Source organism: Eucalyptus grandis, chromosome 9 (assembly GCF_016545825.1).
Source record: "Eucalyptus grandis isolate ANBG69807.140 chromosome 9, ASM1654582v1, whole genome shotgun sequence".
NCBI classification, from domain to species: Eukaryota; Viridiplantae; Streptophyta; class Magnoliopsida; order Myrtales; family Myrtaceae; genus Eucalyptus; species Eucalyptus grandis.
In genome coordinates this window covers 34,887,361-34,951,053 of record NC_052620.1, presented here as the reverse complement: position 1 = coordinate 34,951,053, position 63,693 = coordinate 34,887,361, and the positions used below count along the sequence as shown (strand labels likewise).

The 63,693-nt window shown below is 38.1% G+C and overlaps 4 protein-coding genes and 1 pseudogene across 7 annotated transcripts; all 5 read left to right on the top strand.

The window, feature by feature from the left end:
• The first annotated feature begins 15,241 nt into the window (after window positions 1-15,241).
• On the top strand, window positions 15,242-21,942 carry LOC104428921 (GDSL esterase/lipase 5). Its single transcript, XM_010041842.3, has 6 exons — window positions 15,242-15,558; window positions 19,615-19,906; window positions 20,015-20,136; window positions 20,253-20,480; window positions 21,137-21,386; window positions 21,517-21,942. The coding sequence occupies exons 2-6, from the start codon at window positions 19,654-19,656 to the stop codon at window positions 21,759-21,761; spliced, it is 1,098 nt and encodes a 365-aa protein (XP_010040144.2). The 5' UTR covers window positions 15,242-15,558; window positions 19,615-19,653; the 3' UTR covers window positions 21,762-21,942.
• A 4,024-nt stretch (window positions 21,943-25,966) lies between these two features.
• Window positions 25,967-31,776, top strand: LOC104428924 (annotated as a pseudogene).
• A 4,683-nt stretch (window positions 31,777-36,459) lies between these two features.
• LOC120288031 (GDSL esterase/lipase 5-like) lies at window positions 36,460-38,683 on the top strand. Its single transcript, XM_039301283.1, has 5 exons — window positions 36,460-36,735; window positions 36,849-36,970; window positions 37,076-37,306; window positions 37,913-38,159; window positions 38,290-38,683. Exons 1-5 carry the CDS (start codon window positions 36,483-36,485, stop codon window positions 38,532-38,534), a joined length of 1,098 nt encoding a protein of 365 aa, XP_039157217.1. The 5' UTR covers window positions 36,460-36,482; the 3' UTR covers window positions 38,535-38,683.
• Window positions 38,684-39,295: 612 nt separating this feature from the next.
• LOC104419515 (GDSL esterase/lipase 2-like) lies at window positions 39,296-41,242 on the top strand. 3 transcript variants are annotated; one of them, XR_005546274.1, is made up of 4 exons: window positions 39,296-39,673; window positions 39,796-39,874; window positions 39,962-40,158; window positions 40,697-41,242. XR_005546274.1 is itself a non-coding variant. In XM_018862476.2 (4 exons), exons 1-3 carry the CDS (start codon window positions 39,436-39,438, stop codon window positions 40,138-40,140), a joined length of 537 nt encoding a protein of 178 aa, XP_018718021.2. In that variant the 5' UTR covers window positions 39,353-39,435; the 3' UTR covers window positions 40,141-40,158; window positions 40,697-41,242. The 3 variants fall into 3 exon arrangements, 2 of the variants coding, with proteins under 2 accessions (XP_018718021.2, XP_039157218.1); XM_018862476.2 differs by having other exon boundaries at window positions 39,353-39,673; window positions 39,755-39,874; XM_039301284.1 differs by having other exon boundaries at window positions 39,354-39,673; window positions 39,755-40,158.
• A 2,027-nt stretch (window positions 41,243-43,269) lies between these two features.
• Window positions 43,270-51,287, top strand: LOC104419514 (GDSL esterase/lipase 1). Of its 2 annotated transcripts, none has more exons than XM_018862220.2 (6): window positions 43,270-43,549; window positions 48,993-49,274; window positions 49,383-49,501; window positions 49,617-49,844; window positions 50,495-50,744; window positions 50,871-51,287. In XM_018862220.2, exons 2-6 carry the CDS (start codon window positions 49,022-49,024, stop codon window positions 51,113-51,115), a joined length of 1,095 nt encoding a protein of 364 aa, XP_018717765.1. In that variant the 5' UTR covers window positions 43,270-43,549; window positions 48,993-49,021; the 3' UTR covers window positions 51,116-51,287. The 2 variants fall into 2 exon arrangements, with proteins under 2 accessions (XP_018717765.1, XP_010029493.1); XM_010031191.3 differs by having other exon boundaries at window positions 43,271-43,549; window positions 49,016-49,274.
• The last annotated feature ends 12,406 nt before the right edge of the window (window positions 51,288-63,693 follow it).

The following is a 63,693-nucleotide window of genomic DNA, read 5'->3' as shown; positions in this document are numbered from 1 at the left end:
GGACCCGAACCATTCTTCGGTCGCCTTAATCAAATTGAATCTGGAGGAAAAATCTTTAATGTTGTCTAGAACCCGTACCATTCTACGGTCGCCTAGACTGAGGTTTTGCTTGGCTAGGACCCGAACCATTCTTCGGTCGCCCAGCCTTGCGACAGAAATCATCCGACCAGGACCCGAACCATTCTTCGGTCGCCTTAATCAGATTGAATCTTGATGAAAAATCTTTGGGGGACAACTCAATTGAGTGTCGGTATGCTTAAAAGGGAATACCTGTGTAATGACAAATATTCAAGGTATGGATATAGATATACTTACCGGTAACATCTCCGATCTTCGAAGATACGTCTCCGCAAAACATGGTCATAGGAGAGGCAACATGCATTTGTAATCCTAAACATGCATCAATATAATGGAGGTTTATGATGATTTCCATTAATCTTGCATCACCTAATTTCCATTGGGAAGTATCTCAAAAGAAAATTCCAATCTGAACACATGAGTGTCATGGATGAGGGATCTTTTGGTCTGAAAGGGCTTTACACTCATCCTCATCAAAAGAGTTGTTTTATCCTGACCTTTGACGCAGGATTTTGTCAATCACTCTATCTCACCATTGTCATGCCCAAACCAGGGTCTGAGCAATCTCACAAGTGGTACGATCTTACCAATCTGATGAGTCTTTAACAAGGACCATAATGTGGGCCTGGTCAACGGCTTAACAAAAGGGACTCTTTGAGTCAAGGCTTTTGAAAGAATGAGTGATATTCTGTAATCATCTCTGGGTTTACAAGTCAAGAACCCTGCAAAATGAGAAAGAAATAATCTTGCTCGCACTTCTTCGAGCGATGCTTAAAACATGTGAACCCCTAGGTTAATTCAAGTGCCATAATCAGAAGAGACTTTGCAAGGGACGTAACGTAGGCTTGGTTCATGGGTTGAGAAATGAAAGGATCATTAGGCTCAAAAAGTGTTTAGGGGGTCAAAGTTGGTGATCATCTTGACATTTCCAACAATTTTCCTCCCCATCGTCGAAGATTTTCTTCACATCACAACTCCACCGATTGCAACATCTTAACATTTGAGTTTTTTTGGTACCACCTTGTTGGGGATACAACTCACTTCATCAAGTGTTTGATTTTTTTTTCTTTGGGCATTGGCATTGCTTTTACCAGGCACACTGCTTTTCATGCCCCATTTTTTGCACTTTTTTTTTTAACCACCTTGTTGGGGATACGACTCACTTTATCAAGTGTTTGATTTTTTTTCTTTGGGCATTGGCCTTGCTTTTACCAGGCACACTACTTTTCATGCCCCATTTTTTGCATTTTTTTTTTTTGGACAAAGTCTCCATTTTTATTAGCATTGTAAATCATGCTATTTGAGTGGTTTGATTTTTCTTTCCTTGCCCCAGTGTGGGGGATGATCACCAATTGGGTTTAAAGAAATGAAAATTCCAGGCTCAAGTGGACTATGCAAAGGGTATAAGTATGTAGGATAGAGAAACAAATGCTCTTCGTCATCCTAAGGCACTTAAGTTAACCCATGAATTCAATGCAATAGCATGACTTAAAGATTGATGCAAGTGAGAGCAAGAAAATTTCAATTCATTTTTCTCACCTCATGATGCCATTTCATCTCCCATTTGCCCCAATGTGGGGTGATTCTTGACAGGGGTAATTCGAAAAGAATATCCATAAGTGTATGGGCTCAAAAGGGTTAAGCAATGGATCACCTGTAGTGTTTGGGATAGAGAAACAAATGCCTCTTATCACCTTAGTTGATGTACCCTTTGCGAGATAGCCCTCTTCCTTGCGGACATGGAATTTTTCACACAACTCACTAGGGGTTAGTGTATGAAACAGTGTATGGAACAAGGCTTGCCTTTCATCATTCCAAAGTATCCCATTTGACACATTCAATTTATCTCACATAATTCATCAAGGGAGAAAAAAATGCAAGATTTGTAAATTTAAACAATTGAACTCATTGAAGCAATTTATTCATCATTGAAATGCTTGCAGTTTGAACATGACATGGCAAATTCTATCATGGATAATTCTTCTTGATAGCATTAGAGTTAATAGGATTAGAAAACTCACGACCATTCATTTCCGCCAGAATCAAGACACCTCCAGGGAGCACTTTCTTCACCACATTTGGGTCACTGTAATTTGGTGCAAACTTGCGCTCAGTATTTTTGGGGAGATTTGCCCCAATCTTCATTTCCTTGGCTTCTTTAGTGTCACTTAAATTAATAGTGACGATCTGCTCGGATGTAAAAGCCTTGACTTTTTGTGTTGTTCCCAGCTATACTGCACCTCAATGGAGTCTTTGACCAAGTCTTCGAGATCATCATTATTAGCACTTGTTGCATTGGATTAGACCATTTCCACACATTTGCCTATTACAAGATTGTCTCTGAAACATGAAGTAGATGAATCAAAAAAGACAAACAGGGTAAACTGTATTTTTATTTTTTTGAAAACCTTTAAAAAAATCTTTGAAAAGGCTTTGCAAAAGCATTTTTTTTAAAACATCTGGACATAAGAAAACATGATGAAGCCCAGGCCTCAGAGTTCTCCTTAGATTTCTCTTTTGTTTTATTGGCCGGATATCATTACCGGGCTAGTTTGGTATACCTCATCATGCCCTCAAAATAAAATTTGTAATTTCATTGAAATTCATCAATTAATTACATTTATTGAATCGAAAAATGCAACACTTAATCACTGAAAACATCTCTAAGAAAATAATAGAAATTCCCACGCAGGGGAATATGCAAAAGCAATAAAAAAAAATTACTCCTGTGGGCCAAAGCCCATCTCTTCAGGGGGTCCTTCATCAACAGCTCCTATGATGAGGTCGTCGAATAAACTTGCAACTCCTTCCAGCTCATCATCAGGGTTATCAGTCTCCGGGGGTGTCAGATCATCCATGCCACCCCATCCATCTGGGACTATCTCGCGAGGATCAATAAAAAAAGCTTAGAGGGGCTGAATACTTCACCAAGTAACCGAATTTCCCACTAGGTTGCCCCATAGTGTCTATCACTTCTGCTTCATCCTGCATTATTCTTGGAGGATTGGGGAATGTCTCGTGAATGCTTGGGGGTAGTGGGTTTTGCCTCCCTTGCCCTTGGTCAGGTGACAAGTTTTGCCTTTCTTGTCTTTGTCCTCCAGAATTCTCTTCACCACTTCCACGATGTCTTGGTCCAGCAGAATGGGACCTCTGAGGAGCTTCAGTGGGATTTCGAATGTCTTGACCCATTCTTCCGAGACCATATGACGTCATCTTAAACCTCAAAAGTGAACAATACGCCGGTTTTCCCTAATGTAAAACAAGACTAATGTCAAAACCTTGTTAGGGACCGACAAAAATTGCGATGAAGTAAGTAAATTGTGAAGTGAAAATTCGGACAACTTACTTTTATTGAGAAGGGATGATAGTCGCATAGACACACGCATGAAGTGTGAGGCTCGATTTCTATTTAGATGGCTTAGCAAAATGGAGTTAAAAGGGTGGGATGACTTAGTTGCAGCCTCGCATACTAAGCCAAGCCCTCCTAACTCCGGCTCAGTCAAGAATGATACCCCAACGCGACGCAGCCTCGCGGGCAAAGGTAAACATTCTTGACACCAAGAAAAACTTTCGGGATTGAGTTGGGCAACCTCTACTACGCGGCCTCGCGGTCGAAGTCGTATCCAACTTAATGCCATCCTATGTATCCTAGTGCGGCCTAGGTCCGGCGGCGGGTTGTGTGTGCAAATGTGTAGTGAAAAATGCAAAGCATGCACTACAGTTTATATCAAGCAGCACTTCAATAACTTGAATTTAAAATATTCATTTCCAACTCCAACCTGCAAGACAAGGGTTAGCAAAGACTACTCCCCTTATATCTCCTCATCTGCAAAAACATTTAACACCTTAAATGTTAGGGACGTACACAGGATCCTCGCGCCAAACAAAAATCATTTTTCAAAAAAAAAAAGAAAATTGGCCTAAGTCCACTAAGTGTTTTAACACAAGTCCCCAGCGGAGTCGCCAAGCTGTCGCGACCTATTTTTCGGGTGAACCACCTAAAATTTGGCTAATGGATTATTAAGCCTAGACTTAATTCAGGCTCTCCCAAGCCCATGCCAATTCGCGACTTAAGTTCAAGTTCTTAACATGCAATTGATTTTTTAATCAGGAGTCGCCACTAATCTATTTTTTGGTGGGTCGATTAGAAACCCAAGTAAAGTAACGGGAGTTTCACTTTACTCTTACGAACCAGAGACTATGGGTACGAGAACTTAGTTACATTAGATTTCTCTAATGCCCTTTCGGTACCATTCTTTTATTTTCAAAAAATGTTTTTGCAGACAGCTAAAATTGATTTTAAATCTATTTTCCTAAAAGGTGAGGTGATCATGTGGGTGCGCAATCCACCAATTTAACACCCAGATAAACAATAAATAAATTGCAAAAACTTACCTCAAAGCAACGAAAGCATCTGCAATGTTAAGTTAAAAAACCACATCAACAACCCCTGGATATGGTTTCTAATTAACACGCAATTTCTTTTTGTTTTCACTTAAATAAAATCAGGCAATATGCAATGCAGTATTAACTAAATGACCTAATTCTAATGTCATGCAATTTCTAATTAAATGGATCTAATAACAATATCTAAATGACATGCATTTCATGAATCTACTTTTAATGATACGCAATGATATTTTTTTGTTTTTCCTAAAAATGCAATCTATCCTAGGGAATAGAACTAATTTATTCTAAGACATTTTTTTGTATTTTTTTCATGAAAATTCGGAATTAGGAAAAATGTGAAAATTTATTTAACTAGATTAAGATTCTATTTAATTTGCATTAGGAATTAGATTAAGCCAAATCCTAATTTAAACTAAAATATTATCTTAACCTAGATAATCCTAAAATGCAAAATATCTAAACTCATAATAAATTAAGAAAGATATTATCTAGAATTAAACTAAGTGCAATTTAACCCTAATATGCAATGACGTACAAAATATGCACTAATTCTACATGACATATGCATGATAATTTTTTATTGTTTTTTTTTAAATTAATTTTCGAAATTAATAATTGCCAAATAATTAAACATGCAATCCAAATTAAAAATCTAGCAACCTAAATTGATTGATTTGATTTTTTTGATTTTTGATTTTAAAATTCGAAATAAGATTCCTATTCTAAATGTGTAAACTCTAAATTATAACCCAAACACATTTCAAGATGAACAAAGCGATCATGACAAGTCAAAACAAGGATATCACACATCATTCATATCAAGGGATAACATTTCGCTGATAAAAATGATAAATTGATCTTAAGCCTTAAAGATCAAAATATCAATTTTATTCCCGCTTAATTAATTATTTCATCTAAGGCCTTATAGATGAAATAAAAAAATCCCGGCACGGTTGCGAATCGGGTGATATGTTGGAATTTCCAATCATATAATAAAGACTAATTATACTAAAAGAAAACACAAGATAAAGTAAAATAAAATAAATAAAGTAAACTAAAGAAAACTACCTAATGTGTTTTCTTTTCTTTTTTTCTTCTTTTTTTTTTTAAATGGGCTTGACAGCCGTGGGGCCCGGCCAAGGGTGGCTAATCGGAGGTCCGGCAGGGGCGTCACGGTCGGAGCTCCGGCAAAGCTGGGTGGCGACGGGGGGAGCTCCGGTGTCTAGATCTCGGCTTGGTAGCGGCTGCAACTTCGCGGGCAGAGGAGGGGCGACAGAGCTGGAGCGCGGATCGCGGACCGTAGGTCGTCGGGTCGCGGGCTTCGAATGGTGGGGACACTACAAGGACGGCAGGAGGCCTCGGGCAGCTGGTGCGGCAGCGTCGGGTGCGCAGGCGTGGCGTCCGGTGAGCGGAGACAAGCGGCGAAGGCACCGGGTGCTGGGCTGAGGCGAGCGGCACGGTGGCGCGATGAGGTCGAGAGTGGTAGGCTTCGAAGCTCCGACGTCGACTGGGCAGGAGTGCGGTCGTCGGGGCGCCTGGCGTTCGGTGCTGGTGGTGGTGCTGCAGTGGGTAAGGCGGCTCGGCTGTGGCACGGCTCGGGCCTACTCGCGGAGGGTGGAGCGTCGGGGCTTCGGTTAGTCGGGGTAGGGGCTCTGACTGAGGTGGAGGCGCACGACGGATGGGCGACCGGCTCCGAGTAGTCGCGGATGGAGCAGCAACGGGCGTAGCGGATGGAGCAGCAACGTGGGCAGCAAGCTTGGGGAGACGATGAACAGTAGGAGTCAAATCACCCCCTTTTCTTCCCTTTTCTTCTGCCTTTACGCTTCTCTTCTGTCTCTTCTCCTTCTTGTCAGACCCTTTTTGCTCTTTCTTTTTTGACTTTTTCTTTTCTTTTCTCCCCCAAAACCGAAGGAAGGCCTCTCACCTTTTTCCTCTCCAATTTTCGAAAATCGCTCCCCCCCGACCGAATTCCTCCTCCCGCTCACGAAAGTTATGGCTCCTTTTATAGTGATTTTGATATGGCCATTTTTATAGAACTTTCGACTTTCCATTTTCGTTGCATTAAACTGCCCGCAAATCGGAACGTGATTTAAATCGTCCGATCTCGCTTCAAATTTCTTCCATTTTGCAAAATTCTTACCCTTTGTTCACCTGATTTTTAATTGTTTCTGCATTTATCAAAATCTAAACATCCATCGAATTTCAAATTTGACATGCATAATCAATCAAATCAATTTCCCCCATTTTCATTTTTTTCCTTTTATTTGTTCAAAATGCAATTTTATTTTTCCAAAATTAGGTGTCAACAAATATCAAATGCTTTAAATGCGGAGAGCAATGTCACATTTCTAGATATCGTAAGATCAACAAAAAAAGCTCAATAAACTATGTCTTGATGATAATACTCTTAATCAAAACAATGTAGTCTTCAATTCTATTAGCTTAGAAAGATTCGAATAATATAAGAAAATTAATCAAACGAAACCAATTACAACCAAAAGGGATCCATGCCCCCCTTCGCTTCTCAAACCTTGAGGGATCTCCTTTGTTCTCAGGCCCATTTCTTTTCTTATCGATGCTTTCTTCAATGAAATGAAAAAGAGATATTCCCGACAAAACATAAATTAATACTTTTATTTGATTTCTTCTATCTTGTAGCTGTTTTAATTTTGTTTTCAGATACTTTTTGTTGCGGATATTATCATATATGCTTATGGGAGATAAATATGTCTTTTAATCATTTTTGTCTATAACCTTTTGGGGGGAGAAGTACACTTGAAGTACTTATGTATAGCGCTCACTTTAAAATTAAAAGTTTTTTTTTTCGAATCTCTTGAGTGCTACTTTTTAAAAAAATAATCACTTAAGTGTCAATTCCTATTTGGGTTGCCGAGAATGTGATGTTGTTGTATTTAATTAATTTCTCTAGCGACGTGGATCGCTAGCGTTCCTAGTTAACATATATACCCTAAATGACGTTGTCTACAGCGCTTGCCCCAAAATATAAACCCTAAATTGCAAATCAAAAGAAATCCCCAATGATACTCTAGTTCAATTTCCCCCAAAATTGAAACCCTAATTGATGAGGCAAGGAGAGGAGGAGTGGGTGGCTAGGTTGAGGACAAAGAGGAAGGTGCAGGCGATGAAGGTGAGGATTAAGCCACATGAGAAGGACCCGGTTTCCCTCGTAGCGAAGAGGGAGAGCGTTGACGGTTTCGCACCGGATTTAGTCGGGGAGATCAGGTGGTGGAATATCCTCTGCATCGGGGAGGAGATGTCAGCAACTGCCATGCGCAAAAATTCCATAAGAAAGAAGAAGATCGTCTCTGTGTGTGACCGAGTGAGAGAAGCGAGAAAGGGCGTCGTTTTTAGGCAAGCCAACCACGTTGGCTCTTGCCACATCATTTATGATATCTACATGGACTGGTTTTTAATAAAAATATGCCAACTCATATTAAAATTTAATTAGAAAAGCAAAGTAATCATTTTAGCCAGAATTTCTAGTTAAGAGCATTTAAGTGATTATTTTTTCTCCGATTTGATACTTGGATGAGCCAGCGAAACTTTTGATACTAAAATGAGTACCGTACACAATTTTTGGTGCTTCTAATGCATTTTCCTCGTTGTCTATATGCCAATATATTCACAAACTCTTCGTTTGTCATTGCTACTCTCTTTATCGGCTGTATCAAGCGCACTGACCTCACATCACTTGCCAAACTATCAAAACTTAAAGAAACCATCACGAGAGGCCAATCCTCTCGGCTTTTAGCTTAATTTACCTACATATAGGTCAATGAACCCATCAATGGTCTCATTACCCAATCTCAGCATAATCCCTGCGTAGATGCGTGCTGAAATTGCTAGTTTATCCCAAAATGGGAAAGCAAAAGATGAAGTATGAAACTGGGAATTAGCCAAACGTATCGTTAGTTCATTAATGTGAAGTTCAGAACGCAAATCATCTTTAAAGCCCTCCAAAAAAATCTGTATGACGTCATATGTTTGGCCAAAAAGGGAAAGAACCATCACGGGCCTTCTTCCCTGAGAAGACTTCTATACAAATTGCTTATTCGAATCACCCGGACGTCCCTATAAGATCCGAAGAGAAGCCGCATCGTCCAACCCGGGATCACCAATGTCGACTCCGAATATCCACATCCTGTCCTTCACCATTTTCGCCCGCCTCCTTCTGTCAACTCTCTGCAACATTGATCAAACCCAAAATGACATCGCTCTGTTCATCTTCGGCGACATCCTCAACGACGCGGAGACTAACAACTACATAAACACCACCGCTTTTTTCAAAGCAAATTTTTCTCCATATGGCGAGACTTTCTTTCACTATCCCACTTTCATTGGTATAACTTACTCCATATTCTTGCTTTTTCTTCCCCTATAAACGATCGATTGTTTAATCAAATCTTTCTGGGCGATTCAGCTGAATATGCAAAGCTGCCACTGATCCCACCTTATCTCCAGCTGAGGAATGACCAATTTGTGGGAGGAGCAAATTTCGCGTCCGCTGGAGCTGGTGCTTTACCTGAAACTTTCCCGGGATTAGTACGTCCAAGTCTCTTCCTTATCTTTCCCGGGTTGTTTCTCCATATTCCTCAATGTTGCCTTTTCAGGCCATGGATTTTAAGCCGCAGCTGAAGCAGTTTGAGAGTCTGGTGAAGAATCTGAGGGATAAACTGGGGGATGAGAGGGCGGAGAGAATAGTTTCGGATGGTGTTTACTTCATCAGCATCGGATTCAGCGACTACGCCGCTGTTCTTAACAATCCTGCTTTGTTTCAGTCCGTTTCTATGGAAGATTACGTGGGGATGGTGGTTGGCAAAATTAGCACTGTGCTTGAGGTAAACCCATTATCCCACTGGCAGATTCATTGACGACCGTCTTATAGCTGATTTCATTGGTATTACTTCTCCATGCTCTAGCCTTTTCTTCCCCCATAAATGATTGATTGCACACTCAAATTCTTTCCGGGTGATTCAGCTGAATATGTGAAGCTACCACTGATCCCACCATATCTCTAGCGGGAAAATTGTCCAAAAAGTCCTAAACCTATTATATTTTTGCCAATTTAGTCTTAAACATTTTAACTTTATCAATTAAGTCCTAAACATTTTTTACTTTTTGCCGATTCAATCCCTCCTGCCAATTTTGGCTAGAAAATGTTGATGTGGACGCTGGGGTTGTCACGTAGGACTACCGGCGTTGACGTGGACAATTTTTAATAATATTTTAATATTTTTTTGAAATTTTTGAAATTTTATTAATTTTTTTTTTTCTGTTTTTTTTCCGTTTTTCCTTCTTTTTTTTTTTTTTTCTCTCTTTTTGGCTTTTTTCTTGGCCATTTCTGGTGGCTGGCCACCAGCCACAGCCAGCTGGCTGGCCTCGCTCGCCATAGGCGAGACTCGGCCGGGTGAGGAGGAGCCCCGGCGAGGGGAGCCTTCGCCTTGGCGCCGCCCGGCCAAGGTCACCTGGGTGAGGCCGACCCTCCCCCAGCCGGGCGGCTCGCCGAGCGTCGCCCGAGCGACGGCGACATCAAGCAAGGCCGCATTGGCCTCGGCGAGGGCCGGCCTCACCCGGATCCGGCGAGGGCGGACAACACCCACCCGGCCAGGGGCGAGGCCGACGCTTGCCTGGGTGAGGGCGAGCCCCGGCGAGGGCTCCCCTCGCTAGATCTAGCAAGGCTGGCCCTCTCCGAGGCTAGGGCGGCCTCGCTCCGCGTCACCGTTGCCCGGCCGACACCCGGCGAGGCCGCCCGGCTGGGGGAGGGTTGGCCTCACCGGGCGACCTTGGCAGGAGCCGCGCCGTGGCGAGGGCCCCCTCACTGGGCTCCTCCTCGCCAGTCGAGGCCTCGCTTGTGGCAGGCGAGGCTAGCCGGCTAGCTGTGGCCAGTGGCCAACCAACGAAAAAATGCCAAGAAAAAAGCCAAAAAAAAAAAAAAAAAAAGAAGAGGAAAATGGAAAAAAACAGAAAAAATAATAAAAATTCAAAAGAAATTCAAAAAAATATTAAAAATTGTCAACATCAGCGCCAGCAGTCTTATGTGGCACCAGTATTTTCCGACCAAAATTGGCCGGATGGACTGAATCGACAAGAAGTGAAAAGGTTTAGGACTCAATTGACAAAATTAAAATGTTTATGACTGAATTAGCAAAAGTGCAATAGATTTAGGACTTTTTGGACAATTTTCCCTATCTCTAGCTGAAGAACGACGACTGCGGAAGGGGCAAATTTCGCGTCTGGTGGAGTAGGCATTTGATCCGATACTTACCAAGGATCTGTATGTTGAGTGTCTTTTTTTTTTTTTTTTTTTGGTGAAGAAAAACAAAAAAGTGGTCTTTCCTCGTCTTTGCTTTGATGTTTTTTCGATGTTCCGCTTCCAGGTTGTCTTCCTTAGTTTTCCTTCATTAGGTGGTGGACCTCAGGACTCAGCAGAAACAGTTCGAGAAACTGGTGAAGGATCTGAGGAAGAAGCTGGGGGACGAGAAGGCGAAGAGAATGGTTTCGGAGGGCGTTTACATGGTCAGCATCTGAGGCAACGATTACTTGAACCCGGTTCTCAACAATCCAGCTTTGTTTCAGTCCATTTCCATGGAGGATTACGTGGGGACGATGGTTGGCAACATTAGCACTGTGCAGTGCTTGAGGTAAACCCATGTCCATAATTTCTTTCCAATTCCGGAGCAGTACAGCACTGTTTAATCCTCATAAACAAGTAAACCGGGTTGCATTTATTGGGAGGATTTTGTTGACCAACGTATTTTATTCTTTATAGTTGTGTCGCTACCTTGACCTTTTGTTTGATACGGATCAATAATTCCCTTCGAAAATCTATATCTATTATCTCCCAAGATATTGAAGATATTTTCATGTCGGTTGTGAAGTCAATTTTTTTATTTTATTATTAGAGTCAAATTAAGCGAACAAGCTTTCACACTCAAGACGCATAATATATAATTTTTCATTTATTTTTTGATGAGTTTTGTTATAACGAATAAGTGAGGACACTTGCAATTTATTATTATTATTATTATTATTATTATTATTATTTTGCTCGTGTATTCACCACATTCTACTCTGAGGGTATTATAAATTTGAATTTTTTTTTCATTTGATAATAAATTAAATGTTATCATACCTTTATCAATTGTCGCAATGGATTTTTATAAGTAGATAGTAACAAATTTATTGATCTTTGTTTTTTTTTTCCCAAAGCATATATAAAGTTGGAGCAAGAAAATTTGGGTTTCTTACGATTCCACCTCTTGGGTGCCTCCCGGCCATTTGACTGGGCACCGAAAATGGTTCTTGTTTGAGATCAGCCACCGAGCTAACGAAGCTTCACAGCGTGGCTCTTCCCGCGACTCTCACCAAGCTAGAGTCTCAATTGCAAGGATTCAAGTACTCCGTCTTTGACTTGTACACTTCCTTGACTAAGAGAATGGAAAATCGGCGTGTTGCAACTCGGGTCTGTACCAGGGGACCTATAGCTATGGAGGCATGAGAGGGGTGAGAGAGTACTCGTTGTGCCCTAATCCGGAGGAGTACGTGTTCTTCGATTCCTACCATCCGAGTGAGAGGGCTTATCAGCAATTTGGGCAATTGATGTGGAATGGAAGTTGGCACACAACCTAGCCTTATAATTTGGAAGCATTGTTCAAACATTGGGGACATTTGATCTTTTGTTTTTTCAAAGTCTAGGGCAAATACAGGAATCAAACTTCATCTCATGAATAAATGAGGCATATTATTACGGTTTAAATTTCATAATAGCATTACTGTTGTAATAATGCAAACAATGGGGGATCAAACTTTATCTCATAAATAAATGAGGCATATTATTTTATTTTGATTATACGATGTTCAAATCAAAGCATATATCATATTAATGGTCTATTTCATTACCAAAATATTTAGAAGCCCATAGAACATCATACAAGTTTTGAATACCATTTCTTTTAAGGTCTTTCACATGTGCATGTGGCCTTGCTAATTACTGACACGTGAATTTTTGTCGATGTTTCTAAATATTCATTAATTTTGCAAAATTATTAAAAAATATATATATAAAAGATAAGAAGCCAAAAATTGAGAAAAAATGAATAAAGTGGACCAAACAAAAATGAAATAAAAACAAAAATAAAAGACGGAAATCGAGTGGGCCGGCTTGTCTAGCCCACTTGGTTATTTTTGGCTCACCCTTTGACCCAACTTCCCTTTTCCTTTCTTTTCTTTGGCCCATTTTTCCTTCTTTTCTTCGGCCCACTAGAGCCTAAAAGAGAAGCCCGGCCCATCACTTCTTTCCCCTATTTACACACCCTCACACATAGAGGTGAGCACAATTCAGGTTGGGCCGGTCCACCCCCTAATCCTAGGACCAACCCGCAAAGTGCCGGTCCTCAATTTTTGGGACCAAGGATTAACCCGACCCAATAGGTTCTATCTGGTTCCAAGGTCAATCCGGGACCAATTGATAATTTTTTATTATTTTTTGCACTCCTTAAAAAAACGATTGAGAACCGAATTAACCCAATGGGTTCGGTCCGGTTTCAATGTCAACTTAGGATCAACTAATAATTTTTTATTTCATTTTTTGTACTCTTTGAAAGGGCAACTAAGGACTGTACCGACCCAATGAGTTCGATGATGAACAAGGTCAGCTAAGTAAGGCAAACGGTAAGGGTCAAGTGGGATGAGCGTTGAACAAAATGAGAATCGAATGTCGAGCAAGAAGCAACAAGCCAAGCGAGCATCGAGTGGTGAGTTGTACAAGTGACCTAAAGCGAGCGAGGTAAGCGGAAAAGTTGTTTCATTCGATTATGGTAAATTGAAGACTAAGAGGACAAATAAGACAAAACAAAATGAATTCTAAAGGAGGATGCCATAATAATCTATTTATGCCTTTTTGGATGCCATGAGGACTCCTCACAAAAACATTTTTCTCATTCGTAAATTATGAATATTGACGCCGTAAAAGACATTAAAAATCTAAGTTATTAAAGAATAATGTAAAATTACTTGAACTTTTCACTAAATAGCTGTTTAATATTGTTGACGCCATTTATTTTAAGATTTTCTCTATATAAAAAAAAATTATAAGTAATATATTATATATATAGTCAAGATTGATCCGGGTTGAACCGACCAAAAACTCTCAAAACCAAGGACCAACTCGCATAGTACTAGTCTAGGAATTTTAGGACCAATGACCGATTTAGTCTCCTTGAGAACTGGACCAGGACCGACAGGGTTGGGCCGATCTAGGTTGGTTCAAGGTTGACCCTGGACCTATGCTCACCCCTACTCACACACTCTCACATGCCTAAACGGGAAAGCCCCCTCCGCGAGCGTTCCTTCACCACGGTGACACGAGCAAAAAGGAACCTTGCTGGAACCTTGCTGGGGATGACACGTTGTCGCGTGAGGAGAGGGGGAGAGGAGCGAGTGTATTTATAAAAATCCTCTACTGCATCTAGGATAGCAAAAACCAGGGGGCTGAAACCTTATGAAGCACGAACAATCTTTAGGAACTTTTGAGTTGTGTCGGACATACTTTGACATGTGGTCAATAAGTGTCGGAAAATTTGACACGTGGTTAACTCTTGCTAACATGCTTCGACATGCATGTTCGGAATTGCAAGAGGCATGATGCATTTCTAGGGTGGGATTGCAAGTGCGAAGGGAGAGAGAATCGTTGAAGAAGGCGATTGAGAGGACCACAATTGTGATGCCGTGATGGAGGAATAGAGGTGAGACTATGACTACGAAGGAGGGAAGGCTAGAGGCAAAGTGGCCAGTGACTATGATGAGGTAACCGAGAGAGAACATAGATCAAGAGGAAGAGGATCGTGTGAAAAGGACAAGGAGGCGGCTAAGGTTTTTTGGGTTTCCATGATTGCTCTCTTAGTTTTAGGAAGAAGAGTAGGAAAAAAAAAAATTAAAAATGGGGATGCTGTGCGAGGAGGAGGAGGAGGAGGGGGAGGTGGCTAGGGAATTAGGATTTGGATTTCCAAAGTTCCTCTTTTAGTTTTAAGAAGAAGAGCGGAAAAAAGAAATTAAAAATGGGGATGCAGGGGAGGCAGCATCTAGGGATCTAGGGTTTGGGTTTTCAAGGTTTCTTTTTAGTTTTAGGAAGAAGAGCAAAAGAAGGAAATTAAAAATGGAGATGCTGTGCAGGAAGGAGGAGGCGGCTAAGGAGGTTCGAATTTCCATGGTACCTCTATTAATCTTAGGAAGAATAACAGGAAAAAAGAATATTTTCTTTTTTCTTTAGAGGAAGGGGAGAGTGGAGGGTGATTTGAAGAAAAGAAGTCACATGTGGTGCCGGGGAAGAAATTAGATGGTGAAATAAATGGGTAGAGCTAAAAAGTAATTTCAGAAAATAAAAATACTAAATGTTGAATAATGATAAATTTTGATCACCGTAGAAAATTATAGATTTTTTTTTTTAAATAAGTTAACTCTAGCATCTATTTTTATTAAAGTCAAAAACACGTCTTTAAATATGAGTATGCATTTCCTATAAATATTTTTTTTTTCAATTTCCTATGAATGAATTTATTAATATTGTTAGTATAAATTCATTCCCAGCTCTATGGTAAATATAAAAATATTCATTCGGGGTTTTTTAGTTTTAAAAAATGACGTTTGACTTTATGGTGTCATGTCACGTGTATCGGTATCAGTGTTACCTCGTTGAAGTCACATGGCAGGGGCGTGAGAGAGCGCGCCGGTTGAGAGGGGGATTGACCATTTTTCTTTTTTGCTCCCTGGGAGGAAAGGCTTTTCTGGTTTTCTTTCTTTTTGGATAAGGAGGAGAGTAAAGTTCTGCAGAGTGTGGGAACCAGAGGGGGAGAGAGTTCTGGCCATTGAAGTGCTCAAGCGTGAGAAATTGCAGAGAGCTTCAATTTTCAAGGGGGCAGCTGAAGCTGGTCCGACTGGAGCAAGTTCGTCCAGAGCACCCGTTAGGAGGAGAAAAGCCCGGTGATCCCCCGTAGAGATTTTCGCACCCCATCGCTGCCGATTTCAGCAAGCCCATTTCACCAAACGAACCAGGTGTTGAACACTCTCTCCCTTAGGCGTATTCTGTGTACGAGCCGTTTTGTCTTTTTTTTTTTTTTTAATGAAAAAGCCGAGAATGGGCCATGAAGTTTAAATGACGAAAACACAACAAAACTGGGATACGATAGGATGCTGCTGAGTAAATTGACCTAGATGTTTGTACATCATTTCTCTCTCATACCGATAATCAAGGCGAAATCGGATTGGAAGCTGGCTTTTGACGCTGCACACCACCCGTTTTCTCAAATGCCCAAAAGAAGACCGAAATTCTTTCTGGATGTTGGAGCTTGAAATCGATTAGTATCTACGTTCATATTCATTGAATCTTGTTTGATCATTTCGCGTTTTCCTTGTTTTTATGTGATTTGGTGGAAAAATCTTTCTCGAGTCGGTCGCGCACGGATTTCCCATGCCGGAATACCCCGCCGGAGTTACTTTCCCTCGCTGGCTAGCCTCTGTCCATGGTTCAAGGCTACTCGAGTCAGCTTTTCTCTCTGTCTTAACGTTCTTGTGCTGGTTTGTTTGCTGACTTTGTTAATATTAGAAGTTTGAGTTCCGGGTGATGTTCATTTTTATGTTCGGTGGTCGCCGGAACAGCAAATCTGAAAAGGTAGGCACCAGTCGGTGGGAACGACAGGTCGGTGGTTTTGGCCGGCGATGATGTAGGGCGGTGACCGGCGACCAGATGGCGGTGCTGTCGAGTGTTTCTCGACGGCAGAGACGAGTAGCAGGAGTTCGGCCCCGTTGGAGGGGGAGCCAGAGGTTGAAGGTGATTCTGGGAAGGAGAAGGAGCAGGGGAAAAGGACAAAATAGAGAAAAAGACAAAAGAGAATGTAAAGAAAAATAGAAAAATTATTGAAAAACATCTTTTTTTTTTTTTTTTAAATCTGACTGGGTCGGATCCAGGTTTGAGTTGGGTCAATAGCCGGATCAAGTAAAAGGTCCGGACCCGTTCCCCCAATATAATGATAAATTTAAAAAAATCAAAAAAAAAAAAATTAAAAATTCGGGAAAAACATTGAAACATTTGAAAAATCAGAAAATTCTTAAAAATTTAGAAAATTCGGAAAATCATTAAATTTTTTTAGAAAATTCAGAAAATCATTAACAATCAGAAAATCCAGAAAATAACAAAAAAGACAAATCATTAAAAATTCAGAAAATTCTTAAAAAATAAAAAAATTCACAAAAAAATTAGAAACCCTTAATTATTTGTTTTGGATTGTCTCTTTTTAGGGACAATATGAGGATACTTGTATGTTTTCTTTTGTGATTATAATTGATTGTGCATTTCAATACTTTGAATATTACTATCCTGCTCCAAAATGGTTAGGATGAGCTTAGATCCCTTTTGGATAGGCTCCCATGACGTTAGTTAGCACACAATTAAATAGGTATCGAAATGGCGTTGGTCTTGGGACTAACGTAATTAAGTCACTGAGTAAATAGTAAGATATCCTCCCGTATCTTACTTGATTTCTAGTCAATCGAAAAAGTTAGTGGTGACTCCTTAGTCAAAAGTTGCATAAGCTTAATTGATTAAAATTTTGAATGCTTGATGTCGTACGAGATATGAGCTTAAGAGAACCCAATAGGAAAGCATGTTGGGATTTTGTCTCCTAATGGAATCCATCAGAAACTTGGACCCAACTAAAAAAAATTTTAGGATTGTTTTTACATTTCCTCATTTTCTGACATTTGATTCACTAAGAAAAATGATTGAACAACAAATTTTTTCTAGTCAATGAAAAATCTATATTTAAATTTAAAAATTTGACTGACTAAAAATTTTTTAGAAAATTGATTGTCAATTTCTAAAAATATAACTAGACATCGATGTTTGGATATGAAACCTGACACTTGGGCGCAAAAATCCCAATGCTAGTTCCCGAATCCTAGGGTCTAATTTAGATATTTGTACCCTGTCGAGGTAAGGAACCATGGCAGCATCCAAGATCAACTCTCCAACGAATAGACTTGGTCCATCGAGGCCAAGCCTAGGACCCTGATGCCCATGCTCAGATCCCCAACACTTGCAACCGAGTCCATTGAGGTCAAGCTTGAAACCTCACTGGCTAAGCCTTGGCCCTTGATGTCAGCACTTAAATCCATTAAAGTCGGGCTTAAAGCCTCAGTCCTTATGCTTGATGCCCTTGCACTTGAGCCTAGGTCCACCAAGATCGAGAGTGGGATCTCGGTACTTGAGCTCAAATCCACAAAGGCTATAGCCAAGTTCACAAAGGCTATGCTCAAGTCCATCGAGGCCGAGTTTGGGGCCTTAGTAGACACGTTTAGGTTTATCAAGGTTGCACCCAAGATCCCGGTGTCCGTGCCTTGATCTTGGCACTTGGGTTGAGATCCCTCTAGTGCTTGTACTCAATTTCCCCGGGTCCTTGATTGCCCATACACGAGTTACTAGCATCTAAATAGTATGTGTTTATTTAAAAAAATCAAATCGGATTTTCCATACCAAATGATATAATATTTTTCAGTTTATTTTCAGGTTTAAACCAAATATCAGAAAATATTATCATTTTCTTGTAAAATAACTTCCTACAAAATAATTTCCAGAAAAATTAAATTTTTCACGAAACAAATAGAATTTTAGTAAATGCAACACTTTTGAAATTGTTCATGTATAATGATACGATTTACATCCTCCAATCGGGTCAGGTTTCATCCATAATCTCAAACTTGATAACTATTCTACCCTTGGCCTAATGTTTGTAGCCAAGTCATAGTGCTCATTTTTCATGTTGGCTCTCCCGATACTTTGATTGGCACTCATTCATTGTAGAAGCCAAATTGAGCTCTAGCAAAGCTCGAGATTCGTCAAATGACTAGGCTTCGTGAAAGGGTGTCCAAATGAATTAGAAGAAAAGGTTGGGTGGCTTTCTCATAGAAGAAAAGATGCAAGTGATCCAACAAAACATGGGCCTTATAAGTGTTGGATCAACAAATCAAACAAAATCACACTCATTGAAGTAGATAAGGCGAGGTGCTGTAGTGTGTCCAAAAGAACAAGGTCGGTGTTTAATTGTTAGTTTGAGGTAAATCATGAACATCACTGCCACATGAAAATGCTAAAAATCCAAAGTAAGTCTCCACTTGCCTTAAGCTTTCAATATTCTCAATGATAACTTTCATCCTAAAGCCCTTTGAAAATGATTGCCAAACGCCTCAAATTTTTTTCAAGAGAAGATGTTGAACCAAGTGCACCTTAAATTAGTTAGAGACTTGTCTCCTCAACGAAAAGCCTTCTTGCGCCCAAGTGTCGAGCAAGCCGGCCAACGTGGGAATAAAGGTCAAAACAAATTGTCGTCCTTCGACTTGTTCAGACGTACCTCCCACGTTTATCCTATGTATCTCCCAAGTTCGTAAGTCCTGTTCAAAGCATGGACAGAAGACTTCATAGCAAATAGTTTTATCACCATATTTTCCTATATATTAGAGGTGTAAGTGATTCGATTCGGTTTGATTTTTTTGGAAAACAGAATTGAATTGAACCGTTAAGGAAATTTATTGAACCGAATGGAAATCCGATCCGAACCGTAATGGAACTAAATCAAAATCTTAGTTTGGTTCGGTTTGGCTTTTTGGTTTTTTCTTTTGGTTTTGTTTTATTTGTTTCCTACATGCACCCCTTTCAATAAATTTTTTATTTTTTTAAAAATTGATTTTTTATTCATTTTCTTTCTTTTTCTTCTTCTTCTTCATTGGTCGGTTCCTGGCCATATCAGCGGCTGGGGACTAGCCAGAGGCGAGCTAGAGTGTTGTCATAGGCCGGTCATTGGTTGCCACTCTTGTTGGCAACTGTCCAATGAAGAAGAAGAAGAAAATGAAAAAAGAAAAAAAAGAAAGAAAAGAAAAAAAAAAAGAAAAATCAAAAAATGATTTTGTAAAAAAATAAATAAATAAAAGGAAAATTTTTTGGACTTTATTGATTTGGCTTGATTGACCAAACCAATAAAAACCAAATCAGTTAAAAAATTTCAGTTTTTAATGAGAACCGAACTGAAAAAAACCAAACTTTCCTGCGTGTATATGTAGCCACTTGAAGAGGACGAAGATCATCCAACACAGGTCATCATGTCGACTCCGACTCTCCACATCTTTCTCTTCACTGTTCTCGCAAGCCTCTTTGTCTCAACTTTCTGCGACAATCAGTCTCGGAAAGATGTTGCTCTCTTCATCTTTGGCGACTCCATTAATGACGCTGGGACCAACAACTACATAAACACCACTGCCAATTTTAGAGCAAATTTTCCTCCTTATGGGGAGACATTCTTCCGCTATCCCACTGGCAGATTCTCCGACGGTCGTCTTATGGTCGATTTTGTTGGTAACTTCTTTGCCACGTAACTTGGGCACAAAGTCTATTTATTTCCTCATATTACTGCTTAATATGTTTGTTGTTCTATTCTGTTTTTGTTTTTCTTTGATTATGCAGCTGAATATGCAAATCTACCGCTGATTTCACCATATCTCCCAATGAAAGATGATGAATTCATGGGAGGGGCGAATTTTGCGTCCGGTGGAGCTGGTGCTTTGGTCGACACTTATGAAGGATTTGTATGTTCTTTATTTATATGTCTTTTGGCTTGAAGCTTTATTTAACATGAATTTTACACTTTTTGAGTCTGCAAGAAACCTCGGAAATGAGCAAGCTCGTGTTTTCAATTTATCAGGTGGTGGATTTGAAGACGCAGCTGCAGCAGCTTAAACAACTAGAGAAGAAGCTGAGGAAAGAGATGGGGAGCGAGAAGACGAAGAGGATAATTAAGGAGGGTGTTTACTTAATTAGCATCGGAACCAATGATTACACGAAGCCTCTACTTAATCCTACTCTGTTTCAGTCCATTTCCATGGAAGATTACGTGGGGATGGTGATTGGTAACATCACCTCTGTGCTCAAGGTTAGAAGCAACAAGAATTCCATTATCCACCCGTTCTCGACAAAGTACTTTCTAGTTTCACTTAAAGACAAGTAAAATTTTATACACCTCGTGTTTTCTTGCAATCTCTGGCACAGATGGACACGATTCTATAGCTCTATGTAAATAAGCCCAATTTATATCGACAAACTCGATAATGAAACGAATTCAAATTACATGATCTTTAAGCATGCTCAATAGAGATATTGTGCATTGACATGGCTAAACATGAGTGCTTAATCTGAGCTGACAGGTGAGTACGATATGCCGACCCTTAAGTACATTCTAAATGTAATTCTTTCTCCTCCTTTTTTCCATATGCCATGATTTGATATCTAATTTAGATCTCTTATATCACTTAGTTGTTCTTATATGGCTCCATGTGTAGCACAAGCATAGAATTGTGCAAGTATATTGGCGTCTTTTTTATTCGACGTTAAGTTGGTATCTGAACGTATCTCAACCAGTTCATCTTTCTGCGAAATCTTAAAGGTTTACACCATTATATACATACACTATTTAGTGTGTGTTTGCAAGGAACCTTGTTGTTCTGGCCTCGTGATAATTAGACTTGCTAAACATCTGGTAATTATTATGGCATTTCAGGGGGATAATATGGCTTTCTGATTCTTTTCCAGGGAATATATAAGGTAGGAGGAAGAAAATTTGCAATGCTTGGAGTGGGGCAATTTGGGTGTGCGCCAAGCTGGAGACGATTGACCAGAAATGGTTCTTGCTCAGGCGAAGCCAACAAGATCTCACAGCTTCACAACGTTGCTCTTACTTCAATTCTTGCAAAACTGGAGACGCAACTCCAGGGATTCAAGTACTCCTACTTCGACTTCTACACTTCAGGGAGTGAGAGAATCCAATACCCATCAAAATACGGTAAGTTGATTATGCTGTGGGCACTTATCTTAAGCATCAATACTTCTACACCAGTTGTGGATTTTGTGCCTTTTACATCGCTCATGTCTTGGATAGAAGTCCTCATTTTCGATGTATGAAATCGATTCAGGTTTTAAGGAAGCAAAAAGTGCGTGTTGTGGTTCGGGACCTTATAGGGCGAATTCGACTTGTGGAGGCCAAAGGGGAGTGAAGGAATATTCATTATGCCGTCATCCTGAGAAGTACGTGTTCTTTGATTCTGGCCATCCAAGTGAGAGGGCTAACCGACAATTTGCACAGTTGATGTGGAATGGGAGTGCGAGTGTAATCAGACCTTGCAACATGAAGGAATTGTTCAAGCATGAGGGTACTTGAATTTTTTCTTCGATCCTTGAAATTGTAGGTAAAGAATCACATCCCACTTGAACGTCATATTATGAATAACAAGGGATGATGTTGGATTGACTATATGGTTGCACTTCTGTTAAAGAACAAGGATGTTCAAATGAGCCTAGTATTGCTGAAACGTCGACAAAATTTGAATTCCTTAAATGTTTCAGGATAAGTTCAAATAAATGAGATTCATTATCACTTTGGTTCTGCGCTTTTAACTACGATTGTAGGGCTGCAACACAATGCATTTTATTAAGATGAGGTCAAATGTGAAAGAACAAATAAGAAAAAGAATAGGGAAGAGAGTCGATTACATTATACAGCCCATTAAGTTATGGGTCACACTGATTATCCATTTATTACTATGTGTTGGACCGAGCCTAAGCCTACGATAACTTTGTAAAAATAGAGTTATATTACCTATTTTAGCTAACAAAAAATGCAATATCCATGAGAAAATATTTGGATTTCCTTATATTTAGGCAAATTTTCCTTGTTTATGCAACATAATGAGATATCAAGAAAATAAGGAAAAGAATGGTAGAGAGATGGAAAATGAAGAATTTAGTGATCTAGGAATTTAAATAAGAAAACATTGGAAGATAAATACCAAATCAGGGATTTTGTAATTCGATCCCTAATTTTATCAATAAGTGGTGGAAGGTGGATATTAAATTAAAGATTTTCTGATTTACTCCCTAATTTTATGGGAAAAATAACCAATTGCCGTTGGATAGGAGTCTTGAATGTATCCAATAAATAGGAGAACATTGAGAGCTTGGGGAGACAATTAGGTTTTTAGTTTTAAATGTTTTTTCATTGTTCTAATAGATTTTCTTTTGTTAGGGCTAAATGTAGCTTGACTATGATGATATAAATTTCATTTTTTTTTTTTTTTTTATGTTTTGCAATTGATTTCATTCATATGAGTTATATATTATAGCATTTGATACTTTTAAGTAATTGGCCGTCATTTGAATAATTTGATGTATATGTTTGAAATTGGGAAGCAATAATATGCAATTGTTTTTTTTTATAATATACAACCATGAATTGAATGTGGATATATATACCATGTTATTTGTATAGTTTTCGGTAATAAAGTGGTCCAAAAGATTCATTATAAACTAATAATATTCACAAATTTTATACACTTATATTTATTTAAATTCACATAGAGATATGGTGGATAGATAAATTGAATAGATTTGTCATACCTAGAGATATGATTTTGGGACACAGTAAAGATATCTTCCTTATTTGGGTCAACCAAACCCAAATTATGCAAATGAATTGGATTTGGGGATTGCTTAGGTGAGTTGTGGTTTCCTCCATTGGTGATGTTGGTTGGTTGACACTGTATTAAAAAAAAAAAGTGTTGAATTCCTATAAGATGGCCGGCTTATTTTGTGGGTTTGGAAATGCAACAACAAGTCAGAGAGAAAACTTATAGGGTTGCGGAAAGGTAGGCAAGAACAGACCGCTCTAGTACCATGACAAGAATCGAGGAAAAGTTTAAAAGAATTGTAGTTTATGTATTTTGTATATCAAATGAACATGTACAAGCTCTATTTGCAATAATTGAAAGAAAATGTAAAATAGGAAAAGAAAATATACATGATTGTATTTCCTATCTATCAAGTCAATTAAGGATTTCGTGAATCGATTATTGATTAGCTGAATCAATCAATTCACGAACAGGAATCGATATCAAATCGTATTTCCCATAGTTTCAGTCCATTCTCATGGAGGATTATGTGGGGATGGTGGTTGGCAACATTAGCACTGTTCTTGAGGTAAAGCTATATCCATAATTTTCCTTCTATTGCAGTATAGCACTGCAATTATTGGAAGGATTTTGTGTGTGTGTGTGTGTGTGTTTTTTTTTTTTTGGTCGGTTGGAGGATTTTGTTGACCAACGCATTTTCTTCTTTATAGTTTTGTTGCTCCTTGACTTTTTTTATTTTATATGCTAACAAATGATTCCTTATAAAAATCTACATCAATGATCTTTTGAGATATTGAAGAAATGTTCATGTTGGTTGTGTAGTCAAAATATTTTTTAATTATTAGGGTCAAATTAAGCAAACACGCTTTCACATTCAAGATACGTAACATAAAATTTTCATTTTCTGTGATGAGTTTATTATAATAAATAAGTACTTTGTTAATTGGCATTTAAAGGACAGTTGCAATTCATTAATTGTTTTTTGCCCATATATTTTCCACGTTCTACTCCAAGCCTCTTATAAACTTGACTATTTTCTTTGGTTTGATAATGAATTAAACGTTATCACACACCTTTAAATAAATACTTTATAACAGATGCGTTCATTTCGCAGAAAATGAGTGATTTGAAAAATGTTTTTCAAAAAATGGTGCTTATATTATTGAGAATTAGTCAATAGAAAATATTTTATTTATCGATAACAATCTATGCCTAACTATTTTCATGGGTGAAATTCTTTTTTTCCATTAATTTGTTTGCTAAGCAATATTAATTATCATTTTTTTGGGAAAATATTTTTCAAATCACTCATTTTCCACGAAATGAATGCATCCTAGTTTAGGTATGAGTTTTCCTAAATTGGATTAAATATAAAAGTGTTTTGACAATTAGGGTCGGGTCGCATATGTGTTATGAGATTTGTATTACATAAAAATAGATCAATTTTGGTAGGTCCATTTTCAACTTGACCTAAAACTAATCGACCTGCTTGTTTGACAGATCTAATTGTAACAAATGGATCAATCTTTAATTTTCTTTTTCTTTTCTTGGGTATTTATGAAGTTGAAGCAATAAAATTTGGATTTATAATAATGCCACCTACCTCATGGGTGCCTTCCCATTGTTGCAAACTACCTTTTCCGTCTGAAGGGGAAAAGACATAGGTTTAGAGGTATTACCCAAAAGACGGATCTAAAGCCCCTATTTAGACGTAGGCTCTCCCAAACCCATACCTTACACAACATTATGTATTCAAATTGACGCTATAATAATTTTTTAATGAGGAGTCACCACTAGTTTCCCGAGATCAACTAGAAATCAAGTGAGGCATGAGAGCATGCCTTACTTTCTATGCAATTAAAAATCTGGGGCTAAGGACTTAGTTATACTAATTGATAACTAGTGCCCTTTCGATATATAATTTTGTTCATTTGAAAAAAAAATGTTTGTTAGGCACTCTGGATTAATTTTAAACTTATCCACTAACATATGAAACAATCATGCGGGTGTGCAATCATTGAAATTCAGCAACTGATGAAGCACTGAATAAATTGTAAGAAAAAACAAAAATCTAATGATGAGAAATAAGAAAAATACCATTCCTAACTAGGCTAAGGAGAAACCACAATCAACATTAAAAGTGCACAATTACATAATAGTTGAAATGAAAATACACTCATTATAACCTATCATTTGTCTTTAAGAACACCCCAATCATTTGAGCCATTGCTTCATTTGAAAAAAAAAAAAAAACAAATCACTATGATAATTAGAGATCTATTGGAATGTCAGATATTCTTCTCTATAATTTATTTCAATATAGCAGCTTTCAATGGAACTTCAGCAACTGATAAGCATAGCCTACTAGAGAGGGGATTTAACAAACTCTAATCAATAGCGTGTTATTTAGGCTAATCCTATTATGAGCTTTAGTTAAACACAATTACCTACACTTTGCTACTTAACTAGGCATGTTATTAATAGATGCCAATACCCAATTCAATAAGATCACTTTAGGGTTTAACAAATATTGGAATATCCATTAATCCGATTATTTAAAATAGAAAATTAATTAATTAATGTAAGCCCATATTATAGGAATTTTTCAACACTTATTGGTTTTGAATACTTAGAACTTGCATCATGTAGATATAGCCTGTTAAGCTAGTGGGTAAGTCTCGCGTGACTATAGACTAACAAGATACTTATTATAATGTCCGGATGCGAGTGAGCCGTGATTAGGCAAACGCCTGGGTGAGGCTGCCTCATAATTGTGTTGGCCATAGTCTTTGAAATCATATAAACATATGATTTATAAAAGTGGGCCTCTGGACAAGAACTAAAAGCGATTGTAATTGGGTTAGAAAGTTGAGTCTCCTTGACGAAAGCCTTCTTGCACTGCGAGTGTTGAGCCCGTCGACGGCGAAAAAGTCGAAAAACATTGTCAGACGACGACTCGTTCGGGCGTTTCTCCCACATTCGTTCAACGTTTCTGTCAAGTTCGTAAAGCTGCCGGTCAATCGCGGAAGGAAGACTTCGTAAAAAAATACTTCAATCACCACATTTCCATTAAATTGTGTGTATATATATGTAGACGAAATCTAAAGAGATCTAACATTGTCCAACACAGGTCATCATGTCGATTCCGACTCTCCACATCATTCTCTTCGCAAGTCTCGCAAGCCTCCTCGTCTCAACTGGCCGTGCCGATCAATCTCGGGAAGAGGTTTCTCTGTTCATCTTCGGCGACTCCATTAACGACGCTGGGACCAACAACTACATAAACACCACTGCAGACTTTAGAGCAAACTTTCCTCCTTATGGCAAGACCTTCTTCCACAACCCCACTGGCAGATTCTCCGATGGTCGTCTCATTGCTGATTTTATCGGTAACTTCTTTCTTTCTTTCTTTCATTTTATTTATTTATTTATTTATTTTTCAGGGTAACTCGTGTGCAAATTCTATTTATCCTTAAAAGTTAGTGCTTAAATAATTTATTGTTCTATTTTTTTTTCTTTATCTTTTTTTTTGGGTGAAATTCTTTATCTTTTGTTATGCAGCTGAATTTGCAAAGCTGCCGCTGATTCCACCATATCTGCAAATGAATTCATGGCAGGGACGAATTTCGCGTCTGGTGGAGCAGGTGCCCTGGTCGACACTTACAAAGGATTTGTATGTATTGTAATTATGGTTATAATTAACGGATCAACGAAAGCCAATAAATTAATATACGTTTTTTCTATTCACGTATCTCTTTTGGATTCATGAATTCCTAAATTTTTCTGTTCATGTATCTATTGAATTCATGAATTTCCTAGATTCATGTATCTTTTAGTTTATGTATTTATTGAGTTCATAAATCTCTTGAATTCACGTATCTTTGGATACCTGAATCTCTTGGATTCACGTATCTCTTTATTCATGAATCTCGTTGATACACGCATCTATTTAATTCATGTATCTCTGTAGTACATGAACTAAAAAGCTCTATATATAGGTAGGAACATAGAGCTTCATAAGGGTTTTTGGTTTTTGGTTTTTGGTTTTTGGTTTTTCTAAGTCGATTCCAAAAGAGCTTTGATATACATTTCAACTCTTCTGTTTTTTCTGGGTGTGCTGATTCAATTGAACGGTTCGACTGAGTCCTGTTTGCATAGCGCTAATCCAAACAGGTTCGAGGTGTTGTATCTTGGGAGGCATAGTTTGTGAATCTGCGGAGCACCATTGGCAGGAACTAATCGCCTTAAGGAGATTCGGTTATCCGTACCTCACCTCCAATTTTATGTTATTTTTCAATGATATCTTATTTTATTCTTCTCCAAGAGTTGTAAGTTTACATAAAAAGAAGAATATTATATAGCTGTTATCGTCTTCTTTACATTGATGTTCTGATTATAACAAACAGTGTGTCTTCTCTGGATTAATTTCCAACAATCTTAAGGCGATTATCTCACACTATTTGTTGTTCTTGTTAGATTATTGAGATGGCTAAAAACAATCAAGTGCCATTCAATGTCCAGAATGTTTCAAGAGACGTTCCTATGGTCGATTCGACCATTGCTATGGAATATGTTCAACCCTTAGGGTTTGAATTTGTAGCAGCCAATTCTACGGGCCCTTGGGCTAACACCAATTTTGGTGGTGCGGGTACAAGTCACATGACTGGTATGTCTAGGACTGTTTTTTAGAACAATATATGCCAAATGGCTTTTGGCTTCGTTTATGGAGGGATAATTCAACGAACCTTGCCTACTGTGATGGCAACACCTCCAGTTACAGCTAATGAGAGATTGTCTGTTGTGGTGATGTCCGAAGCATCTCTGGTGTCGAACACTAATGGCTGGTGGCTAGACACGGGTGCCACAAATCACATATGTACAGATAAACACATTTTCTCATCTTATGAGAAGGCTGAAGAAGATGAGAAGCTTTATATGGCTAACTCTGCATCAGCAAAGATTGCCAGAAGAGGAAAGGTGATCCTAAAGTTTACATCTGGCAAGGAGGTCGCCCTGCTGAATGTGCTGCATGTACCGGAGATTCGGAAAAATCTAATTTCTGGCCCTATACTTGTCAAGAAGGGTTTCAAAGTTGTATTTGAATCTGACAAATTTGTACTTTCAAAAGGAGGGATGTATGTGGGGAAATGGTACTTGTGTAATGACCTGTTTAAGGCCAATGTGGCTGTCATTGATGTAAACTCAAAATATGTGTACCCAAAGACTATTAATAAAGAAAAGTCTTCAGTTTACACTGTTGTGTCTCCTTATCTATGGCATGGTAGATTAGGACATGTAAACTATGGTACAATGAAAAGAATAGCAAACTTGGGGTTAATTCCAAAATTTGAGTTGGATACCCGTTACAAGTGTGAGACTTGTGTTGAAGCAAAATTTGCCAAGAAACCTTTCAAATCCATTGAAAGAACAAGTGAACCTCTACAATTAATCCATAGTGATCTATGTGATTTAAAGTTTGTAGAAAGTAGAGGTGGAAAGAAGTACTTCATCACATTTGTGGATGACTGTACTAGATTTTGCTATGTTTATTTACTAACTAGTAAAGATGAGACTATGAGCATGTTTGTCAAGTATAAAAATAAAGTTGAAAACCAACTTGATAAACGAATTAAAGTGCTTAAGTTTGATAGAGGAGGAGAATACAGTTCAATCAATTTCAAAGAGTTTTGTGCTAGTTTTGGAATAATTCTCCAAATGATTGCACATATACTCCACAACAAAATGGAGTTGCTAAACGATTGAACAGAACATTAAAGGAGATGGCTAACGCTATGCTTTTGAGTTCAGGTTTACCTCAGAATTTGTGGAGGGAGGCAGTTTTAACTGCAAATTTTATTCTTAATAAAATACCCCACAAAAGGCTAGGTAAAACTCCATACGAATTATGGAATGAAAAGTTGTCATCCTACAATTTTCTTAAAGTGTGGGGGTGCATAATGTGATTTATAACGGTAAGTCTAGACACATTTGTCATAGACAAGACCGTAAGCAGTTGCTCTCAAATTGAATAATTTATTTAGACTTTGTAAAGTCAAAAGAAAATATTGCAGATTTGCTGACAAAAGGTTTGTCAAGAGAGCAGATAAACTGCGCATCGAGGGGAATGGGTTTAAAAGCCTTAACCCAATAAAGAGATTCCAGGATGGAAACCTAACCTATGCGATTGGAGATCCCATGGACTAGGTTCAATAGGACAACGCAAATTTTGGAAACTCTAGTGTAAGCACTGTCTCCTATTCCTATGATGCAACAGTGCTTTCCTACAGCATTATTAAGGGTACGCTATGCGTTTAATGATTCCTATAACTTGGAATATAACATCTAAGTAAGATATGGTAGGATATCTTTAATAGGAATGCACCTATATGCGTGGAGCTGGCCGACTCAATGAAAATCTTTAAAGGCTAGATTTTCTAAAGCACGCACGAATCCCGAGAGGTTCAGGACCGAAAGAACGAACACAACCGAGAACCAATCTTGAATTGGAAATTCTCCGTGTGAGGTTTATTGTCTAGGCTTACACAAACAACTAGCGATTCAAGGCTTAGTCCATCGACTAGTTAAGTAAGTCCGATAGACTTTCACTAAAAAAGGTTCAAAGCGAAAGCTACCTATCTTGATGCGGTTTATTTCAATAGACATGCTCAGATTCCTTCGAGTCAAAAATGTTTTGTTGATCCATTAATGTAGGGGATTATTGTAATTATGATTATAATTATGGTTAATGGATCAACGAAAGCCAATAAATTAAGATACATTTTTTCTGTTCACGTATCTCTTTTGGATTCATGAATTCCTAAATTTTTCTGTTCATGTATCTATTGAATTCATGAATTTCCTAGATTCATATATCTTTTAGTTTATGTATTTATTGAGTTCATAAATCTCTTGAATTCACGTATCTTTGGATACCTGAATCTCTTGGATTCACGTATCTCTTTATTCATGAATCTCGTTGATACACGCGTCTATTTAATTCATGTATTTCTGTAGTACATGAACTAAAAAGCTCTATACATAGGTAGGAACATAGAGCTTCATAAGGGTTTTTGGTTTTTCTAACTCGATTCCAAAAGAGCTTTGATATACGTTTCAACTCTTTTGTTTTTTCTGGGTGTGCTAGTTCAATTGAACGGTTTGACTGATTCATGTCTGTATAGTGCTAATCCAAACAGGTTCGAGGTATTGTATCTTGGGAGGCATAGTTCATAAATCTGCGAAGCACCATTGGCAGGAACCAATTGCCTTAAGGAGATTCGGTTATCCGTACCTCACATCCAATTTTATGTTATTTTTCAATGATATCTTATTTCATTCTTCTCCAAGAGTTGTAAGTTTACATAAAAAGAAGAATATTATATTAGCTGTTATCGTCTTCTTTACATTGATGTTCTGATTATAACAAACGGTGTGTCTTCTCTTGATTAATTTCCAATAGTATGTTCTTTTTCCCTCTTCTTTTTGGCTCGAAGCTTTATCTAACATGGATATTTCCACTTTACGAGACAGCAAGAAACATGGGAAATGAATAAGTTCGTGTTTTTAATTTATCAGGTGGTGGATTTCAAGATGCAGCTGAAGTAGCTTAAACAACTAAGGAAGAAGCTGAGGAAGAAGGAGGGGAAAGACCAGGCGAACAGAATAATTAAGGAGGGCGTTTACTTGATCAGCATCGGAAGCAACGATTACTTGATGCCTCTCGTCTATAATCCTGCCCTGTTTCAGTCCATTTCCATGGAAGATTACGTGGGGATGGTGATTGGAAACATCACCACCGTGCTCAAGGTACTGACCAAACTTTATGTCTATTTATAATCATTCTTTGTTGACTGTCATGATCTTTCAAAGTGGATGAAAACTGAATAAATTCATAATTTTTTTTAGGGAATGTACAAAGTAGACGGGAGGAAATTTGCAATGATGGGAATAGGGCCTCTTGGGTGTATGCCAGGTATGAAATTGTTAACCAGAAATGGTTCTTGCTCAGGTGCAGCCAACAAGCTCGCCATGCTTCACAACACTGCTCTTACTTCAATTCTTGCCAAACTAGAGACTCGACTATACGAATTCGAGTACTCCTACTTTGACTTCTATGCTTCAGGCAGTGAGAAAATCCGACACCCATCAAAGTATGGTAAGTTATTCATGCTCTGGTGTCACCTAATTTTGCTTTAGTTTAAGCATCGGCCCTTCTATACCGCTCGTGGATTTGTACTCTTTTTTTTTTTTTTTATGTCTGCTCATGTATTGAATAGAACTCCTTATTTTCGATGCGCAAAATCGGTCTAGGTTTTAAGGAAGCGGAAAATGCGTGCTGCGGTTCAGGTCCTTATAGGGCAAGTCCGACGTGTGGAGGCAAGAGAGGAGTGAAGGAATATTCATTATGCCGTCATCCTGAGAAGTTCCTCTTCTTTGATACCTACCATCCAAGTGAAAGGGCAAACAAGCAATTTGCTCAGTTGATGTGGAATGGGAGTTTTGAGTGTAATCAAACCTCGCAACCTAGAAGCATTGTTCAAATACGAGCATGTTTAAATTTTTCTTTTTCTCAAAATCGTAAGTGAATAACCACGACTAGCTCAACCGTCATATCATGAATGACGGGGTATAGTTTTGGAATGAAGTATGATTGCACTCCTGTTAAAGAACAAGGATGTTTAAACCATCTCAAGCACTGTTCAGGTGGAGAAACTTGAATTACTTGAAAGTTTTGGGAAAAGCTGGAATGACACGATTGATTATTGCTTTCTTCTATGCTTCTAACAACATTTCAATGGCCCACAAGTCAGTGAGTGTTCTTAAGACGAGGTTAATCATCAAGTAACTTAAATCGAGAAAAAAAATAAAAACTCATAAAAAGAAGAGGGAAGAGAGTTAATTTCATCATGCAGCCTATTAAATTATGAGCCAGATTTATAATCCACCCATTCCTCCGCAACGGACTGAGGCTACGGGTACAAATGTTATTAATATATTAATAGATGGGACGTATTGTTATTGGGTATTGAATGCGTGACCCACTCGATATATCCATCTTGTTGACTCGCAGGGTTCTCAGCCCCCTTCAAATTAGTACCTCAAGTGTGTCATCCAGTACTATCGATCTTTCTCTTTTGTCGTTGCTTATTGGCTGTTTTTATCATCATTGGCTGTATCAAACACAGCATATTGCCGACGAGCTTGCAAAACTTCAAACATAGCTCTCATTTCAATTCTCACTATAAAATATGGGTTTTTACCCAGTCAAAAAAAAAAAAGGTAGAAGCTTAAGGAGAGAGAGAGGAATCGAGAGTTTTCGGGAGAGGGAAAAAGAGAGAGAGAGAGAGAGAGGAGGAAAAGACAAAAAGAAAAAAAAAGAAAAGAAAAAGAAAAAGGAGGAGATAAAAGGGAAAGAGAGAAGGAAAGAAGGGGAGAGAGAGGGACTGCAGAGAGCTCGAACATAGAGAGAAGAAGAAAGAGAGAAAGAAGAAGAAGAAGAAGAGAAAAGAAAAAAGAGGGGCTTCGCACGTTCTCATCATGGAAGCCTCGCCAAGCCACGTTAGCTATGTAATGCAACGCTCGGTAAGTACTCTTGCTCCCTTTTCGTTCAATCGGAGTAAATTTGGACCTAGGACTTGAAATTTGGAATTTTGGAAAAATCGAGCGGCGAAGTATGATTTTTGAGTTGTTGAGCAGCGTATTTTTGTAGAAATGATAGCTTGGAATGTTGTTACGGATCGTGATTTGAGTTCACGGTTTGCCCGAAACAAAATTTTGAAGTTTATCGTGCGTGATGAACAGTGCGCGATCAGGACTTCGGGGCTATATTTTGTTGATTTTCGGCTTGATTTCGGGTTGGCCAAATTGAGGTTCTTGTAGTATGTTGGATGGGCTTTCCATTGATTATAAGTACGCTTTAAACGGAGTTCGGTGGAGAAAATTATGGCATGATGAATTTTAGTGCTCGCACTTCGCGCTAAGGACGGCTTTGAGTAATTGTTTTGGTTGAGTGATTTATTAGTGCTTAGGTTTCATTTTATCAATGAATAAACATAATTTAGTCGAGTCGTTAGTTGGAGAGTGGCATATTACCCTGTTTTAATATCGTTTTCGATTTATTAATAGAATTATGAGTGCATTGGCTCAAGTAACCACATAGGTTGATTTTCAACTTTCCTATGTGAGTTGTGCTATCTCTTCTAAGAATTTATAAACTCATGTCTTCAAAATGATAAAGATTTGATATTTTATGAGTTATACATAAGCATGTTTATTGCATAAAAGTTGGATCGGGCATTTACTGAGTTTTTATATTTGAAAATAGTTTGAGAACTTTTTTTATGAAAATATATTCTGTTTGGTAAACGAAGTTGAGAAATATTACATGTTTTGGGTTTGTGAAACCATTTCACGAAAAGCTTGACTTTGAGACGATTTATGGAAGGTTATATAGATATTGATTTGTGATAAGCTTTTTGAAATGTATTTGATTTGAAATTGATTTATGAGACGGGTTTTGAAACTATTTGAAAATGTTTTATGAAAAGTATTTTTAGCGGATAAGTTGAATTGGGAAATCTTTTCATGATATATGAAATGTTTTATGGATTTGGTTTGAGAATTATGGATGGTATTGTTCTAGATTGATGTGGATGCTCAATATCGCCGTGAGCCCAGCGAGGGGCTTGTAGGTACGCGCATACTATTTTAGGATATCCTTGTGGGCCGAGCCATTAGCTAATAATAGGTGGAGACCTTGCCAATGGGGGAATCTTGGTTGCCTCGTTACCAGGCATTGTATCGTGACCATGGTTTGATATTGAGCAATAGATTAGTCAATGGAGTGGACCATTGACATGTGATATGAGTTGGGTCGATGGAATGGACCATTGACGTATAATTTGAGATTAGTTGTTGGAATAGACTATCGACGTGTAATTTAATATTAGTTTATGAAATTGACTATTGATGTGTAATTTGAGATTAGACGATGGAATGGACTATTGACGTGTAATTTCATTAGATTATCGATATGTGGTTTGATGAGATTAATTAATGGAATAGACCATTGATACATGTTTTATGAGATTGACCAATGGGTTAGACCATTGGCATTTACTTATTATTATCTTGAATATTTTTTTTTTTGGTAAAGGTATCTTGAATATTTTTGCTTTGAACATAATATATTAAAGTAAGAAATGTTATATTTTGGCCTTAAAGGTTTGTTAAATTTTTGGGTTTGGTGTGGTATGAGATTAACAAATGGAATGGACCATTGGCGTGTGAATTAATGAGATTGATCAGTGGATTAGACAATTGATGTTTATTTCGATGTTATTATGAAATGATTATTTTTGCTATAAATATAGCCATGTTGAAGTGTATGTAACTTATTCTTTTTACTGTATGTTTATTATATCATAGATTTGAGTTAAAAGAGTTGTAATTTGGTTTTGTAAATATGCATAATGGGTGCTCGATTCGCTCAGAAGATATGCACTACTCATTGAGCCATGGTTGCTCATCCCTCTATTTTCCAATCTTTTTTAGGTTCATCGACTAACGATGAGTAGATACGAGAGCGATATGGATGTGAGGGCTTTTAAGAGTTGGATTTTTTGGAGCTTTAAGGCTGCGTCCTTCGAGTGGAAGGACGGCCGTGCCATCCCCCATTCTTGATAGTTTTGGGGTGTGACACTCACAAAGCAAGTGACTCAGCTACGAGGATTCAAGTACTCCTACTTTGACTTCTACACTTCGGCCAGGATAGAATCCGAAACCCATCGAAATATTGTCGGTAATACAAGTCTTTTAAACCTTAATTTTGCCTACGTCTTATATAGACAATGAACCATGTGAACATTTTTTGTTCTAAAATTAATTTCCAGCTTAAACAAGGTGAAAATGCCACGTTGTGATTCAGGTCCATATAGCATGAGTCCGAGTTGCGAAGGCAAGAGAGTAGTGAAGGAATATATATTGTGTTGTTGTCCCAAATTTTTTTTTTTTTTTGACAACCATTCGACTGAAAAGGCCTATCAATAGTTTGCCCATTCTAATGTGGAATGGAAGTTTACAATCGCGGGCCCTTGTAATGCAGAAGAGTAGTTCAAACTTGAGCAAACTTGAACTTTTTCTTGGACCCTTGGGGAAATAAAGGTACATCATTTGATTCTATGCCTTTTGTTCCAATTTGTGGCGACAAAACATAGGAATAATTTAAAATGAAATGTCAATAATCTTATCTTAGGGCGATGAACATTTCAAAAAAAAAAAAAGATCAAGGATGGTAGGGTATTGTAACACTAATCGATTTCATTATGCAGCCCATTAAATTCTATACGGGCTTGATCACCTTGTTCATCTGGTGAGATGCCTGAAGCTTAGATCCACCTCGGCACTTAGAAAATGATATTTGATGAGTTCAAACTTTAGACATGATGTAACGAGCTAACATGAATTCAAAATGCCAAATCATTAGGAATTTAGACGTTTATGCATGCCAAGAGCGCTGGGGAACTGATGATTTTTGATAGGTTGCGATAGACCTATATGCATACTTGGTTAAGAATGTCATTAGCATGTGGTGCTGTTATTGGACTTGCCAGATTCCACAGAACAACCCATCGCATAGCCCGGCCACGGACCATAGACAGCGACGAGCCCATCTTTTCTTCCCACTGGTCCGTTTAATCACGAAAGATCCGAAGACCATACTTCTTTCTGTACTTACAAATTAGAGGGGGAAAAAAAAAACAAGGTCTCTGCTTGATTGTTTTCTTATTATCATTGCAATGGGTGTCAGATAAGTTTTTATCCCATGTTGCTGATTTATGAGCTATTCAATTGATTGAACAAATTTCACGCAACGTCTAATAAAATGAAGTATTGTAACCCGTTATGCTTCGCATTAGCCGGGATCAGAAGCACCCCATGTGGCGCTTGGGACGGTATCGATTCGGGTTTGCCTTCAGCAGTACTAGAACTAGAGTGAGGGTGCTCATTGGTCTTACATTCCCAGGACGCCGTCGTCTAGATAGAGGCTGTCGTGCTAGCGAATGACTCCCCTGCGACCTTAAACTAATGATGGATGCCTCCACATTGAGTTAACCAATGGTGTGGTCACATGAAGAACACGTTTCGAATCATCTAAGCCTATGATTTGTCAAAGTGGGCTTCTGGATGAGTACAGGAAAACGACTATAAATTTGTTAGACTTTTCTCCCAGACGAATAGCCTTCTTGCGCGTACGTGTCGAGCTAGTCGGCCGACGTGGGAATAAAAGTAAAAACCCATTGTCGTACTCCCACTTGTCCAGACGGACCTCCAACGTTTATCCAATGTATCTGCCAAGTTCGTAAGTCCTGTTCAATGCACGGACAGGAGACTTTGTAACCGCTACTTTCATCACCGTATTTTCCTATATATGTAGCCACCTAAAAGAGGACGAACATCACCCAACACAGATCATCATGTCGACTCCGACTCTCCACATCATTCTCTTCATTGTTCTCGCAAGCCTCTTCATCTCAACTCGTGGCGATGATCAGTCTCGGACAGATGTTGCTTTCTTCATCTTCGGCGACTCCGTTAACGACGTGGGGACCAACAACTACATAAACACCACTGCTGATTTCAGAGCAAATTTTCCTCCTTATGGCGAGACGTTCTTCCGCCATCCCACTGGAAGATTCTCCAACGGTCGTCTCATTGTCGATTTTATTGGTAACTTCTTTTTCGCCGGGTAACTTGTACGCAAATTCTATTTATTTCCTCATAAATAACTGCTTAATATGTTTGTTGTTCTATTTTGTTTTTGTTTTTCTTTGGTTATGCAGCTGAATATGCAAATCTGCCGCTGATTCCACCATATCTCCAAATGAAAGATGATGAATTCATGGGAGGGGCGAACTTCGCATCCGCCGGTGCTGGTGCTTTGGGCGACACTTATGAAGGATTTGTATGTTATTTATTTATGTCTTTTGGCTCGAAGCTTTATTTAACATGAAAATTTCCAACTGCGAGAAAGATGGGAATTAACAAGTTCGTGTTTTTAATTTATCAGGTGGTGGATTTGAAGATGCAGCTGAAGCAGCTCGAACAACTAGAGAAGAAGCTGGAGAAGGAGATGGGCAGCGAGAGGGCCAAGAAAATAATTAAAGAGGGTGTTTACTTAATTAGCATTGGAAGCAGTGAATACGCCCTGCCTTTCTTCTCTAATCCTACTCTGTTTCAGTCCATTTCCATGGAAGATTACGTGGGGATGGTGATTGGAAACATCACCACCGTGCTTAAGGTACGAAACTAACAAGAATTCCATCATCCACCGCTCTTGAGAGAGTACTTTCTAGTTTCACTTAAAGGAAGATTTTTATGGACCGCGTGATTTCTTGTAATTTCTGGTACAAATGGACTCGATTGGATAGCTCCATGTACAGAAGCCAATTTCTATCGACAAATTCGAAAATGAAACAAATTCAAATTACATGATCTTTAAGCATGCCCAATTGTATTGACATGACTAAACATGAGTGCTTAATCCGAACTCACAATTGAGTACGAGTTGCTGACCCTTAAGTACATTATAAATGCAATTCTTTCTCCTTCTCTTTTCCATAAGCCATGATTTGATATCCAATTAAGATCTACTATATCACTTAGTCAGTTGCTCTTTATGTGGCTCCATTTGTAGCGCAAACATGGGATTGTACAAGTATTTCGATGTCTTTTTATTCAATTATAAGTTGGTTTCGAGTGTATCTTGACCGGTTTATTTGCCGAGAGACCTTAAAGGTTCACTCTGCTATATACATACACTATATAGTGTGTGCTTACAAGGCAACATTTGATAATTGTTACAGCATTTCAAGGGGATGATAACGATTTCTCATTTTCTTTTCAGGGAATATATGAAGTAGGAGGAAGAAAATTTGCAATGATTGGAATTGGGCAACTTGGGTGTGTGCCAATCATGAGACCAGCCGAAAATGGTTCTTGCTCAGACGAAGCCAACAAGCTCGCACAGCTTCACAACGTTGCTCTTACTTCAATTCTCGCAAAACTGGAGGCGCAACTCCAAGGATTCGAGTACTCCTACTTCGACTACTACACTTCAGGCAGTGAGAGAATCCACTACCCATCAAAATATGGTAAGTTATTTATGCTGCGGGCACTTAGCTTAAGCATCATCACTTCTATACCGGTTGTGGATATTATGCCTTTTACATCGCTCGTGTACTGAATAGAAGTCCTTATTTTCGAAATGTGAAATCAATTCAGGTTTTAAGGAAGCGGAAACTGCGTGTTGTGGTTCGGGTCCTTATAGGGCAAATTCAAGCTGTGGAGGCCAAAGAGGAGAGAAGGAATTTTCATTATGCCATGATCCTGAGAACTACGTATTCTTTGACTCTGACCATGCAAGTGAGAGGGCTAATAGGCAATTTGCGCAATTGATGTGGAATGGGAGTTTGAGTATAATCAGACCTCGCAACTTGAAAGCATTGTTCAAGCATGAGGGTGCTTGAATAATTTTTTTCCTTGAAATCGTAGGTAAATAATCACATCCCACTTGAATATCATATTATGAATAATGGGGGATGATGTTGGATTGATTGTATGTTTGCACTTCTGTTAAAGAACGAGGATGTTCAAATGAGCCCCTAGCATTGCTCAAATGTCAACAAACTTGATTTCTTAAAATGTTTTGGAATAAGTTTGAATAAATGAAATTTATTATCGCTTTAATTTTGCACTTTTGCCTACGATTTTATGAGCCCTAGCACAGTTAATGTTTTTTGTATGGGGTCAAATGCGAAAGAACTGAAAGTAAGAAAAACAAGAGGGAAGAGAGTCGATTACATTACACAACCTATTAAGTTATGGGTCACATTGGTTATCCATTTATTCCTATATGTTGGACAGAGCCTAGGCCCACCAAAGTATTTTAGAAAGGAGAACAGCATAAGAGAAATAACAAGCATATTAAGATTGAAACCATCAATGGTCCCATAATGTGATCCAAGCGTAAAGTCTGGATAAGCAAGGGAAGGGATTATAAATTGGTAATGAGCTGTTTCGACTGAAACTTCTATGAAGACGTGCTGAAATCGCGGGTGGACCGCAAAATGGAAAATTAAAAAGGTGAAGTATGGAACCAGGAGTCGTTCAAACGTATCTCAGCAGCCTCCTCTTATGACCGCAAGATGGAAAATAAATACATAGCGAAAATCAGAATGCAAATTACGCAAGCAAATATGTTTCAACGCCCCCAAAAAGTTTACTCTGCCAATTTATGACGTCATGTGTTTAGCCAAAAGAGGAAAGAGCTATCCCGAGCCTTCCACTTCGCCCAACTTACTTATTTAAGTAACCCGAGCATCGGTACAAAATCCCAAGAGACGCCGCATCGTCCCACCCAAGATCGCCATGTCGGCTCCGGATCTCCACATCCTCTTCTTCGCCGTCTTCGTCTTCGTCAGCCTCCTCCTCTCGGCTCGCTGCGACGTCGCCCTGTTCATTTTTGGCGACTCGCTCAACAACGCAGGGATCAACAATTACGTGAACACCGTGTCTTTCAGGGCAAACTTCCCTTCATATGGCGAGATTTTCTTCCGCTGTCCCACTGGCAGCTTCACTGACGGTCGTCTTATAGCTGATTTCATTGGTAATAACTTCTCCATGCTCTAGTCTTTTCTTCCCCCGTAAATGATTGATTGCACACTCAAATTCCTTTCGGGCGATTCAGCTGAATATGCGAAGCTACCACTGATCCCACCATATCTCCAGCTGAAGAACGACGGCTGTGGAAGGGGCAAATTTTGCATCTGGCGGAGCAGGCGTTTTATCCGATACTTACCAAGGATCTGTATGTTGAGTGTCTTTCCTTGTCTTTGCTTTGATTTTTTTTTTATGTTCCGCTTCCAGGTTGTCTTCCTTAGTTTTCCTTCATTAGGTGGTGGACCTCAGGACTCAGCAGAAGCAGTTCGAGAAGGCGAAGAGAATGGTTTCGGAGGGCGTTTACATGGTCAGCATCGGAGGCAACGATTACTTGAACCCGGTTCTCAACAATCCAGCTTTGTTTCAGTCCATTTCCATGGAGGATTAAGTGGGGATGGTGGTTGGCAACATTAGCACTGTGCAGTGCTTGAGGTAAACCCATGTCCATAATTTCTTTCCAATTCCGGAGCAGTACTGCACTGTTTAATCCTCATAAACAAGTCAATCGGGTTGCAATTATTCGGAGGATTTTGTTGACCAACGCATTTTATTCTTTATAGTTTAGTCGCCACCTGACTTTTTGTTTGATAGAGATCAATAATTCCTTATGAAAATCTATATCCATTATCTCCCAAGATATTGAAGATATTTTCATGTCGGTTGTGAAGTCAAAATAATTTTTTATTATTAGAGTCAAATTAAGTGAACAAGCTTTCACACTCAAGACATATAACATATAATTTTCATTTTTTTATGAGTTTTGTTATAATGGATAAGTAAGGACACTTGCAATTTATTATTTGTTTTTTGCTCGTGTATTCACCACATTCTACTCCGAGCCTATTATAAATTTGACTTTCTTTCATTTGATAATAAATTAAATGTTATCACACACCATTATCAATTGTCGCAATTGATTTTTGTAAATGAATAGTAACAAATTTATCGATCTTTGATTTTTTTTTTCCAGGGCATATATAAAGTTGGAGCAAGAAAATTTGAGTTTGTTACGATGCCACCTCTTGGGTGCCTCCCAACCGTTTGACCGGTCACCGAAAATGGTTCTTGTCAGAGATCAGCCACCGAGCTAACAAAGCTTCCCAGCGTGGCTCTTCCAGCGACGCCAAGCTAGAGTCTCAATTGCAAGGATTCAAGTACTCCGTCTTCGACTTGTATACTTTTCTTGACTAAAAGAATGGAAAATCGGCGTGTTGCAGCTCGGGTCTATACAAGGGGAACTATAGCTACAGAGGTATGAGAGGGGTGAGAGAGTACTCGTTGTGCCCTAATCCGGAGGAGTATGTGTTCTTCGATTCCTACCATCCGAGTGAGAGGGCTTATTGGCAATTCGCTCAATTGATGTGGAATGGAAGTTGGCACACCACCTAGCCTTATAATTTGGAAGCATTGTTCAAACATGGGGACATTTGATCTTTTGTTTTTTCAAAGTCTAGGGAAAACAACGGGAATCAAACTTCATCTCATGAATAAATGAGGCATATTATTACAGTTTAAATTTATAATAGCATTACTGTTGTAATAATGCGAACAAGGGGGATCAAACTTTATCTCATAAATAAATGAGGCATATTATTGCAGTTTGATTATAAGAGGTTCAAATCAAAGCATATATCAGATTAATGGTCTATTTCATTACCATAATATTTAGAAGCCCATAGAACATCATACAAGTTTTAAATATGGGTTCTTTTAAGGTTTTTCACGTGTGCATGTGGCCTTGCTAATTACCGACACTTGAATTTTTGTCGACGTTTCTAAATATTCATTCTTTCGCAAAATTATAAAAAAAATTATAAAAGATAAGAAGCCAAAAAATTGAAAAAAATGAATAAAGTGGACCAAACAAAAATGAAATAAAAACAAAAATAAAAGGGGAAATCGAGTGGGCTCACCCTTCGACCTAACTTCCCTTTTCCTTTCGTTTCTTTGGCCCATTTTTCCTTCTTTTCTTCGGCCCACCAGAGCCTAAAAGAGAAGCTCGGCCCATCACTTCTTTCCCCTCTTTACACACCCTCACACACGCTCGCATGCATAAACGGGAAAACCCCCTCCGCGAGCGTTCCTTCACCACGGTGACACGAGCAAAAAGGATCCTTGCTGGGGATGACGTGCTGTCGCGTGAGGAGAGCGGGGAGAGGAGCGAGCGTATTTATAAAAATCCTCTATTGCATCCAGGATCCTTTCCAAACAAAAACCATATCATTGAAGGGGGCTGAAACCTATGAAGCACGGACAATCTTTAGAAGTTTTCGAGTCGTGTTGGACATACTTTGACATGTGGTCAACGAGTGTCGGAAAATTCGACACTTGATCAACTCTTACTAATATGCTTTGACATGCATATCAAGAATTGCAAGAGGCATGATGCATTTTTAGGGCGGGATTGCAATTGCAAAGGGAGAGGGAATCGTTGAAGAAGGCGATCAAGAGGACCACAATTGTGATGCCGTGATGGAGGTGAGGCTACGATTATGAAGGAGGGAAGCCTAGAGGCGAGGTGGCCAGTGACTATGATGAGGCAACTGAGAGAGAGTAGAGATCGAGAGGAAGAGGATCGTGTGAGAAGGACAAGGAGGTGGCTAGGGTTTTTGGTTTCCAAGATTGCTCTTTTAGTCTTAGGAAGAAGAGTAGGAATAAAATTAAAAATGGGAATACCATGCAAGGAGGAGGAGAAGGAGGAGGAGGAGGTGGCTAGGGAATTAGGCTTTGGGTTTCCAAGATTCCTCTTTTAGTTATAGGAAGAAGAGCAGGAAAAAAATTAAAAATGGGGATGCCGTGCAAGGACAAGCAAAAGGTGGCGGTGACTAGGAACTTAGGGTTTGGGTTTTCAAGGTTTTTTTTATAGTTTTAGGAAGAAGAGTAAAAGAAAAAAAAATTGAAAATGGGGATGCCGTTGTAGGAAGGAGGAGGCGGTTGAATTGAAAATGGAGATGCCGTGTAAGAAGGAGGAGGCGGCAAAATTGAAAATGGGGATGCCCGTCAAACTTGACAAGATTTTTTTTCTTTTTTCTATTATCTTTTGGAGGAAGGGAAGAATGGAGGGTGATTGCAAGAAAGAAAGTCAAAGGTGGTGTGGGGTAAGAAACAAGAGGGTGAAATAAATGGGTAAAACTAAAAAGTGATTTTGGGAAATAAAAGTACTAAATGTTGAATAATGACAAATTATGATTATCGTAGAAGATTATAGATTTTTTTTTAAAATAAGTTGATTATAGTACTTATTTTTGTTAAAGTCAGAAACATGTCTTCAAACATTAATATGCATTTCTTATAAATATGCTTTTTCAATTTCTTACGAATAAATTTATTAATATTATTAGTGTAAATTCATTTCAAGTTTGATTGATAAATATAAAAATGTTTTTTTAATATTATTGGAATTTTCTATTCTTGTAGAAACGACGTGTCACTCTATCTTGCTGAGTGAAGTCACATCGGAGGGGCGTGAGAGAGCGCGTGGGTTGAGAGGGGGATTGACCTTTTTTCTTTTTGCTACCTGGAGGGTAGGGTTTTCTGGTTTTCTTTTCGTTTCTTTTCTTTTCTTTTCTTTTGAGTAAGGAGGAGAGTAAAGTTCTGCAGAGTGTGAGAACCAGAGGGGGAGAGAGTTCTGGCCATTGAAGTGCTCAAGCGGGAGAAATTGCAGAGACCTTCAATTTTAAAGGGGGCAGCTGAAGCTGGTCCGACTGGAGCAAGTTCGTCCAGAGCACCCGTTAGGAGGAGAAAAGCCCGGTGATCTCCCGTAGAGTTTTTCGCACCTCATCGCTGCCGATTTCAGCAAAGTCCATTTCACCAAACGAACCAGGTGTTTGAACACTCTCTCCCTCAGGCGTATTCTGTGTACGAGCTGTTTTGTCTTTTCTTTTTTCTTTTTTTTTTAATGAAAAAAGCCGAGAATGGGCCATGAAGTTTGAATCACGAAAACACAACAAAACTGGGATAAGATAGGATGCTGCTGAGTAAATTGACCTAGATGTATGTACATCATTTCTCTGTCATACTGATAATCATGGTGGAATCGGATTGGAAGCTGGCTTTTGATGCTGCACACCAACCGTTTTCTCAAATGCCCAAAAGAAGACCGAAATTCTTTTTGGATGTTGGAGCTTGAAATCGATTAGTATCTACGTTCATATTCGTTGAATCTTGTTTGATCATTCGAGTTTTCCTTGTTTTTGTGTGATTTGGTGGAAAAATCTTGCTCGAGTTGGTCGCGTAAGGATTTCCCACGCCGGAATACCCCGCCGGAGTTACTTTCCCTCGCTGGCGAGCCTCTGTCCATGGTTCAAGGCTACTCGAGTCAGCTTTTCTCTCTGTCTTAACGTTCTTGTGCTGGTTTGTTTGCTGATGTTGTTAATATTAGAAGTTTGAGTTCCGGGTGATGTTCATTTTTATGTTCGGTGGTCGCCGGAACAGAAAATCTGAAAAGGTAGGCACCAGTCGGTGGGAACGACCGGTCGGTGGTGTTGGCCGGCGATGATGTAGGGCGGTGACCGGCGACGAGATGGCGGTGCTGTCGAGTGTTTCTCGACGGCAGAGGCGAGTAGCAGGAGTTCGGCCCCGTTGGAGGGGGAGCAGAGGTTGAAGGTGATTCTGGGAAGAAGAAGGTGCAGGGGAAAAGGATAAATAGAGAAAAAGACAAAAGAGAAAGTAAAGAAAAATAGAAAAATCATTTAAAAACTAGAAAAATTGAAAAGTATATTTTTTGTTTTATCCGACTGGGTCAGATCCGGGTTTGGGTTGGGTCAATGGCCGGATCGGGTAAAAGGTCTGGACCCGTTCCCCCCAATATAATGATAAATTAAAAAAAATTCAAAAATAATAATACTAATTAAAAAATTCTGGAAAACATTAAAACATCTGAAAAATCAGAAAATTCATAAAAATTTAGAAAATTCGGAAAATCATTAATGTTTTTTTTAGAAAATTCAGAAAATCATTAAAAATCAGAAAATCCGGAAAATAACAAAAACTTAGACAAATCAATAAATATTTAGAAAATTCTTTAAAAAAATTCACAAAAAATTAGAAACCCTTAGAAGTTAAAACCTAAAATTAGACAAACTTTTAGAGCTTTAGAATAGGGTTCCTTGTTTTGGATTGTCTTTTCTTTTTAGGGATAATTTTAGGATACTTGTATGTTTTCTTTTGTGTTTATAATTGATTATGTATTTCAATACTTCAAATATTACTATCCTGCTCTAAAATGGTTAGGACGAATCTTAGTTCTCTTTTGGATAGGCTGTCATGACATTAGTTAGCACACAATTAAATAGGTACCAAAAGGGCGTTATTCGGACTAACATAATTAAGTCATCAAGTAAATAGTAAGATATCCTCTCGTATCTTACTTGATTTCTAGCCAATTGAAAAAGTTAGTGGCGACTCCTTAGTCAAAATTTACATAAGCTTAATTGATTATTTTTTTAAACGTTTGATGTCGTATGAGATATGGGCTTAAGGGAACCCAATAGGAAAGCGTGCCAGGATTTTGTCTCCTAATATAATTCATTAGAAACTTGGACCAACTCAAAATTTTTTTAGGATTGTTTTTACATTTCCTCATTTTTTGACATTTGATTCACTAAGAAAAATGATTGAACAACAAATTTTTTCTAGTCAATGAAAAATCTATATTTAAATTTCAAAATTTGACCAACTAAAAAAAAATTATTAAATTGATTGTCAATTTCTAAAAATATAACTAGACATAGATGTTTGGATTTGGATTTGAAACTTGACACTTGGGCACAAAAATCTCAACGGTAGTTCTTGAATCTTGGGCGTCCAAGACCAAGTCTTCGACACATATACCTGGTCCATCGAGGTCAAGCTTGAAACCTTGCTGGCTAAGCCCCGGTTCGTGATGCCAACGCTTAAGTCCATTAAAGTTGGGCCTAAAGCCTCGGTCCTCATGCTTGATGCCAGCACTTGAGCCTAGGTCCACCAAGATCGAGAGTGGGATCTTGATACTTGAGCTCGAATCCCCAAAACTTGGGCTTGGATCCACAAAGGCTACAACCAAGTTCACAAAGGCTATGCTTGAGTCCATTGTGGCTAGGTTTGGGGCCTTAGTGGACATGTTTAGGTTTATCAAGGTTGTGCCCAAGATCCCAGTGCCCGTGCCTTCATCCCGACACTTGGGTTGAGATCCCTCTTGTGCTTGTACTCGATTTCCCCGGGTCCCCGATTGCCCATACACGAGTTACTAGCATCTAAATAATGTGTTTATTTAAAAAAATCAAATCGGATTTTCCATACCAAATGATGGAATATTTTTCAGTTTATTTTCAGGTTTAAACCAAATATCATAAAATATTATCATTTTCTTGTAAAATAACTTCCTACAAAATAATTTCCAGAAAAATTAAATTTTTCATGAAACAAATAGAGCCTTAGCAAATGCAACATTTTTGAAATTGTTCATGTATAATGATACGATTTACATCCTCCAATTGGGTCAGGTTTCATCCATGATCTCAAACTCGATAACTATTCTATCCCTTGGCCTGATGTTTGTAGCAATGCTCATTTTTCATATTGGCTCTCCCGATACTTGGGAGAATTACCAAGAAAGTCCTAAATCTATTGCAATTGTGTCAATTCAGTTCTAAATTTTTTTTTTTGGCCAATTTAGTCCTAAACTTTTTACAATTATACCAATTCAGTCCATCCGGCTAAAATTGGCTGGCCGACGTGTCATTTAAAAAAAAAATTCGAATTTTTTAATTTTTTTTTTCAAAATTTTTAATATTTTTTTATTCTTTATTCTTTTTTTTTTTTCCCATCATCTTCTTTGCCTCCTGGCCGGCTTGCGTCGGCCGGAGGCGAGGGCCGACGAGGTCAGCCTCGCTGGCCACTGGTGAGGGCAAGGCCCTGCTAGATCCGGCGAGCTCGGCCCTCGCCGGGTCGGCGGGGGCCTCGCCCAGCCAAGGCGAGGGTCGACCTCGCCAGTGGCCGGCGAGGCGACCTTGCCCATCGTCCACAATGTGGCGGCGATCGGAAGCCGCGAGCTCACTTGCACTTCGGAGGCGCAATTGCAAGGCACGGATTGAGGCGGAGAGAGAGAACGGTTCCGAGCGAGCGGCGAGGCGACCTCCTCAATCGGAGAATCTTCGGGTGACTATCCCTCTCCCTCTCTCTCGTTTGAAGTGATCGAGCGGCGGCGACGTAGCAGACGGCGACGGGGCACGCGGCGCGGTTGTAGTAAGCGCGAAGTACGCTCGGCCAATCGTGACCGAGATGTGGCGGCCGATAGGGTTTCGGGGGAAGACAACGGTGACAGATAGCAGGGATTTGTCTCCGGGACAGCGTCGAGGCTACGCTGAAGTAGATGCTAGAGGGTGATAGTGATGCGGTGGAGATCTGGTGCAGCGATGGCGTCGGGGGGTTCGGGCAACGTCGACCACACCTACTTCCTGCTCGGATCTGGCCCCCTTCTCTAGTTTCTCTTCCTCTCTTCGGCCCCTCTTTGCAGATCTGGAACTCCCTTGCCCAGAACTCCTCCCCTCCGGCCAGATCTGAGATCTCCGCCTCGCCCTTGCCAATAGCCAACGAGGCTGACCTCGCCAGATCTGGCGGGGTCTCGCTCTCGCCAGTGGCTGGCAAGGTTGACCTCGTTGGACCTCGCCTTCGGCCAGCAGGGGCAAGCCTCGCCATTGGCTGGCGAGGTTGACCTCGCTGGCCCTCACCTCCGGCCAGGAGGTGAAGATGATAGGAAAAAAAAAGAAAAGAAAAATTCAAATTTTAAAAAAATTTTGAAAAAAAAATTATTTATTTTTAAATGCCACGTCAGCATTTGTCGGACAACCGGTGTCCACGTCAGCGTTGGCCTGCCAATTTTAGTCGGATGGACTGAATTTACACAATTGTAAAAGGTTTAGGACTAAATTGGCTAAAAAAAGAGTTTATGACTAAATTGGCACAATTGCAATATGTTTAGGACTTTTTTGATAATTCTCCCCTCGATACTTTGATTGGCACTATTCATTGTAGAAGCCGAATCAAGCTCTAGCAAATTCGTATGAATAGGCTTCGTGAAATGGTGTCCAAATGAATTAGAAGAAAAGGTTGGGTGGCTTTCTCGAAATTAGAAGAAAAGATGCAAGTGATCCACCAAAATATGGGCCTTATAAGTGTTGGATAGACAAATCAAACAAAATCACACTCATTGAAGTAGATAAGGCGAGTGCTGTAGTGTGTCCAAAAGAACAAGGTCTGTGTATAATTGTTAGTTTGAGGTATATCATGAACATCACTGCCATATGAAAATGCTAAAAATCCAAAGTAAGTCCCCACTTGCCTTAAGTTTTCAATTTTTTCCACCCAAAGTCCTTTGAGAATGAACGTCTCGATTTTTTTTTCAAGAGAAGATATTGAACCAAACGCACCCTAAATTAGATAGAGACTTGTCTCCTCGATGAAAAGCCTTCTTGCGCCTAAGTCTCGAGCAAGCCGGCCAACGTGGGAATAAAAGTCAAAACAGATTGCCGTCCTTCGACTTGTCCAGACGTAGCTCCCACGTTTATCCAATGTATCTCCCAAGTTCGTAAGTCCTGTTCAATGCACGGACAGAAGACTTCATAGCAAATACTTTTATCACCATATTTTCCTATATATTAAGGGTGTATGTGATTCGGTTCAGATTGATTTTTTTGAAAAACCGAATTGAATTGAATTGATAAGGAAATTTATTGAACCGAATCGAAATCCGATCCAAACTGTAGTAGAATTGAATCAAGATCCTGGTTTGGTTCGATTCGGTTCGGCTTTTCGATTTTTACTTTTCGTTTTGTTTTATTTGTTTCCTACAGGCACCCCTTTCAATAATTTTTTTATTTTCTAAAAAATAAAAAATTTAAGTTATTTTTATTCCTTTTCTTTCTTTTTCTTCTTCTTCATTGGCCAGTGACCAGCTAGAGACGAGCTGAAGCCTCATCATAGGCCGGTCATCGGTTGCCATTGTTGTCGGCGACTGGCCAATGAAGAAGGAGAAGAAGTAAAAGAAAAAAAAGAAAGAAAGAAAAGAAAAAAAATTAAAAAAAAAGATTTAGTAAAAAAATAAAAGGAAAAAAAATTGGATTTTATTGGTTGGTTCAATTAACAAAACCGATAAAAACCGAATCAGTTAAAAAGTTTCAGTTTTTAATGAGAACCGAATTGAAAAAAATACCAAGCTTGTGGTTCGATTTGGTTTGGTTTTTGATTCAGTTTTTGATATCCTTGAGTGTATATGTGGCCACCTAAAGAGGACGAACATCATCCAACACAGGTCATCATGTCGACTCCGACTCTCCGCATCATTCTCTTCACTGTTCTCGCAAGTCTCTTCGTCTCAACTTGCCGCGACAATCAGTCTAGGAAAGATGTTGCTCTCTTCATCTTGGGGGACTCCATTAATGACGCAGGGACCAACAACTACATAAACACCACTGCAGGCTTCAGAGCAAATTTTCCTCCTTATGGGGAGACGTTCTTCCGCTATCCCACTGGCAGATTCTCCGATGGTCGTCTTGTCGTCGATTTTATTGGTAACTTCTTTTCCAGTTAACTTGGGCCCAAATTCTATTTATTTCCTCATATTACTGCTTAATATGTTTGTTGTTCTATTCTGTTTTTGTTTTTCTTTGGTTATGCAGCTGAATATGCAAATCTACCGCTGATTCCACCATATCTCCAAATGAAAGATGAATTCATGGGAGGGGCGAATTTTGCGTCCGCTGGAGCTGGTGCTTTGGTCGACACTTATGAAGGATTTGTACGTTCTTTATTTATGTCTTTGGCTCGAAGCTTTATTTAACATAAATTTTTGCACTTTTTGAGTCTGCAAGAAACCTCGGAAATGAGTAAGCCCATTGTTTTCAATTTATCAGGTGGTGGATTTGAAGACGCAGCTTAAGCAGCTTGAACAACTGGAGAAGAAGCTGAGGAAAGAGATGGGGAGCGAGAAGACGAAGAGGATAATTAAGGAGGGTGTTTACTTAATTAGCATCGGAACCAATGATTACACGAAGCCTCTACTTAATCCTGCTCTGTTTCAGTCCATTTCCATGGAAGATTACGTGGGGATGGTGATTGGGAACATCACCTCTGTGCTCAAGGTTAGAAGCAACAAGAATTCCATTATCCACCCGCTCTCGACAAAGTACTTTCTAGTTTCACTTAAAGATAAGTTTTTATACACCTTGTGTTTTCTTGCAATCTCTGGCACAGATGGACACGATTCTATAGCTCAATGTAAATAAGCCCAATTTATATCGACAAACTCGATAATGAAACGAATTCAAATTACATGATCTTTAAGCATGCTCAATAGAGATACATTGCATTGACATCGCTGAACATGAGTGCTTAATCCGAGCTGACAGGTGAGTACGAGATGCCGACCCTTAAGTACATTCTAAATGTAATTCTTGCTCCTTCTTTTTTCCATATGCCATGTTTTGATATCCAGTTAAGATCTCTTATATTACTTAGTTGTTCTTATATGGCTCCATGTGTAGCACAGGCATAGAATTGTGCAAGTATATTGGCGTCTTTTTATTTGATGTTAAGTTGGTATATGAACGTATCTCAACCAGTTCATCTTTCTGAGAAATTTTAAAGGTTTACTCCACTAAATACATACACATATAGTGTGTGTTTGCAAGGAACCTTGTTGTTCTGGCCTCGTGATAATTAGACTTGCTAAACATCTGGTAATTGTTATGGCATTTCAGGGGGATAATATGGCTTTGTGATTCTTTTCCAGGGAATATATGAGGTAGGAGGAAGAAAATTTGCAATGATTGGAGTGGGGCAAATTGGGTGTGTGCCAAGCATGAGACGATTGACTCGAAATGGTTCTTGCTCAGGCGAAGCCAACAAGATCGCACAGCTTCACAACGTTGCTCTTACTTCAATTCTTGCAAAACTGGAGATGCAACTCCAAGGATTCGAGTACTCCTACTTCGACTTCTACACTTCAGTGAGTGAGAGAATCCAATACCCATCGAAATACGGTAAATTGTGCTGAGGGCACTTATCTTAAGCATCAATACTTCTACACCAGTTGTGGATTTTGTGCCTTTTACATCGCTCATGTCTTGGATAGAAGTCCTCATTTTCGATATATGAAATCGATTCAGGTTTTAAGGAAGCAAAAAGTGCGTGTTGTGGTTCGGGTCCTTATAGGGCAAATTCGACTTGTGGAGGCCAAAGAGGTGTGAAGGAATATTCATTATGCCGTCATCCTGAGAAGTACGTGTTCTTTGATTCTGGCCATTCCAGTGAGAGGGCTAACCGACAATATGCACAGTTGATGTGGAATGGGAGTGTGAGTGTAATCAGACCTCGCAACCTGAAAGAATTGTTGAAGCATGAGGGTACTTGAATTTTTTCTTTGTTCCTTGAAATTGTAGGTAAAGAATCACATCCCACTTGAACGTTATATTATGAATAACGAGGGATGATGTTGGATTGACTATATGGTTGCACTTCTGTTAAAGAACAAGGATGTTCAAATAAGCCCTAGTATTGCTGAAATGTCGACAAAACTTGAATTACTTAAATCTTTCAGGATAAGTTCGAATAAATGAGATTCATTATCGCTTTGGTTCTGTGCTTTTAACTATGATTTTAGGGCTGCAACACAATGCATTTTATTAATATGAGGTCAAATGTGAAAGAACAAATAAGAAAAAAAGAAGAGGGAAGAAAGTCGATTACATTATACAGCCCATTAAGTTATGGGTCACATTGGTTATCCATTCATTCCTATGTGTTGGACCAAGCCTAAGCCTACGATATCTGTAAAAATAGAGTTATATTACCTATTTTAGTCAACAAAAAATGCAATATTCATGAGAAAATATTTAGATTTCCTTATATTTAGGCAAATTTTCCTTGTTTATGCAACTTAATGAGATATGGAGAAAATAAGGAAAATAATGGTAGAAAGATGGAAAATGAAGAATTTAGTGATCTAGGAATTTAAAATAAGAAAACGTTGGAAGATGGATATCCAATCAAGGATTTTGTATTTTATCAGTAAGCTATGGAAGGTGGATATCAAATCAAAGATTTTCTTATTTACTCCCTAATTTTATGTGAAAAAAAAACCAATTGCCTTTGGATAGGAGTCTTGAATGTATCCAATAAATAGGAAAACATTGAGAGCTTAGGAAGACAATTAGGTTTTTAGTTTTAAATGTTTTTTCATTGTTCTGATAGTTTTTCAAGCGTTTTGAAGAGAAGACAAAATTGGTAACGGAATTCTTGTTCTTTGATTCAAGAAGTTGTGTTTAATTTGTATTTTCGTTTCTTCTTCTATCATGTACTAATTTTCTTTTGTTAGGGCTAGATGTAGCATGACTATGATGATATGAATTTCATGTTTTTTATGTTTTGCAAGTGATTTCATTCATGTGAGTTATATATTATTGCATTTAATGCTTTTAAGTAGTTGTATGTTTGAGATTGGGAAGCAATAATATGCAATTATTATTTTTATAACATATAACCATGAATTAAATATGGATACATATACCATGTTATTTGTGTAACTTTCGGTGACAAGGTGGTCCAAAAGACTCATTACAAAGCGAAAATATTCACAGATTTTAATACACTTATATTTATTTAATTCACATAGAGATATGGTGGATAGATAAATTGAATAGATTTGCTATACCTAGAGATATTATAGTAAATAGATTGGAAATTTTGCTTTCACATATTTGATATCGTTTTTGTATGTGTAATAATTTAAAATTAATATCTAGTGGTTATGGTGTAAAAGATATTCTAACATATTTATTTGATTGATTTACTACATTTAATTTCAAAATTTTGTTTCTATGTTTGTGAATTTTAATTTATTCTCAAGTTTATTTTGATCTTTTAGATAAATTTTAGAATTAGTTCATTTTTAATATTCAATTGGTTTATTAATCATCAATCTTTATGAGATGATATTCCTTTTTCATTATTATATTACTCGTTCGACACGTTCATCTCATTTAGAATTTCATGAACAACCTACCAAAGTATTTAAGAAAGGATAACATCATAAGAGAAATGACAAGCAAATTAAGATATCGAGACAGATTGTTATTGGGTATTGAAGATGTGACCAATATAAGATATCGATCTCGTGGACTAATTTTAGGTTGCTTAGCATTGCTCCTCCGAAAATGACGAGCTTTCTAGTCCTATTCGAGTTAGTTGCTTACATCTGCAACCCACTTTGTGTATCCATCATTCTTTTTGTCGGTGTTTCATTGGCTGCTTTTTTGTTCATCATTGGCTGTATTAAGCATGCATACTCGACCCGAGTTGCCAAATGATCCAAATCGAAAGAAACTATCTCGAACATGAGAGTGCTAGTATGAACACCTAGAGGGGGTGAATAGGTGTTTAAAATAACTCTTGGCAAGTATATGCGGAATAAAATAAACTTCAAACAAAGGAGTTAAGGAAGAGATAAGAACACAAGATTTATAGTGGTTCAGCTTAATCCAAGCCTACGTCCACTCTCCCACGCTAACAGCATTCTTGGCTGGATTCCACTATGCAATCAACAAGAGATTACAACTTCGAGTGCAAACACTTAGTAGATCACACTATCTCACTAAGTCACTCTTTTGGTATTTCTCTCACGATCACAAACGTTTAAGCTCTCCAAAGACAAGTATATGATCGAAGGTCGCTCAGACTTTGGAATTATAAATTCTACGCTCTATCTCTTACTTGCTTATCGGTCCATGATCTCCTTAAATACTCCTCCACTTCCAAACTAGCCGTTGGACAGTATCCCGGAGAATCGTCTTCCAATATACCCATTGGACAGCTCTGTATCTAGAAGATTTGGTAGCCGTTGAGTGACAAAGGTAAAATCCCAAATTGATTCCGATCGCCCATACAAACGGAATCTTGATTTCCATAAATAAAGCTTCTTCGTATAGAAAGATATTGTCTTCAAGATCCAATTGTCAATCAAATAGATTGAGTCAATCAAATCAATCTTGATGTTAAATCCAAACCAGATCACTAGCCGTTATATGATTGGGCTTGAGTTACGTTCTGTTGAGTCTGGATGTAAAGTCTGAGAGCAATATACTTTACAATCTGAGTCTGAGTGCGATAGACTTTGTAATCTGAGTATGAACATATTCTGCTTTTGAACAGATTTAGCTTTAAGGTCTATACCCAGTTTAGCTTCAACATAGAGTCTGTCTTTTGGTTCAGCTTCATCATAGAGTCTGTCTTCTGGTTCATCATTCACGTTCAGTCTAGAATTAGTCAGAGTTGACAGATTTCTGATGTAGAACAGACTTTGACACTAAAGTTTGGCAGTTTTCAGACTTTGAGTCTTGAGTCTGGCAATCTTCAGACTTTGAGTCTTGAGTCTGGCAGTCTTCAGACTTTGACATAGAAGTCTGGAAATCTTCAAAATATACTCTGGACATATGTTACGTTCAGTCTTCTGATCGTCTTCACACTTTGACAATATCCTTTACATGTTCTATCATCTGCATGGTCTATTACTTAACTATTAAACATGTTAGTAGCCTTTGATTTATTTTGTCATATTCAAAACATCATAAGGGATTTCCCTAACAATCTCCCCATTTTTGATGATGATAAAACAATCTCTGAATATGCAGATTTGTAAAGATATTAATTTAAATCAAAGGATATCAGAAGATAACAAATATATTGAGCATAACAATATATAGAAAAATAATCACAGCTCAATATTATGCCATAGATAATATCAACCAATCAACAAATATGCATATTCATATTCTCTCACCCTTTTTGTCATAATAAAAAAGCAATAACAATGAAAATAGCATCACGTAGAGAATATAAAATGATAAATATATCTTGCATGACATATAATTTCCAAAAAGATCAGCTTTTATAAAGCAAGTCGAATATTAAAGATATGCAATATAGCTCACTTCGATCATATCAGCAAATATCCAATAAAAATCACGGATGCATCATAAAATTCATTTATCCTTTTCGTCATGATAAAATGATAATATCAATAAGAGATTTGTTAATGACAAAAGGTAATAAAAGATGCACTAACCGGACTTTTTAGAATAAATTCTAACACATTTACCTTTCCTTCCATCCATAAGATCACGATCAATCAAAAAAGATTTTTCCATAATTGATCAAAGCTCCCCCTCAATTTGTTGCCTTTTTGAGATGATCACGATTCTTTTCCTTTTCTTTTGGATTCACGTTCTCCCCCTGTGATCATGACAATATTTGCGAATGGAAACAATTGTTGCTTGTGCACGTTGAGCATAATATTTTTCCATTATTTCCTCTGTAGCGACATCCGCAACGATCACTTGCATTTTGAAATTCGAGGCAAAAATTTATTTTCTTTAACCAAGCTCATGTCGAATTCAACCTTTTGTACGATGCATAAGGGATTTCCTCAATAAGCAAAAAATTTGCACAAGGAATGGAATCTTTGAACCTCCAGAAGATAATATAGAATCTCCATGACTTTCTGATTGAGTTTTCCAAAATCCATATGGAAGATTCTTTTGTGACCTGCAAATTCTTATATAATAGATAATCATCTTTGCAAAAATGTCACGTAATATTTTCCTTTGATTTGCGGATCAAACTTGCTAGATATAATATATCTTTTAAGAATATAGCAAGAATATCCATAAATATGCAATAATATCTTTCAAGATCAAAGAGATTTCCTTGAGCATAAATTTCAGATATGCATTTTGCAAAAGGAAAATAGATATTTATGTCACGTGCCAAAATCGCAATACCTTATATTTATGACAAAAGATATTCACAATATAATAAACAATCATCCAAAATGCACGTAGAGATTTGCAAGGCGGGATGATAAAAATATTCTCTTACCCAAGGTATATATTTGCAATATACCATTGATTAAAAAAATCATTACCAATTATCGTAGGAGATATTTTCTTATTGCACCATGATTTTCATAGATTTGCGATCATTCATCCCTTAAATAATTTCCTGCAATCAACTCATTTCCTTTTTGATATCCATCAATTTGGATCCTTCCATGACGTTAGAGCAAAATATATAATCTCCAAATATTCTTTCTTAATTCATCATAACAGAGTACTCAAAGAAAGAATATTATGCACAATGATATTTTGAAAAATAAATTCTCACTTAGTCAAAGCACAATAAAAACAGAGAATAAAATTCCTTGAGTATCTAAAAATATCTTGCATGATCACGTAAAACAGATTTTCACTTTGCAAAATATGATTAAATCTGAAGTTTAAAATTAGACAAAATAATCTGAATTATCTCAAATAATCACACGTACTAAATCAAATCTCAACCCACAAATCACAAAAACAAATCATACGATTCTTTCTTCCATAAAGCAAAATATGATCATTATAAAATCTCAATCAACCAAGGATATATCGAATATGAGAATTATTGCCCAAATCAAATTGAGAATAAAAAAATTCCTTACCAAATCCTCTTTCTTCTTTCTTCTTTATATCCTGCAAAAATAACTTATTTTTTCTTTGGTACCCATTTTTTCTTGGGTCCATGAGAGTTAGTAGAATATGTTGTTTTTATCCAATTTTTCTTGATAAGTCTCCAGACTTTAGGACAATCTTTCTCAAAGTGTTTTGAATCTCCACAATTTGAACATTTGAGGGCATTTCGACCAACAGGTTTTACAAACACTTTTTGAAAATGATTTTTGTAAAATGCCTTTGAAGGTCTTTGTCTAAGTCTCTCCTTGACTTTAGGAAAATTAATTAGAGAATCTCTTTCCTTATTGAAACCAAGTCCTGACTTATTATAGTAAGGTACTTGTATAGAAAGGATATGCTCTAATGTTTTTGAACCATTTGAAAATCTTGTCGAAATATTTGAAAATTCTTTCTTCAAAGAATCATTTTCTTTGACAAGTAAATCTCGACTTTCTTCTGTTTGTAGAAAATCTTTTTGCAAAATTTCAAAATTTTCTTTTGAGAAAGATCATGTTTCCTAAGACGTGAATTCTCCTTTTTTAGTTTGAAGATTCTTTTAAGAGAAGATTTGAGATTTAAGCAAAGCTCATTTATATACTTTGAAACTTTGAGAGGAATTTTTGAATAGCTTACCTTGATTTCCTCATCGGATTCTGAGTCTGTGTCTGAATCATACTCTGATTCTAAGTCTGTGTCTGAGTCAGACTTTGATTCTGAGTCTGTGTCTGAGTCAGACTCAGATTCAAAATGTGCCATCAAGCATAGATTTCCTTGCTCATCATCTTCTTTCATTGTTCTTTTCTGGCCATTCTGCTTGTATTTTCTTCTTCCACTGAATTTACTTCATTTTCTACTCAACTTTTTGAATTTCTCAATCATAAAAGCAAGTTCTTCGTTGTCCATGTCATTTTCTGAGCTTGTTTCATCAAAAACAACATTAGATATTAAAGCAATGGACTTCTTACATTCGGGATCTTCATCGTTGATTTGTTCCACTTCATAGGATTGAAGAGTGTCGATCAATTTATCAACGGAGAGTGGCATAATCCTTTAAGTCTCCCGGATTGAGGTCTTGACATGGTTCCAATCTTTTGAGAGACCTCGCAAGAGTTTGTTGACCTTCATTGGGGTAGAAATTTGCTGATCTTGATATGCTAAACCATTTACAATTTCTGTAAAACGGTTGAACATATCTCCAATTGACTCTCCTTGCTTCATCTTGAAGGATTCATATTTGCCGAGCAGGAAGTTTACTTTTGTCTCTCTTACACTCACCTGCAAACAGCTAAAAACCAACTATAGTGCTTACTCGAGTTGAAGCACTCAAATTCCTAATAATTAATTGAAAAAAAATATCAAAAGACCAAGTAAAATGATATTCTAATAACAGCTTGACTATACTACGCCTATTTGTTGATAAAATGACACCTATGCACCAAGGAAAAGCTCGCTTCTAGCGGAAACCTATTGTTGTCCATTAAGCGCAGCTCGTGTGTTAAACTTCGTCGCGCTACAACTTCCTCCACAAAATTTCATTTCAATCCATCTTACGGTTTTTAGAATATCTCTTAATACACTACAACAACCCCAACTCGCCCCCTCCCCCAAAACCTCATCGAAAATGGCTAAAACTCATGCCTAAAGTTACTATACGGTACGTGTCCAGAACTTGTGTCAAACTTGAAAATTCCATTCCGGGCAAATGGTAAGCTCAAATCAAATCCATAAAATGCTATATCTCCATACTATTCTAAATTGTTATTTCTACAAAAATATGCAACTCAACGATTCGAAAACGGACTTCACCACACAAATCTCCAATAATTTTGAATTTTGAATTCTAATTGCGATGATTCGTTCGAATAGACAATTAAAGGCTTTGATCACTTACCAATGTCTACCTCCTCCTTCCCTTCTTTTCTTTAATCTTTTTTTCTTCCTTCTTTCCCCTTTTTGTTTCTCCTAAGCTCTCTCTCTCTCTCTCTCTCTCTCTCTCTCTCTCACACACACACACACAAAATTGAAGCCCCCTCCCCCCTCCCACCATATCCCCCTTTTCTTTTGACTTTTCAACTCTTCTCCCTTTTTTCTTATTTTTGGGCCCACTAGCAGATCTCATAGTAAAAAAGAATTCTTGTCCACTATCTGTCCAAGTTTGTTGGAAAGATTTGTCGAATTGATTTTTGACAAGAGAAAGAAAACTCGAAAGTTTGAAAAAAGTTTGATTCTTGAATTGCATAAGATAAACCCAAGTGGCACGAGTTTAATCATCGACAATAGTGAAAAAGAAACGTAAACCGTCATGATGTGGGGGTGTGATAGGGACTCCAGATATCCATATGAAGAAGAGAAAAAGCATTAGTAGCTCGAGATGTGCTAATTGGAAATTGAGCTCGATACTATTTTGCCAAAGGGCAGATTGGACATCTAGTATAAGAGAACGTGCAGTGTGACTCAAGCGTTGATGATGAATAAGATTTTAATTATTGCCAATGGCATTATAAGGAATTTTTTTATTCAATAAATCAAAATCCTTTGGAAAGCTAGTCCAAAAATACAACCCTTGTGCAACACTACCCAAGCCCATCGGTTTGCCATAACTCAATTATATACAAGACATTTTTAAAGAGAATATCTAGACTGATTTGGACAATACCAATTTTGGTGACATAAGTAACGTTTCCATTCAGGAGTCATACAGATATGGGAGAATCCAGATTTTTTGAATATAAGAAAATAATTGCTCATTACAAATTGTGTGGTCGCTAGCAACTGAATCAATGATTCATTCATCAATTGATATTACATTTTGTTGGAGAAATCTCTCTAGAGTGTTTTAAAGCTGACAAAACGTTTCTATCAGTCTAGTCTGAAAGCTGTGCAGACCCTTGTACTTAGAGTCTGAAGACTTTCAAATCACCAGACTCAGCACACAAGACTCAAGACTCAAGACTATTCTCATTGACAGTTTCTAATCTAGCGACGAAGACGATCCAGAGCTAAAGTGTTTGGTTAAGGATTTGGTCTTATCGACTGGAGAAGATCTCTTGGTTGGATTTGATACAACGGATTATTTATTTGAAATCAAGATCATTTGAAGATCCGATGATTGACGAAATATTCTTGGAAGGTTCTATTCTTGGAAACCAAGATCCTGATTGTATGGGCGAACAAGATTGATGGGCTATCGACATGTTCCTTTAATAGCTTGATTGACCTTCTTAATTGATTCTGTCCAACGGGAAGATTGGAAAAATTCCTTTGGTAAGTGCCAACGGGTATGATGGCATAAAAGAGTTTAAAAAGAAGACGTTCCAGTTGTTCTAGTGTGTGCTCGATAGAGAAATTTCAGAGTCTGAAGTTCCTTGATTATTAGTCAATTCATATTAAGCAAAACTGTACACGCAAAGAGAGTTTATACTTAGTGATACCTTGAGAGAGTGTGGTAGATCTTCTACACCAAGAAATTAAGGAAGAACAGTGCTGTAATATCTCTTTGTTCATAGTGGAATCTAGCCAGTGGGCTGTCAGTGTAGAAGAGTGGATGTAGGCTTGAAATAAGCTGAACCACTATAAACCTCGTGTTCAATTTTCTCTTCCCTACTCTTATTCTTACTTTGATCATTGTTTGTTTATTGACGAGGAAAAATTGTCTCATTTCTATCAACTGTCTAGTATTGTGCGATTATCGAAAAAAATTACTCGTTATACCTATTCACCCCCCCTCTAGGTACTTATACTAGCCATATCAATTGGTATCAGAGCTTGTGTACTCACTTTATTTGAAATGTTTTACTTCAGAGTAAAAGATCCATAGCTAGTATGCTAGCTCCAGGGCTGGTGGAAGGTCAAGCAATACTGGACCTCCTTACTTTGATGGAAAGGACTACAACATCTGGAAAAACAAAATGAAAGCATTTATTCGATCAAAGGATCCTCTGGAATGGGAGGTTGTAGAAAAAGGAATCACTCCTAAAGTTGCATCCGTCTCAGAAAGATGGAAAGAAACTGTTGAGAACAAGGGAATGTCTCAGGAAGAGATAATCAAGAGACAAACTCTTGATGCAAAAGCTATATATTCTTTATATTGTGCCTTGTCACCTACTGAATATAACAGAATATCTTCTTGTGTTACAGCAAAAGAAGTCTGGGATATGTTACATATCACATATGAAGGAACTGATCGAGTAAAAGAGACCAGAATCAACATCCTTCTCGGTCAATATGAAGCCTTCAAAATGAGACCTGGAGAATCTATAACTGACATGTTTAGCTGTTTTACAGAAATTGTAAATGGTCTTGAAAATCAAGGACAACCAATTTCTGATCCCGTGAAAGTAAACAAGCTACTGCGTGGACTCTCCAAGGATTGGAATCACATAAAGACTTCAATAAGAGAGACGCAAAGAATCATGCCACTATCTGTCGATGAGCTGGTTGGAACTCTTCAGTCTTATGAAGTGGAATGAATTAACGAAGACGAAGATCCAAAAGGTAAGAAATCCATTGCATTAAAATCAAATGATGATTATGATGTTACAGATTCTGAAGATGATATGGACGATGAGGAGCTTGCTCTCATGATAAGAAGATTCAGAAAGCCGAATAGAAAAGGAAGAAGATTCAACTCAAAGAAACAAAGCTTTCAAAGACAACAGACCAAGTCTGTTGATGATGATGAATCAAACAAAGATATAGTTTGCTTTGAATGTAAGAAAAAAGGGACACATCAAACCCAATTGTTCTCTTCTAAAGAAGAAGAAAGGAAAAGCTGAAAAGTTTTGAAAGGTTCTCAAAGCCGAAACCTGGAGTGATACAGAGTGTGAAGGAAGTGATGATAAATATGCCAATTTGTGTTTGATGGCGCAATCAGACTCAGACTCAAACTCTGAATTAGACTCAGACAGTGAATTTGAGGGAAGTAATTTTAAAATTCCTGTCAAGGTTTCTAAGTATATTGATGAGCTGTGTTTTAGTCTTAAAACTTCTCTTAAAAGGATTTTCAAACTTAAAAAGGAAAACGCTGTTCTAAAACAGCAGGAAAATGTGTTGAAAGAAAAAGTTAAATGTTTAGACATGAATGTTTCTACTCTTAAAGAAAGTGAAGAAAATCTTTTGAAAGAAAATGCTCTTTTAAAAATTGACTCATCAAATATTTCAAAGAAATTTTCAATAGGGTCCGAGAAACTTGAAAAAATTCTTTCAGCTCAAAGACCTTATTTCAATAAATCTGGTTTAGGTATGACAGCGGAAACTATTCCCTTGATTGATTTTCCTAAAGTAAAAGAAAGAATTAAGCAAAGACCCTCAAGAGAGGCCTACAAGAATCATTACAAGAAGGTTTTTGTAAAGTCTGTAGGTTGAAATGCTCTCAGGTGTTCAAAATGCAATAGCTCGGATCACTTTGAAAAAGAGTGTCCTATGGTTTGGAAACCTGTTAAGAAAACATGGGCTAATACTGTTTATCTTACTAACACCAATGGACCCAAGAAAATATGGGTACCAAAGAAAACTTGAGACTCTATTTTAAATGCAGGTCTCCATCAAAGAAAAGGTAAAGTGGTATCTGGACAGTGGATGCTCAAGACATATGACAGGAGACTCAAATTGCTTTATAAAGCTCGTTCAAGTAAATGGTGGAAAAGTCTCATTTGGAGGAAACAACAAAGGAAGGATTGTGGGATTTGGAACTGTGAAAATTGGAAATCTCACAATAAGTAATGTTTCCCTAGTAGAAGGACTCAATTACAATCTTCTCAAAGATCGCCAACTATGTGATACTTGGTTTTAAGATCTTCTTTCAAGAAGGAATATGTTCGGGAACCAGTAAAGACTCTACTCGTCTTTCATGGGTCGAAGGCATGGAAATATCTATCTTCTGGATGTGAAACCGGATGAATCGCAATGCTTAATTCAATTCAAGACGAAGCAAGCTTGTGGCACAGAAAGCTTGGTCACATCAATATGAAGCAGTTAGCCAAAATCTCATAAAAGCAGCTTGTTCGTGGTCTACCCAATTTATCATACTAAAAGTCTGATCTATGCACTCCATGTATATTGGGAAAGCAGGTAAGAAATTCATTTAAGCCAATAAATCATGTCTCTACTAATCATGTACTGCAGCTGCTGCATATGGATCTCTTCGAACCAACCAGAACCCAGAGCATTGGAGGTAAGAAATATTGCCTAGTAATCGTGGACAATTACTCCCGATTTAGTTGGGTATATTTCCTTGCAAGTAAGTCTGAAACCTTCTCGTATTTTGAAAAATTTGCTAAAAAGGTTCAAAATGAAAAATGATATGTTATTTCAAGTATAAGAACAGACCATGGAGGTGAATTTGAAAATCAAGATTTTACAAAATTTTGTGATGAATCTGGCTTCAAGCATGTGTTCTCCTCTCCATACACTCCTAAGCAAAATGGAGTTGTGGAAAGAAAGAATAGATCTCTTCAAGAAATGGCTAGAACTCTTTTAATTGAAAATAAGATTTCTTCACAATTTTGGGCTGAAGTCGTTTCAACAAGCGTGCTATATCATAAATAGAGTCTTTTTAAGACCTATTCTAGAGAAAACCCCTTATGAGTTATTCAAAGGTAAGAAGCCTATTGTTTCGTACTTTCATGTGTTCGGTTGCAAATGCTTTATATTGAAAAATGTAAAAGATCGAGTTGGTAAGTTTGAAGAAAGATCAGATGAAGGCATCTTCCTTGGATATTCTACATCAAGCAAAGCCTACAGAGTCTATAACAAGAAGAGTCAATCAGTGGAGGAATCAATGAATGTCAAATTTCAAGATTCAATGCAAAATGAATCCAGTCAGACTCAACATGAAGAGTCTGAACCTGCTTCAGACTCTCCAAAGCTTACAACTCAAGAAGCATCTCAGACTCTGGAAGATCAACATCAAGTTGTTCATGAAGACTCAAGTAAAGAAAGAGATCATCAATCAGACAAATCAACCAGTAACTGGAAGCATAAGTCCAGTCATCCCAAAGATCTCATTATTGGCGAAATTAATGAAGGAATTCGCACTAGATCCAAAAGGCGTGAAGAGTCTAGTGCTGTGGCACTTGTTTCTGAAATAGAACCCAAAAGCATAGAAGAAGCTTTATCAGATGAAAGCTGGATTGAAGCTATGCAAGAAGAGCTCAGGCAATTCAGTATCAATGATGTCTAGGAATTGACTCCTAAACCAAAAGGTAAATCTGTTATTGGAACTAAATGGGTTTTCGGGAACAAGATGAACGAGAAAGGAAAAGTCGTAAGAAATAAAGCAAGACTCGTGGCCAAGGGATATTTGCAAGAAGAGGGGATAGCCTATGATGAGACCTACGCTCTAGTAGCAAGGTTAGAAGCTATTCGATTATTGCTTGCTTTTGCTTATTATAAAAATTTCAGGTTATTCCAAATGGACGTCAAAAGTGCCTTCCTGAATGGATTTATC

Bases quoted from the DNA above. Each gene is read 5' to 3' on its own strand.
- LOC104428921 (XM_010041842.3), top strand. From the start codon at position 19,654: ATGTCGACTCCGACTCTCCACATCTTTCTCTTCACTGTTCTCGCAAGC. The intron at 20,481-21,136 runs GTTAGAAGCAAC...ATTCTTTTCCAG, and splicing joins ACATCACCTCTGTGCTCAAG to GGAATATATAAGGTAGGAGG. The intron at 21,387-21,516 runs GTAAGTTGATTA...AAATCGATTCAG, and splicing joins CCAATACCCATCAAAATACG to GTTTTAAGGAAGCAAAAAGT.
- LOC120288031 (XM_039301283.1), top strand. From the start codon at position 36,483: ATGTCGACTCCGACTCTCCACATCATTCTCTTCATTGTTCTCGCAAGC. The intron at 36,736-36,848 runs GTAACTTCTTTT...TTGGTTATGCAG, and splicing joins TCTCATTGTCGATTTTATTG to CTGAATATGCAAATCTGCCG. The intron at 38,160-38,289 runs GTAAGTTATTTA...AAATCAATTCAG, and splicing joins CCACTACCCATCAAAATATG to GTTTTAAGGAAGCGGAAACT.
- LOC104419515 (XM_039301284.1), top strand. From the start codon at position 39,436: ATGTCGGCTCCGGATCTCCACATCCTCTTCTTCGCCGTCTTCGTCTTC. The intron at 39,674-39,754 runs GTAATAACTTCT...CGGGCGATTCAG, and splicing joins TCTTATAGCTGATTTCATTG to CTGAATATGCGAAGCTACCA.
- LOC104419514 (XM_018862220.2), top strand. From the start codon at position 49,022: ATGTCGACTCCGACTCTCCGCATCATTCTCTTCACTGTTCTCGCAAGT. The intron at 49,275-49,382 runs GTAACTTCTTTT...TTGGTTATGCAG, and splicing joins TCTTGTCGTCGATTTTATTG to CTGAATATGCAAATCTACCG. The intron at 49,502-49,616 runs GTACGTTCTTTA...TCAATTTATCAG, and splicing joins TCGACACTTATGAAGGATTT to GTGGTGGATTTGAAGACGCA.